The sequence below is a fragment of the Aythya ferina genome, assembly GCF_964211825.1.
Source record: "Aythya ferina genome assembly, chromosome: 2".
NCBI lineage: Eukaryota > Metazoa > Chordata > Aves > Anseriformes > Anatidae > Aythya > Aythya ferina.
This window is the reverse complement of record NC_140297.1, coordinates 73,545,635-73,617,723: the sequence shown is the minus strand read 5'-3', so window position 1 is coordinate 73,617,723 and position 72,089 is coordinate 73,545,635. Positions and strand designations below refer to the sequence as shown.

The window sequence follows — 72,089 nt, the reverse complement described above, 5'->3', positions numbered from 1 at the left end:
ACTCAAAAGAGACGGTATCAAACAACTTCTATTTTACCTTATTGTCTCATATAAGTATTTTGGGCTGGAAATGTACGTAGGTCCACTAAAATAATACAATTAAATTAATTAAAATAATAAATACACTGTTCAGAACTTTCTGAATCAGATACTTTCTCAGTAATTGGTAGGTACTTCCTGGACAGTATGATGACTTCCACAACTCTCAAACTTAGTCTGGACAGTGAATGAAGAGCAAAGTCTACCTTTATCTAAACACAAGAGGAATGCAACAGTGCAGGAACAAAAATCTCAGATTATAGAGAAACCCATACAGCATCAAATAGTGTTTTTATAGAAAGGATTATTTTTTTTTTTCTTTTCGTTTTTTCTTTTCTTGTACTTCATCTACCTACTAACTGTCACAATATTGGCACCAATTTTCATTATTTTCCACCACTTACATCTGGGCACCACACACGTCAATGGTGATAGAATGAAGCCCAACAAATATTACAAATACATTAAGCTAATCATTTTCTGATCTTTTTTTTTTTTCTGCTTTTTGTTAAAGAATAAATGTCAAACTTTAATTAAACAACACTCAAATACTTGGAAGCTATGCAAATGAGAAGTATGCATTCCCAGAAAGATATAGTGTCAGCAACAGAGTTGGAACAGAAATCAATTTTGTGAAGTTAAATTTTGTTAAAATTTTGTGAAAGTGGTCATCACAACCTCTCACTATTTATTTCTGTTATCACCAGTAGCGTTACATTAGTTTTCATTGCCTGCCAATATATTCTTGGAAATTTCACAGGGTGCTACTTACAAACTGACCTTCTTCTTTACCAAGTCAAATAGAAATAAGCACTCAGTATAAAATATGATGAGACCCTGCAAAGCACTACCACTTATTTATTGCCCTAGCATATATTCTTTTGTTAGCTACTACCAGCTGATTTTTTCTCATGGAAGAATAATTTTAGTTCTCTTTTTTTTTTTCTTTTTTTTTTTTTTTTTTTAATGTATTTTTCTTCACTATGACTGAGAAGATTTTACTTGCAATTTTGCAATTACATTAAAGTCTAAGACCTAACTTAAAGTTCTCAAATAAACAGATCATCATTTAAAGGTTTTAATGGTTGTGCATGTAATTATTCCACTTTACTTGCTATGTTTTTTGTTTGGTTGGTTGGTTTTGCTTTGTTTGCTTGTTTGTTTCAGTTATGCTTCCAAATGACTCTATATGAATACACACAGTAATAGCTATTAGCCCAATTTCTTTCTTAGCAGTAGTCATCAGGGTCGGTTGTACCTGTATCTAACAAGTTTCAGAAGACCAGAGAACAACATAACTTCATCCAGTTATATGCTGTGACTTTCCTTTCTCAAAGCATGGAAATATAAAATTTGTGATTTTAATGAAGATTGATTTAGGAAGTGATGACATTATAAAGACAAATGGCTCTGCCCAGTCCCTGGAGGTGTTCAAGACCAGTTTAGATGAGGCCTGGAGCAACCTGATCTAGTGGGTGGCGTCCCTGCCTATGGCGTCTTTGACATGCCTTCCAACCCAAGCTATTCTATGATTCTCTGACTGAGAAGCAGTACAGAATTCCAATTTCACTTATTTATAATGAGAAAAAAAAAATAATCTGGAGTAACTGCAAAACTTGTATATGCATAGCATCAGAGTTAGGGAGCTTGTTGTTTTTTTTTTTTTTGTTGTTGTTGTTGTTGTTTTTTTTTCAGAGTTTGTTTGGTTTTTACTGCTTTGGATTTTGTTTTCTTTTACCCATCTCCAAAGCCACAGATTTGCTAAGTTCCTCACTTGAGCAATAATTTGCATTCCAAAATAATGAGATGCCAAAACCAGACTAGAATCCAAAAACAGTAGTTCCTGTACAAAGGTACAAATAACACAGTTCCTTAACCAAAAAGCATACCTCTTCAAGACAGAGGAATAGGCAAACAAGCAAATGGGAAAGAATTATGTTGTTACTGAACATACAAATAGAATTTGTATAGTACAAATACAATTACAAATAAAATTTCTAAACATCTACAAATAGTTTAAAAGTGAGCAAAGAGATTTAAATACCTATCAACATGTACAGATAGTGTGCAACAGTGTGTGCAGATAGAGCCCACACCATTCTGCCTGTGTATTAAATGGATGAAAACCAACTGTAATTCCAAAGCTACTACAAACAAGTCAGCATGATCTGCTAAGATGGAGGGCTTTTTTTTTTTTTTTTTTTTTTTTTTTTTATGGACAACATAATTCCAATTTCAATGAAAGGCTTTTGGATCTAAATTCCATCCTCTCCAGCCAGTATAAAGAACAGACAGGGGAGTTCTACCTTATTTGAGCCTTGTTTTTTTCATTTGCTCTGAAATATAACTTTTTGTTTACACATTAGCAAACTACTTATTGTATTCCTCTCTTAGCTTTCTCCAGAAATTGTATTTCTGAAAACCATTCAAACACTAAAATATTTTTCATAGATGTTTAGTTTTACCCATAGAGATGGAAAAGGAAATCTGTGATATTTAACTAACTTTCTCACATGGAGCCTCAAAAGTATTTTCTGCAACTAGAATTTTAGGAGTTGGCCATAAGAAGTCTGACTTTGAAGAAAAGATGAGATTCCGTTGGGGATAAAATGTCAAAGGTTAAGGACATATTCATACAGCCAAATTTATTTTGTTTAACAGGCACCTCCAGTAATACTGAACCTAGAGGTCATATTTGTCAAGAGAAATACAGTCAGCCATAAGCAGACTTAATCAAGCACTTCAGCTCTAAGGCCAGGCTTCCTCAGAATACTAACAATGAGAAATGCAGACAACCTTAAGCTTGCCAGATGTCACAAGCAATATGGATTGGTGGAAGGGGGAAAATGGATATACACGTTGGACCAAATACTGTGGCTATAAATCATTTCAACAGATAACAGACAGAAAGATTGCAGAAGTGATGTACTGCAGTGGCACTTAATCCACTACAACAACATTACACATACAGCTTTCTGGTGACAGGTACTGTGTAGCAACAGCCCTGCTATCTCCCTCCCTCCCAAAAGAAGAAGAGAAGCATGTTAAGAACATAATTTCTCGGTCAGAGAAGAAGACTCCTTGTAGTTATAGCACAAGTGTATTCTCAGCAGACTACATAAGGCTGAATTTACTTGAGTCTGTGTTTGAGTGAAAGAGAGAAAGTGTGTGTGTGCGTATACACGTTAACCCTCACTCACATACCTACATCCTACATAGCAGAGATATCATAGTCCACATTTTAAAATCTGTCATTTTCTTTATTTAAGAGTGAAGGCTGGATTTCCTGACAGGAAACTCATTTAATTGTGTATCAGGAACGTTCACTATATGTGAACTGAAATGAACCTAGTGTAAGAATTTACTGTCTTGTAGTTCCCTTGGACTTCCTCTTTGCCTCTCTTGAAGACAACGTTTGCCTTTTTCCGTCAATCATAAACCTTCCCAAACCTTCCCTCATTTCCACAGCCATTTAAAGGAGAGGAACCTCATGCCAAGCTTGGTGAGAATTGTCAGCTCTGCATTTGCTGTCATATGTGTATGCTCATTCTACATGAGTATTTCCTTCCTCTATGACCCTTGCGGGAATGTATTTCATTCCCACAGCCTCTGTCACTAGGTTGAGGGACCCAGTGGTCTGAGAATACATCGTTTCAGTAAAAAAGGAGGTCAAAGAAGCATTCAGCATCTCAGATTTCTCCATTTCTTCATCAGTAGGTCCCCTGCCTCATAAGCAGAGGGTGAATATCTTTCTACCTTTCTTTTTATTGCCAACGTACAGTGCAATTAAATAAGGAAGGTACCTAAGTCTGTCACTTCTTGACTGAGGACTGTTATTAACCTATATTAGCTTGTTAAGCACTAAATGGTCCCAGGCCTATTCGTTCAGTTTTAGCATAGTAAAGTGTGATTTGGAATAACACATGACAAAGAATAAATGTGTTATTTCAATTTTCCACCCATCTATTTTAGAATAGAAAAAGAAACCCAGACTTTCTGGTAGGTAAAAGGAAAGGGTACTTGCATGTCACACTTCAGGACTTAGTTGCTTCTACAAGGAGCAGTACAATGTCCTATCAACATTCTTCAACATTTAAAATTGGCAAGCTGAATTATTCAAATGTGTATAGGAGGAGGGAAGAATGGAATTCATATGTCCTCATGAAGCACAAGGTGTTTGGCACAACCTCATGAAGGACCACCAAATGACATGCAGTTGACCTAGTGTCTGAAAAAATTCAGAGGTGTAAAACTTCAGTAATATCTCTCCCATTTTCCTGTTCAGCGTGAAGCCGATCAATAATTTTGAAGACAGGATTTTTTTTTTTTCTCCAACCTAAATATAAATCAACCTAAAGTCATATGGATTTTTCACCTTTTACTGAAGGATCATGCTGATGCTGCCCAGTATGATTATTTTGGTCTGTCTCATTTAACCTATTTTTTCCTCTTGCAGCGATCATTGTTCCAATTGCGGTCAAAAGCATTTACACTGCTGAAATGTTCCAAAGCCACTTAATGTGACTTCTTGCTAACCCGTTTGCTAGCATTGCTACAGGTTGATAAAACACATCTCTAGCATTATTGGGGGAGGGGAGGAGGAGGGTTATTTATTTATTTGTTTGTTTGTTTATTGTCAACAGCAGAAGCACACATTCACAGCTGTTATACATGGCTGAACTCCTCCTGGGAGCAAAAGTTTCTTCACAAGAGGGGATAAACTGTAAATAATGTCAAAAAGTAACTGGAAAAGATATATGCTAAGCAAGTGGTAAATGGAAGAATCCAAGCTAGCTGAGAGGGTGCGTACATGTAGCACTATCATTTTGAAGTAAAATAGAAACGTGAAATTGGACTTATGACTCAGTCATGTGCATTCAAAAAATAACAGTAGGGCAGCAGAAGTAAACATTACTTTATTTTGCTGACAGGAAAGTAAATTCTGGAAAGTACTCAATTCCCTGTCAAAATGCAATTCAACATGGTTCAATAAAGCTGCTGCTTACTAAATAATTTCAAAATAATATGACTCTTATTAAAAGGAGTTTACCAGGAAAAGACACTTTTTCAAGACAGTGTTTACTTCTGAGTGTTTTCTGAATACATATCAGTCCACCTTTTAACCTAAACAGGAACCTAATCACACTCTGAATGAGAATTTGGCTCTCACCCCTCTCTTAGTGTTGGTGTAGCTAGTTTTGGCTGAGAACAGCACTATTGCACTATGTTAGAGTAACATATCTCTAAGTGGAAATGAGATACCCGTCCTGAAAGAAATCCATACCAGGGCATCCATGGTATCTAAATAGAAAATCCACCAGAAATGAAATTTTCTGAGATATATTGACTTGTTACTTAGACCTCTGGAGCATAAAGACTAAAAGGAAATGATAAATAACTTAAAGAAACATGAAATTACAGCTGAAACCTGAACTCAGGACTTCTCTATTTGGATGCCAGTGTGAAAGCAGAAGTCTACCTCTTTTCCCTTCTAGTGAAATGAAATAAATTTAAGTTACATCACATGCTAAGGAGAGAACTCTACACATACCTCATGTACTGCAACCTGAATTCATTCTTTAGAAAGAGAGTGGATGCTTACTGGGAAAGGTAGGGACAGAAGAAGTCAAGGCTGGGAATATGAATTTTATATTGGAGTCAGGGAAATATTCCTTTTTACTTATATATTCTCATCTGCAAAACAGTACAGCTGAATTGTTAGTATGAATTATTCTCTTCCAACAGATTTTTATCATAAAATACATATTCTCAAAGAACACCAAAGTCCTATGCCAATGTACATTCATTGTTTATTCATGAAATAAAACTTTGACAGGCTTCTTATGCAGGGGGCACATCATAATTAAATAACTTATTTAACCTTATTCTGTGCAGTACTACAAGGATAAGATCTGGAAAAAAATCACTGGCTCTAACCACAGTAAAGAAGTTTCTCTGCTCACATAGTACCTAAAACATGACCATAAATAACGTGTATTTTCTGACACCATCCTGCTACATTCATCTTTTCTATGAAATCTCAATATAAGGGTCATTATTACAGGTAGAATGCCGAGAACTTCTATAGCACTGACATCATATGGCTTTCTAGTCCTTGACCACTTGATAAGTAATTGTGCATTCAGGAGTAAGAATTATATGAAAGAAAGGTTTAATGGCATGAAGCTGTAACAGGGGATGTTCAGGTTAGATATGAGGGACAGGTTCTTTGCCAAGAGGGTGATCAGGCACTAGAACAGTCTTCCCAGGGCAGTGGTCACAGCACAGAGCCTGCTGGAATTGAAGAAGCATTCAGACAATGGTCTCAGAAATATGGTTTGATATTTGTGTGGTGCTCTGTGGAGCCAGAAGTTGGACTCAATGCTCCCTGTGGGTCCCTTCCAGCTCAGGATATTCTATCATTATGTGATTCTATGAAAGAATGAAAGGATTTCCTTCGGGCCAAAGTTGAATAACAGTAGCAAGCCAGAACGACTGGCATTTACTTGTATGTATGGCCTTTTCTGCAAAAAAGAAAAATGTATGTATGCACCAGCTTTATTAGAATCCAAAGAAGTGAATAATTCAGTTACTGATTTATAAATCACCTTGCATTGAGAAAGATACCACAAAGATTTGGTTGTATTATAATGTATTTGCCATTTTTATATTAAGTGTTATATTAGAACATGAAGTTACTGTGTTGTAGAAAACAGATTTCCAGGCTTCTTTTATGAACATAGAAAGCTATTACACCATCTCTCAAATTCTAAGGCATAATGACATTAACCTTTCCTCTCTTCATCAAAAAACTTGACTGTTATACAACATCTTATTCTAGAGCAGCTTCTTCTAAAAGTCAAGTACAAGACAATCCTGTGATCTGAACCATCAACACACAAATACAGTAATATTTTTAATGTGTTTACACCATCAATTCTCTGTCATAATGGTGAGTATATCTAGCCAAACCAAGCAGGCAGTATGTTAATTATAAAGACAAAAATATGATGGCTTTATTTGTACCTTGCTCACTTGCTTTGACCTTATTTATCTATTTTACAATGCTCCAAAAATATCTAAAACAAAACCAATTGAACATTAAAGAGGTTTTTGGCTCCAACAGAAGGTATTTCAAAAAATATTTTTCTGTTCCATAGATGTTATGTTGTTTTATTAGTTATCCAAAGATAAAGCAAAACTAAAATTAATATTTCTATATATTCATTGTTATATATATAATATATATATATTTCTCTTTAATATTACATAAAATAAGCTGAAATATCTTAGTTACATAAAACAAGATTAAAAAGTAATAAATGAGAGGGTGGCAAAATAAAAGATTATTAGCCATTTGGGAATGATACCATCTACATTCTATGATATAATTCTCATTTTAAATGTATAACGTTTTATATAAAAATAAATGTATTATTTTTGGTTGAAGAATGATGTGAAAAAATGTGAAGATGACTTGTTCTTTTAATAGCAAAATATGGTTAATTTAGTCTATGTTTTATAAAATATTTTAATTCACATAAAAAAAAATGTTCTGCATGGTGAGAGCATTTAAAGGCCGTCTTGTTGAAAATTTCTAAGGAAAAGAAATACAGAAATTAACATTTATTATATTGACAGCTGAGATTCAGAAAGGGAAAGCAATTAAGTCACTTAAGAATAGCAAATACAGTGTCAGTGAAAACAATATGAAGAACAAACTATATTTATAACACTGTATGAGCAATACTGCTTTTTTTTTTTTTTTTTTTTTTTTTTTAAATATCTGAAGCTATTAGTCAAGAATTATCATAGTTCATGACTGATAATGCAATAAAAAATAAGGTCTAGTGTCAATGAGAAGTTTCTTTGTGCTATTTTCTTTACATATATTGTTTAGTAATATTTTGTTCCAGAATATGACATGTATGAAGGATTTTATCCCATGGAAAGCACTCATGCTGGAGCAAAGAAACAGCATGAGTGAGGAGGAAGATGCAGCAGAGATGATGTGATTGAGGGCATCCCCCATTGTGGTGGAATAGATCTTTCCCCAATTCATCTATGGTTCAAGGTTAATTAGTGTTACCTCACTCCTCACTGTCAATGAGCAACAGGCATAATGGGTGAATATAAACAGGCTGATCATGTGTTGGACCCCACAGCCTGGATTGTAGCCCATTCTGGGAAGTACCATAACTGTACATTCTGGAAGGTACTGGAATGGCACATTTGGTGAAAAATGCCAAAAATGTTTAACCTGAGCCATAACTGGGATAGAAAAGCACTGACTAGCAGCCAATTGTCTCTATAAACAGAGGTCCAAAGCAAAGAGTCCTTTGAGCTCTCCAGAGATCAGAGCAGGATGTGGCCCTGAGCTCTCAGGCACCCCTGGTGTGGTTCTTGTGTGGAATCAGGGCTGATTCCCTAACGATAAAGGCTTGTCCACAAACAAAAGTCAATGATGGAGAAGGGTGAGTAGTTCACCAAAAGGGGGAACATCTAGTAAGCATGCAACCAAGTTTAGAAATCCTCCAGTACGCTACAGTAAGTCTCATATGAACCTTGCCATTCTTGAATCTTTAACTAAGTCACTCCCTCAATTGCAGCAAATTCTGCTGAATCATTGTGTTAAATTAGGAGATGATTAAGTGCTGTCAAAAATCACAGTATCCAATTTTGTGATTTACCATAAAAGTATTAATAAATTCTAAATTGCTGCTAAATCAAAATTATGTAAAAAAATCTATTTGTGTCACCCATCCCCACCCACACTGCTCAGGGGCAGGAGGTCTTCAGATGATTCTGGAATGGAGTGGGAGCTGAGCCTGGAAAGAAGAGGGGTTGGATGGGAGAAATCTGCTTTGGCTTTGTTTTTGTTACTCTTTATCCTACTCTATTGTTTAATTGGCAATTAATTAAATTAATCTTTCCTGAGTTGAAACTGTTTTGCCTGTGACAATAACTGGCAAGTAATCTCCCTATCATTATCTCATGGAGGGTGAGCACCCTGCAGCCAGCCAAGGTCAACACACCACAGGTGGGTATAATCTCTTTGAATTATATACATATATTATAATACATATATTATATATATACACACACACATATATGTATATTAAAATAATATATATATATATAAATTATATATATTAATTATATAATACATTAATTATATATGATTTTATATATATGTATATATATATGTGTGTGTATATATATATATTTAATATAAGGGAGTAAAGGGGAATGAGAGAAATGAACCCCGGAGAAATGATTCCCTGAATACTATCAACACTAAATATGGGCAGCTTCAGCTTTCATGCTCAGAAATCCCCAGGTCTGGTTTTCTGATAGATTTATTGATTCTAACTTTAGCTCTTAGACTTTAAGGTAAAATTAAATAGTAAATGTAAAATTAATACTTTAAGGTAAAATTAAATAGTATCTATTCACCTAATAACAGCTTTTAATAAAATAATGTAAACAAAAATAAATATGTAAAATGTAAAAATATATAAATGTAAAAATGTAAAATAATGTGAACTTCTATTAGAGAAAAGGATTTCTTTGTTGTAACTCAAGGCAAACTTCCAGATTATGGAATGAAATACACAAGAAAAATCCACCTGTCCTTTCACTCTACGTCTGCCAGGGTGAGTGCATTGCAAGTGGCTAGAAGGTAATAATGTAGTTAGCCAGCAAAGCAATTATTTATTTGTTCAGGACCATAAGCTAGCATGGATATAGCTTTTATTGGTGTTGATATTTGAAGCGACAGAGGTAAGTCTGATTCTCCGTCTTTCTTTGAACTTGCAAATATATGCTTAATAATACTTCCTGTCTTTAACAAATACTAATGTATTTCTATATCCAAGTAAGTATTCATTCTGTGGCACTTAGCTTTGTCACAATATTTTTTGCACTTGGTATGGGCAGATTGGCAGAAGAGGGGCCAGTAGGGCAAGGTGTTACCACATGAGGACTCTGAAGTAGTTTGCATTGGCTATACTCTAATGATCAGAAATGCCCCACAGCTATTCTGTAGCCTTGCAGATAAGAGCCTTCCCTTCCCTCCCTATCTGCCCCTTCTTCTACTCAATACCCCAACACCCATTAGTTAATCTAAATGATATTATAGTAACTTGTTTCCTTAGTCAGTACAGTTTGCAGGGTATCTCCAAGACATAGCTAGGAAGAATAGAAATTCACATTTTGTGACATGGCCAGTCTTACTCAAGGCTAGAATTGTTTTATATCCAACTCTTTTTCACAAGCACTTTACAAGCATTTTTTTTTTCTTTTTAATCAGGCTTTTTCTTAGGCAAAAAGAGGCATTGAGCTTTTACATATGAAACAGTTTGAGATGACATCCTTTTTTTTTCTTTTTTTTTTTTTTTTTCCCCCTTTTTGTTGTTCTATTACATCCAATGTGATTATTTCACTGAAAAGGTGTGCATTTAATCTTTTCACAATTAAGTGAAGCACAGACATCTCTCTTCTTTCATCACCATTGATATATTGGTGATATATTACTTGGACCAACAGGAAAAAAAAAAAAAAAAAAAAAAAAAAAAAGTGCCTAACTACAAAGTAGGCACTTGTAAGGGAGGAGTGAACAAGTTATCTATAAACACTGTTGAGATTTGGTACTGCTAAGGTACTACTAATGCCGTTTACTAATACCTGTGGTCAAAACCACACAAATACACAGTGGGAGTTACAAATTCACTTCTTAAATATAGAATGTATGTCTTACAGCTCGTTCAGTGATACCTAATGTGACTATGTTTCTGTAGATCATCCTTATGGCCAAAATACCAAATCTAAACTCTCTGTGTGTGCCATAATCTAAAAGAGAAAATGTATGAGAAAAAATAAAACATCATTTGCTGCAGTCTATATCTATTCTGAAAAGTTTGGGATTCAGATTTCTATTCTTCCATTGTGAAACTGATGGAAAATGTAACCATAGACTTCTGTAGTATTTCTCCCAGTCAGAACCTCAAATCCTTAAAATAATAATAATAGTAATAATAATAAAATTAAAAAATGCAGAGAAATTCACGGAGTTTATAGACAGTTTTATTTGCCAGTGAAAGGCTCTCACCACACCAGTGGAAGCTTAAGTAATTTTGTCACAAAGAACACAGTACACAGGCGACTACTTTCAAAGCTATATTTATAAAGCCTTAAATACACATTGGGCTATATTATCAAAGTTTGAAAACACATGAGCAGACAGCAAGCACACACATGTACATATGTGTTTAGAGTACTCTTACATACACTTTGTATTTATATACATGAAGATGACATGCAAACAAAACCACATACATTTAAAAAAAATATTTCCAAACTGATGCAAAAAAAATAATTAATTAATTATTAAATTCCTCTTACTTTCTGTATCTGGCATCTGCATTTTCCTTCCTGAATGAGTATACCAATATTCAAAAACCCAAGTGTCACATCACAGATTTTATTTTATTGAATAAAAATGAATAGTGATTATTATTACAAAGGTTTTATAACTGAAATACTGCCTTTGTTCCTCTAGATATTAGTACAGATGTAAATAAAAACATAATGATGTTTTATTTATTTATTTCAAATGCAGCAGTTGTACAATACTTTCCACCAGATTTTCAGATATTTCATCCATTTTTTTTCCTACAAAAATGCAATTATCAGCAATACTGCTTGGTATTCTAGCAATGAAGATTTTTATTTATATGAAAAGAAAAATGAAAGAGAGAAAGGAAGGAAAGGAAGGAAGGAAGGAAGGAAGGACAGAAGAAAAGAAGGAAGCCTTTGGAAGGAAGCCTATTTAAAAAAAAAAAACTATTCTTTAAAAAAAAATCAACAAGACATTTAAAAGTTTTGTTATTATTATTATTAATATAATAATATTATATAATAATAATAATATAATATAATTAATAATAATCATAGTACACCACTTCTGGGCTTTGTCACAGAATTTAATTCCCTTTTGACAACTTTTACGCTAGCATTCATTGAAAGCAATAGCTAGAACATTTCATTTAAGCTTAATGTATGATGTCTGACCTGCAAAAGTTACGCAGAAAAACAAGTTCAATGAACTAGACGCACACAGGCCCACTGCTCATACATGTAATACTATCCAGATCCCTCTTGTCTTCACTCCCAATAAAGCATAAGCCTTAACCTTCTCCTTGTCAGTTTTTAAATTTGAATCTCTAGCTTTGTATTGAGGCTATCAGTCAGTCTTAAAATTCTATTGCTCATCATAAAACATATGAATAGTTATGTACTCATTTCTTATGTCAACAGAAACCTTCCCTTAAATCTCAAGCCTTGAACCAAAGTAGTGTAGTAGCCAACATCACTCCTTCAAAATATGTTTCCTATTCTGATTATCAACATTAATCAGGATTCTTGAAGGGAAGTTGTGGGAAGCTGGGGGTTGGCCTCTTCTCGCAAATAACTAGTGATAGGACAAGTTGCACCAGGGGATGTTCAGGTTGGGAATTAAGAGACATTTCTTTTCAGAAAGAGTAATCAGGCATTGGGATGGATTTCTCAGGAAAGTGGTGGTGTCACCATCCCTGGGGGTGTTTAAGGAAAGGTTGGACCCAATGCTTAAGGACATGATTTACTGGGTGACATTGACAATAGGGTGATGGTTGAACCAGATGATCTTGGAGGTCTTTTCCAACCTTAATGATTCTATGATTCTATGCTATTCAGGTTAAAATCTTGACTTACAGAGCCTTACATTCAATATATATATATAAATATATATATATATATTTAAAATGTTCTAATACAAATGCATATTTGACATGCAGTTATTTATTTCAGCCTGAACTGAAATGTGATCCTGATTTGCTTCTGTACTTATGGAATATGATATTCCTGGGAAGTTTTGTATAACTTCAGAAACCTTTTATTTACTAACTGGATTCTATAATAAGTTAATTTTTCTATCAGTTTCCTATTGTAGTAGAGACGTTTCTGTTAATACTTCCCATTTGTAAAATTTCATAGAGGTCAAAAGTAATTTGTCATTAATTTAAGTGGACTAGACCTATATTAAATAAACAAATAAAAGCAAAGTGAAGCTTAATGAGAACAGATAGGAAGGAAGATGCCCATTCTAACTGGTTTCACCATACCAAATTCTAATCTAAATCCAATATATATTTAAATAAATATAAGGCAAGTGAGAAAACACTGCTTTTTGGACCAATTCTGTAGTTGTAGAGTTTGATCTAGCAACTTCATCTAGCAAAAGGAGGATAAGAATTACTACCGGAAGGCTCAGCTAAGATGGGCAAATGAATTGCTTTTCACACTCTTTAGTTGCCCTGTGGTGTTTAGCTGCCCAGCACGGTAAAACCACCACAGTCTTTCATGGCTTTCTTGATGGCACAGGTCTCACACTCATGGGTAACCTGTGTGATGGCCTCAATGGTCAAGTCCACTCCTCAATCACGAGCCCCTCTGTAAGTGGCATGCCTCCCCAGATGTTCTGATGCTTCATGGGCCCATTGAGCTACAAACAGCTCACCCTTACGTTCCCAGTCTAGGTCCACCTGAGCCACTTCAATTTTCGAAGCTCGATCCACTTCTTCGTTGTTCTGATGTTCTTCAGTAGCGCGACTCTTGGGCATGTGGGCATCTACATGACGTACTTTTATATCTAGGTTTTCTACCTGGGCAGCAATATCTTGCCACAGGGTAGCAGCCCAGATAGGTTTACCTCTGCGCTGCCAGTTGTTCTGTTTCCATTGCTGCAGCCACCCCCACAGAGCATTTACCACCACCCATGAGTCAGTGTAGAGATACAAAGCTGGCCATTTTTCTCTTTCGGTGATCTCTAGGGCTAGTTGTATGGCTTTTACTTCTGTATACTGACTCGACTCGCCTTCCCCTTCCATGGCCTCCACAACTCATCGTGTGGGACTCCACACAGCAGCTTTCCATTTCTGATGGCTCCCTACCACACAGCAGGATCTGTCAGTAAACAACACATACTGCTTTCTGTCTTCTGGCAACTCATTGTATGGTGGTGCCTCTTCAGCACAGGTTACCTTTTCTGTTGGCTCTCCAAAATCTCTGCCTTCCGGCCAGTCCATAATCTCTTCCAGGATTCCAGGACGATTAGGTTTTCCCATTCGAGCCCGCTGTGTAATTAACGCTATCCACTTACTCCACGTAGCACCAGTTGCATGGTGTGTAGTGGGAATTTTCTCTTTGAACATCCAATGTAACACAGTTAGCCGTGGTGCCAAGAGGAGCTGTGCTTCTCTACCCACAACTTCTGAAGCAGCTCGAACACCCTCATGTGCTGTGAGTATCTCTTTTTCAGTTGGGGTGTAATTGGCTTCTGATCCTCGGTAGCCCTGACTCCAGAAACCCAGAGGTCGACCTCGAGTTTCTTCTGGGATTTTCTGCCAAAGGCTCCAGGTGAGGCCATGCTCCCCAGCTGCAGTGTAAAGTATGTTTTGCACAGCTGGTCCGGTACGGACAGGCCCAAGGGCTACTGCACGAGCTATTTCTTGTTTGATTTGGTCAAAGTCCTGTTGTTGCTCCGGGCCCGACTCGAAATAGTTTCTCTGTCAAGACACTCGATATAAAGGACTCACAAGCTGACTATAGCCTGGCACATGCATTCTCCAGAATCCCACAAGGCCTAGGAAAGCTTGCGTTTCCTTTTTGCTAGTTGGTGGAGACATTGCTGTTATTTTATTGATCACATTCAGTGGAATATGGCGACGTCCATCATGCCATTTTACCCCCACCAACTGCATTTCCTGTGCAGACCCCTTGACCTTACTCTGTTTAATGGCAAAACCAGCTTTCAGGAGAATTTGGATTACTTTCTTCCCTTTCTCAAAAACTTCTTCTGCTGTGTTGCCCCATACGAGGATGTCATCAATGTATTGCAGGTGCTCAGGAGCTCCCCCTTGTTCCAGTGCAGACTGGATCAGTCAGTGGCAAATGGTAGGGCTGTGTTTCCACCCCTGGGCCAGCCGATTCCAGGTGTATTGGATGCCCCTCCAAGTGAAAGCAAACTGCAGCCTGCATGCTGCTGCCAAAGGGATGGAGGAAAATGCATTAGCAATATCAATTGTGGCATACCACTTGGCTGCCTTTGACTCTAGTTCGTACTAAAGTTCTAGCATGTCTGGCACTGTAGCACTCAATGGTGGCATGACTTCATTCAGGCCCCGGTAGTCCACTGTTAGCCTCCATTAGCCATTGGACATTAGCCTCCATTGGACTTTCACACTGGCCATATAGGACTGTTAAAAGGTAAGTCTTGCTGATCACTCCTTGACTCTCCAGACGGTGAACCAACTCATGGATGGGAATCAGGGAGTCTCGGTTGGTGCGATATTGCCGTTGGTGCACTGTTGTAGTAGCAATTGGTACCTGTTGTTCTTCAACCCTCAGCAATCCTACATCAGAAGGATCTTCTGAAAGGCCAGGCAGGGTAGACAGCTGCCTAATCTTCTCTGTGCTCAAAGCAGCTATGCCAAAAGCCCACCGGTACCCTTTTGGATCCTTGAAGTACCTTCTCTTGAGGTAGTCTATGCCAAGGATACACGGAGCCTCTGGGCCAGTCATAATGGGATGCTTTTGCCATTCATTCCCAGTTAGACTCACTTCAGCTTCCAGTACAGTTAGTTGTTGGGATCCCCCTGTCACTCCGGAGATACAGATGAGTTCTGTCCCTTGGTAGCCTGATGGCATTAAGGTACATTGTGCACCAGTGTCCACTAGAGCTTTGTATTTTTGTGGTTCCGATGTGCCAGGCCATTGGATCCACACAGTCCAATAAATCTGGTTATCCCTCTCCTCTACCTGGCCAGAGGCAGGGCCCCTCTAGTCCTGGCTGGAGTGTCTGCCACTTAATTCTTGCAAATGAGAAGCAGAGGTCCCTTCATCAAGGTCAAGAATAACATCAGGTCTTCTACTGCCTCTGGGGTACTGCCCAATAGAAACTGGAGCAGCATTTTTCTTAGGAGACCCTCTTCTTGCTACTCTATTTCCTTTCAGTTCACGCATCCAAGCAGCTAGGGTTGAAGTAGGTACACCATCCCATTTCCTCATATCTTCCCCATGGTCACGCAGATAAAATCACAAGGTGCCACCCGGTGTGAGTCTTGGGTACTCTCTCTCTTGAGCAGGCAAATGCTTATTCTTAGTGGCTGAAGTATCACTCCATCTAGATGAGGGAGAATATGGGGAATATGCTCATTCCATGAGCTGGTCAAGTCTTTCAGACAGTTTCTCCACAGCTGAGACACAGGACTGTAGTGGAGCAGAGAGATTGTCTTCATATTTTTGAAGCTGGCAGGACAGAGTATACACTGTTGATCCCATCCCCTCATCCCCATTAGATACTGCCAGTGTACTGGTATGTGCTGATGGTGCACTCTGCACAAATTTACACCACATGGATGTTGTGCACTGGACTTCATCGGGATCTTGAGGTGTCTGGGCATTGTCCAAATCACTATAAATCATCTCCCGCACAGCTAATTTCCGCAGATGCTGGAGACCTTTATCCATAGTGGTCCACTTGCCTACGTGATATACAATATCTTCCTTATGGGGATATCTTTTTTTCACAGCTGCCAGGAGTTGTCTCCAGAGGCTGAGGGCCTGTGCTCCTCTCCCAATTACTTTGTCAATTACCATTTCTGTAGAGAGGGATCCCAGCTGCTTGGCTTCATTGCCTTCTAATTGTTGGATATTGGCCCCAGCATCACAGCATCAAAGCAGCCAGGTGAGGATGTGTTCACCTGGGCATCAACCATAATTCTTTCGTATTTCTCGCAACTCACTCAGGGATAAGGATCGAGTAGTTTCTGATTCCTTTATGATTTCCATCTCTTCTTCATGCTGTTTCTGTGGTGGCTCTGCTTTAGAGGTGCCTGCCATTTCCCCTTCTCCCTCCTTCCTAGGAGAGGTTTCTTCCCTTATTAAATGAGCTGACTTCCATTTCCATTGTTTTGACTTGACTATGGGGGTGACTGATACCATAGTCGGTTGGTCCTCTGGGTCAGCCACAGCATGTGTTACCTGGTCATCAGACTCAGAGTCTTCCTCCCTCTCTTCAAGTTGCTGGATGATGTTAAACAGTGTTTGATAGGAGTAAGCCAGGACCCAGCACAATGCTGTAAGCTGTCGTTCTCCGGCATTATCAGAGTCAGGACATACAACTCTCAAACATTCTACCAAGTTTTTAGGATTTAGCACTTGCTCAGGGGTGAATTTCAAAACTATTGGAGGAGACACTCGTGACAGGTATCTGCCAACATCATCCCATAGACCTTGCCACTCACCACAAGACTGTTTCGAGACAGATTGCCAAGTAAGTTTTCTAAACAATCGACTAATCTTAGAGAGAAGATGAAATCTGTTATTCAGAATTAGAAATAGCAATACATGGGTTACACATGGATCTTCAAAATACTCCCAAACTGTTGTAATTAGCCCACTGTGAAAGAAGGGAAAGGTACCATTCCTGATATTATTAATAAACTGGTATCCAGATGAGGAAAGGAAGGCAGTGTAGTTCTGAATATTCTCTAAAAGATAGTTTCCATGAGACCCAAATGATAACAGCACAGAGCCTGAATTCCAGATTAAACTCAAGGCCAGTGCTTGGCAGCATAGCGAATTCAAAAATAACGAACACAGATTGTAGCACTTTGTCGGATCGGATATATAGGAGAAAGGAGAATATGACATGGATTGCATGACATATGATCAAAGCCATTATTAACAGGACACTGAACATGGTTACTAGCAAGTAAGTGTGTTAGTTGTACGCATTTTAGTCAATTCTATTGTTATCTCAACCCTTCGAGCCCCACGTTGGGCGCCAAAAAGGACTGTGGTTGTTTTACCGTACTGGGCAGCTAAACCCCACAACTGCTCTCTCACTCCCCCTCCTTAGATGAGGAGGGGGAGAAGTAAAGCAAAGAACAACTCACGGGTTGAGATAAGGATAATTAAAGGGAAATAATAATAATAATTAAAGAAAGATTATTATGAACTAAACAATTTAACTAAGGGGAAATAAAAAGGGAAAGGGGAAAAAGGAGGGGGAAAGGGAAAATAAAAAACGAAAAAAAAAGAAGGGGAGGAAAACAAACAAATAAAACAAATGAAGGCTATGTGGAAGTGCAGAGGAAAGAAATTACTCTCTACTTCCCACAAATGAGCGATGATTAACCACGTCCTTGAAGCAGGGCTTCAACGCATGTAGCCAGTGTTTGGGAGGAGGACCGACGTTTTCACAATGAGAGACGTTTCCACCTTTTATTGCTGAGTGTGACATCACATGGTATGGAATATCCCTTTGGTTGGTTTAGGTCAGCTGCCCTAGTGATGTTTCTCTTCTCACTTTTTGCCCACCCCCTAGGAGGGTTAGAGAGAGTCCTGATGCTGTGCCAGCACAGCTCAGCAGGAGACACAACACTGGTGTGATAACACTGCTGTTCCAGCTACAAGTGCAGAGTACAGCACTGTATGGGCTGCTGCCAGGAAAGTTAACATTCCAGCCAGACCCAGTACATGCCCACATTTGCTACCACTTGTAGTATGGCAGATGTTACTGCCATTTGTTCTCCATTTGATATCTGACAATTTACATTCAGAATAATACATTTCAGAAAGTTTTGTTTTTATTTATCACAGTGTAAGTAGCTCTTAAAGTTCTTGATACATCCATGTTGACTCAGGCATTCCAAAAACAAGGAGGCTCAGCTTTTCAGCAGCAGAACCAGAGAATATTAAAAAGCTTTCAGCTTTATTCAGAAGCACGATAATTTGTTATAAATGAATTATGAATATCAATCAAAAAACAGCACCACCAACAAAAAGAATGAAGACCTGATAACATGTATCCGCTTCTTTTCTTAACCAGTCTAGAGTTTATTCAGTCTATTGCCTCAGCTGTGCAAGAGACTTGAGACTAGAGAGAGTAGGATCAAAAAAATAGGAAGAAAATAACAATTCTTAATATAAAATGTCTCATGTAAGAAATTACTCCTAGTTCTGCTTTGAAGAAGAGTGACCACTGCAAAGCTGTGTCTTTTCTCTTTTATTTTATTTATTTATTTATTTTTCAGCTTGAGTTTAGAATTCTGAATTAGTCCTATTTCTTCTTTGGTAGAGGATTCAAACCTGTTCTCAGGGGATTTTTATGTCTTATTTCTTTCTATGCAAAATGGCAAAAAATAATAAAAGGCAAGGAAAAATTACTGGAATATAAAAGACAATATGCTGCAGAGAACAAATATATTACTGTTCACTTCGTTATGTTCCAAAAGCAAATTTTACTTCTGTTATATCTCTTCTCAGCTGTTTCTTAGTGTGTGACTTCTCTGCTTTATACCTCTGGCTCCTTCTTGTACAAGAGTGCTTGCAATAGCCAACCAACTTATATGACAAGAAAATAAAATTACAATGAACCAGTACAGAACTATATATCCAAAACTCAGTCACAAAAATATTTTCACATTATTACTCAGAGTAAAATGCAATAATACTATGCTGAGAATGTAAAATAAAATCTGATATATATATATACATATGTGTATATGGAAGAAAGAGAATAACTTTTCATTATCATCTTCCATCTGGCAGGACAGTATTACAGGCCAAGATCGACAAGCAGGATTATTATGTGGACTAAAAGAAGACACATTATAATCAACTATTAAAGGATGATAGTTCAATACATATATATTCCTACAATGGGAGGGTGACAATTATTTCTGTAGGCAATTTAATAGGACTTGAGAGAACTTGAATCTGAGTTATTCCTGTATGTAGTTCTACAGGGCGTGAAATGTATTTATTTCAGCCTACTATGATAACTGATCAACTTTTCTTTCTTTATAAGAAACATTAGTGCTTTATAGATTTTCTTATATGTTCTAAAAGAAAATTTAAGTCTAATTGCCTTTGCATTTTGTAGAGACAGCTTCTTAAAAAAACTCCAGGCCTAATACCACCCTTATCACATCTCATAAGAAAGGCAGATTTTCATGTGATTTTGATAGTGGCACACAATTAAAAGGTGCCTAAACCTTTTAATTGCCTAAAAGCACAAACTAAATGCCTAAAGCACAAACTAAAAATTCCAGTTTGACTTTATTACAAAATATCAGATTATTTTTAGTTTTAAAGCTAAATAAAATCAAAACAAAGCTGTATTTTAATAATTATATTTCTTAACTGTACATGGATAAATACACTATTCATAGACAAAAGTTTTTTCCCTTATTTTCCAGTTTAAATATTTAAATGTTAGGATATATTTAGCTAAAAATGAACCCTCCACTTGCGTTGCATTTGAAGTTGAATAATAATTTCTTACACTATTTTCTCACTCAGAACTAAAATCTGGTGTTACTTATTTTGCATTAATATCATAGCTCTTCCTTAGTAGACACATTCAGTAAGAATCTAGATACCCACTATGTCTAAATGGCATTATCTATGTCTAACTAACTGAGGTAAGAATATTTTTTTTTCCTTTTAACTTACTTATGTTCATAAGATTTTACAGAGAAATTTTCAACAACCATTGTTTCTGAAGTCTATCTAAGACATCTTGAAAGAGACACAGTCATTTGCACATTGTTGAGGGATTTTTGAAACAGCAAAGATCCCATGGTTTACTGCAGCTGAGCAAACCAAGCTACCAAGATGACTATGAGAAGTTCCCATGACAATGTTCCCACATCGCTCAATTGAGGAATTTAGAAAAATATTGTTGCCAGCAGCTGGCTTCAAGGATGGGATCTGTGTGACTGCTAATCATAAGGGGGTTGTTTTCTTGCAGGTGGGGTTGTTTTCTTGCAGTTGTTTGTCTGAGTGCTTTTGACCAATAATCTTGTGTGAGACACTATCCGCCCCTGTTAAGTTTGCTATAAAAGTCAAGCTATTCGGGTAATAAAGGAGAGCATGATCTGACCATACCAGTGTCTGTCGTGTTTTCAGCTGTTCTTTCTGCAACAGCACCTCACTTCACTTAAAACAATTAAAAGCTGCACTTTCCTTACAGACACCTGAAGGAATTATTTTTTTTTTTTTCCAGGTATTTCATCTTCTGTACTTTAGATGGCTAGAGGAAGATGAAACATCCTCAGGAGCAGCTCCACTTCCCTCTACGTAAAACAAAGGGAGCCCAAGACAAAATGCTTAGAGTCAAGACAGCTGAATATATAAACCTAAATTTGGTGAACAAAGTCTCATTTCTCCATTTTGATAAATTTTCTAACTATAGAAATGGTGTGTTTAAAAAAAAAAAAAAATGTTTGCCATGATCACCACACTCTGTTTCAAATCACCTTATTTGCTCTAACTCAGACAATTTTACCCTCATATGTCATATCTGCTCTGTTCTTTCTCTTTCCCTTCAAAGACTTTGCCTCCAGTCCTATGTCTTTAAACATTTTTTCTTCCTCTCCTTCTCAATCCTGCAATAGGGAACAGGATGCACTTTGGTTTTCTTTCTCTGTTTGGGGACAACCTGTGAAAGGAAAGAAGGCAAGGAAAAAGAAGTTGACATATCAATTTAAAATAAGATAACTTAGGGGAAAAAAAAAAAAAAAAGTCCTCCCTGCTGGGAGGACTTGACTCTTTCTTGTCTCTTTCCATCCTATATAATGACCTCCTGAGAAGAACAGTAGAAATTTTTCCTAACTTCTTCCAGTAGTCTTGCTTGACTTCTTTTTCCATTTGCAGATCCCCTTAGGGAGATCTTCAGTTATTGTTTTCTTCTCTAGTAGCATATATCAGCAATCTCATTGCACTTGTTGGAAATTTTATTGCCTGAACATAATTTCTTTACCATTTCACAATATTCCTTTTTTAATTTACTATACAGACAGAAAAAAGGAAAAAAAGAGTGTTCCTTTGAGAATCAAAAATTGAAAGTTACTGCTTGATGGCAAAAGTGGGTGAAATCCTAAGATTACATGGACAATAATTTTAAACGGTCTATTCCCTTATCCTGAATCTCACTGGAAGGTGCTGTGCCAGGGAAACTCTAGACATTGGATTTGTCAAAAGTTTAATGAATAAGCATACAGCCTTATTTGTTTGTTGTGAGTTGCTGTATCTGAGAACAGACTCACACCCAGTATCTCTCTACATATGAGGTAGGGAGTACCTCATATTCCTGTCTGTTTTGCTTTTTATCATATACAAAAGGAGTAGTACAATTAAGTACAAAGTACAACTTTTCAATAAATAGTTGTGAGCAATATTCATTGAAATTTTTGGCAACTTAACCACAGACAATTACTCAAGGAAATTTTCCCAGTGTTTGATACCCTTTAAAATGAATGACTAATCTCTGCTTATTCATCTGGATGCACACAATACATGTGAATTATAACACCAATGGCTTGGAAAATTCATCTCTAACTGAAAAATCCTTTAAGTTACTTAATACAGGAAGAAAGTGATGTTTACTGGTAGTTATCATTGAAACAAAATGAAGTGACATTATTTGGAAACATGCTAATGAAATGTACGTTCAATGTCATGATGAATTTTACAAGTACTTTTCACAAAACCGCTGTTGATGATGGACTAGGTTTTGGAGAGATACAACATGAGTCATATGACAATATGTCACATCAGTGGAACAGAGGAGAATAAATAGACAAATTTACAATGAAGAGGAGATTCTGAAACTGTACATACAGAGCCCATCTGGATCATAATACTTGATGAAAAACATAATTCAATGTTACTGAAACATAGCAACATTAATCTTTAACTGTATTCTCTCTGATTTAGTCTACAAGGTTTCAGCAGTAGATACATTAAAGGTCTTGGACAAGGCAGGGTGAGGGGGTCAAATTTCTTTTCACTTTTATTTAGTTATTTTTTTGTGGTGAAAGGGATTGTCTAGGGATGATTTGTCATATCACAGTGGGTAGAAATGGACATGAAATCTCTGTTCTGACTATTGCTAGCTGACTTGCAGCATGGCTTGAGCCTGGAGGATTGGCAGTGTACAAGTTGTTTCCCTGTCAATCAGATTGCCAGGGAACAACTAACAACTTCTCACTGACAATCAGGACTCCATTGCATCAGAAATACATTACCACCAAAGCCAAGATCTTTTGGCTTCCCAGTTCATTATCTTTTATTGTTGTTTCTTGGTTGGTTGGTTGGTTGGTAGATTTTTGTTTGTTTTTCTTTTTGTCTCCAATATGCTTGGGCAATAAGAAAACTGCTTGGCTGTTTTATGTTAAGTTATAGCTGTGCTATTCCTCTTTATCCTCTCCATTTTGCCCTCAGTTTCTCCTCTTTGCTGCCATACTGGCAGTTATGCTTCTAATAATTCAGCTTAAAAGACAGTCTTAGTTAGGTACTGTGAAAATATTGTTGACTTGTTTCAGATGGCTGCATACAACAGAGAGCAAAGAAGTTCTCTTGCATTAATCTTAAGCACTGAGTACTCAATGAAGTCAGCACGGTGCTAGAACTATATATATATAAAAAAAAAAAAAAAAAAAAAAAAGAAAAAGAAAAAGAGAGAGAGAGACTGTTTAAGTTACATATAGTTCTGTTTTAGCAACTGATGGGTACCAAATGGATTTAGTAATAAGTTGCCCTCTTCTACAGGTACCAGCTGTATTTGGCAGTTTCATTATCTCAGGCAAAGAAGACACAGCATGAAGCTATACAGAAATGACAGTTATGCTACTACGGGACAACTAGTACTGAAAAATATATGTGACTAAAGGGAGTCATTTCAGGAAGAGAGTGCAGATAATGGATAAAAGTATGAAAGCATCTGGAAACAAGGTGAACAGGATGAACTAAGTTTGGGTTATGGGGAAAAAGTCAGGTACTAACTTCTTATTAGAAAACAGTTTAATAAGACATGAAGCAAAAAAAAAAAAAAAAAAAAAAAAAAAAAAAAAGAGATGGTGCTGCCCATGCCGGCCCCAGTCAGTTCCAACAGCCCTAATGCAGGGCCAGCTGGGCCCAGCAGCCAGATGGCAGCGCCTCACCTCAGGGACAGTCTGGGGAAGGAAGGGCATAGCACTGCCTGGCAGCCAGCAGAAAGAAAAGGAGGGAGGGAGGGAGAATGAAAGAAAGAAGGGAGAGAATGGGAGAGAGAGAGAGAGAGGTAAAAGGAGAGAAAGAGGAAGAAACAGCCCTGCCAGCACCCAGGGGAGGGGAGGGGAGGGGAGGGGAGGGGAGGGGAGGGGAGGGGAGGGGAGGGGAGGGGAGGGGAGGGGAGGGGAGGGGAGGGGAAGGGAGGGGAGGGGAGGGGAGGGGAGGGGAGGGGAGGGGAGGGGAGGGGAGGGGAGGGGAGGGGAGGGGAGGGGAGGGGAGGGAAGGGGAGGGGAGGGGAGGGGAGGGGAGGGGAGGGGAGGGGAGGGGAGGGGAGGGGAGGGGAGGGGAGGGGAGGGGAGGGGAGGGGAGGGGAGGGGAGGGGAGGGGAGGGGAGGGAAGGGGAGGGGAGGGGAGGGGAGGGGAGGACAGGACAGGACAGGACAGGACAGGAGGCACTGAACCAGAGATACCCCTGCAGCTCTTAAGTAAGAGACTGTTCTAGAGTGGGTTTATGCTGAAGGACTGCAGCTCATTGAAAGGACACTCACTGGAGTAGGGGTAAAGTGTGAGGAAGAAGCAGCAGTAGGGAGATAAATCACTATGTACTGATCATAATCAACCTCCCATTCCCCTTCCTCTTTAGTTTGGGGTTATCAGTATAGAGTAGTCAGGAATGAAGTTAAGCCTAGGAAGAGAAATAGGTGTTGTTTCAGTGTTTGTTTTTTGTTTCTTGATACCCAAATCTATTTTAATTGGCAATAAATTAAATTAATTTCACTCAAGAGTCTGTTATGTCCATAGAATCATAGAATCATAGAATATCCTGAGTTGGAAGGGACCCTTAAGGATCATCAAGTCCAACTCTTGACACCGCACAGGTCTACCCAAAAGTTCAGACCATGTGCCTAAGTTCACAGTCCAATCTCTTCTTAAATTCAGACAGGCTCGGTGCAGTGACCACTTCCCTGGGGAGCCACAATGGTAATTGGTAAGGAATCTCCAGCATTTATCTTGACCCACATTTTTTCATCCTGTTTTATGCCCCTGTCCCTCTGAGGGATTGGCTGGGAGGGTGTTTGGCTGTTAGCCAGAGCTAAACCACCATAGCAGGAAAATCCATGTTGGTACTCATCAGACAGGAAAAGATTGAAGGTGCTGAGTTATATCAGTTTAGAAGGTGCCAAAGAAATCAGCAATGTTCCAACTCTCCCTAATGAAGACATGAACATGAGCATTAGAATTGGTTATCTTTGGGAGAGACATCAGATGAAAGTAAATGAAGTGGCTGGGTATATCTGCTGAGGACACACATCTCAGTAACATACAGAATAGACCTGAAAACCTCCCATCACTGACAGGGTTAAATGTTTAGGCTGATTCCCTATCCTTAAGAAACTGGAATAAAAATTGAGAGGACCACTGCCCTAAAATTAAACATCTATTAGAAGAAGGATGTTAGAAATATGTCAGTCATTTAAATGGAAAAGGAAGGAGAAATGAAAAGCAAACATGCCTAGAACACAGCACTAACTGTAGGCTGAACTCACCAAACAAAGGTACAATGTACTGTTTCCCATGTAAAGAAGAAGTAACAGAGTACAGCAGAAAATGTGGAAAAATAAAAAGAGACATGGCAAAACACAGCTACAGAAAATATAGATTCCTCATTTATCCTAATAATAGCTAATTATCATCTGGCTAGAGCTCAGATTTTTCTACTCCTGTGAAACACTGAGAGAGGTTTTTTAAAGATACACAATCAAACGTATTTTTGGAATAAAACAATGTTATAATCTTTCTTATCATAAGAAACCTTCTCATAACCTCTGAAATTTTGATGCATGTAATGCGCTTGTGCAGATAACCTTCTGAAGTTGCTTTTGGCCCTATTTCCTGGGACCATACAATTGATTTTCTTCAATAAAGATATTAACAAAGAAAAAAAAAAAAAAAAAAAAGCTATTTAGAAATAAAAACCAAACCAAATAGTTCTACCAGTTAAGGAAGGGTTTGCAGTGAAAAAAAAAAATAAATAAATAAAAAATCCCTCTGTTTTACATTTAGCGAAACTAAAATACTGTGTAGGTTATGGAGGAGCAATATGATCTTTGATGCATGAAATTCAGAAAGAAGATACATTTGAACATTTTTTAAATGTAACATTTCTACTCTGGCATAATAGAAAATGTGGCTGACAAGCTATTTATTTATTGATGCAGCCCATTCTAATGGGTTGAAAATGACTGCTGTTAGATAAAATTTCTGGGGAGTGAATTATTTAATGTTTGTAAATGGCATACTTGACTACCTGTCACATTTTTGTAGTAAAACATCCAAAGGCAAATGTACTACTCAATTATACCAGAATCTGCAGATGAGAGAGAAGTCCCTCTTTGATTAAAAAACATTAAATCCATGATGACAGAAACTGTATATCAAACAACAATATCATGAAAAAGAATCGTTATCTGAGCTTTAAAATCATCAAGTTTTAATACTGATAGTGATAACAATAGCAACAAGAGTTATGAGAAGACTTCTCTTGTGGCTCAGATGTGGAGCACAAACACAGTAGGAGCTGAATACTTCTAAGGCATATGCAGCTCAGCTAGAAGATATGCCAATTCATGGTCACATGGTCATGACTAAATCCTGTGACTCTCACCATTATGAGGAGACCAGAATGATACTGCATTGGAGGGTTTAAGCAGCAAAGATTGTTAACAGTTCTGATTCCCTTTTCAAAGCACAAATATTAACAGCTTGGTTGCTACAGCCACTTCTTAGCAACAGAATAATGGCCTGAAAAGGCAGTGTAGTAGACTCAACAGCAATAGCTAGGGCAGGAAAATCTTGTCAGCAGGGTAGATGAGATGTTTAATCTGTGCATCTCCTGTCACATATGTGGAGATGTAACCTAGAAGTGAAGGGAAAATGTCATAGAGTATGCACAAATAATGACTCAGTGTTGGCTCAAAATGCAGGAAGCTTAATTTCTTCCTTTTAAACAAAGATAAGTGAGTGCAAGGAGATTCTGGAAAGCAGGAGAAAACATCAAAATATCTAAATGCCCTGTTAAAAAAATCAGGAAAATAAAGGGCAATGGGCTCAGGAGGTGGAGGGTAAGAGCATTGTCATGGATGAGCAGAATATTCTTTGTTGAGATGAGAACTGAATGGATGAAGGAAGAAGGTCTAAGATTTGAAATATGAGACCAACACTGACAGAATGATTTGTTTGGCTAGTGACATAGAGACAATGAGATGTTGCGGAAACTGTATAATTCTACCTTCCGTATTTGTTCTTTCAGGATTCCCACCTCTGCCCTCTGATTTTCAGTAGATAACAGTGGTATGTTCAAAGGAAATCTTTATTTGGCTACCTGTGCTCAACTTACTCTCTGCTGAGAAGTGGCAGACAACTAGTCATAATATATTTTATTTAACTGGCAACAACATAACTGGAAATCCAGATGTAGCACAGAATAGAAAATGCAAATATGTCTATCTGTAGGCTGACACTGAGATCTCCATATTCTCATAAGCTTTCCACTTCATTTATTTATTTAATTGTATTACCTTGGTTTTATCAAAATCTAATGTGACATCTCTCTTCATTCTTTGGAACCCCAAATCTTCAAATTGTACTGTTTCTTTTCAAGTGTTTTTGATATAATGAAATCCCAAACTTGGACAGTGAATGCTCAGCCATAATTTTAATATTATGCATATACCAGAGATGAAGACAATGTAAAACTTATTTCCAGTTTAGGTAAAAGCTGCAAAGTTCAATGAATCCATAATATGATAGTGGAAAAACAGTGGAAAGCTACAATGAGGGTACTGCTATCTTACTAGATTGTTCCACTTTTTTCCCTCCCCACTGGGCTCAGACTAGAAAACAAGAAACATTTGGCACAGTCAGGATTAATAACAGGCAGATGATTTTGCTTTTATAACCATGTGTTCCATAGTTCACAAAGCAAAGACGGGGGGGGGGGGGAGAAGGGGGTGAAGGAAGGAAGAAAAAGATGTGATAAAAGAGAGACAATAAGAAAATTACAGTCAAAGAGCCCAGAAGACTTCCTGAGGCAATCCAACTGATACAGATTATTTAGTTTGTTCTATCAAAGGATGGCTTGTTTTTGTGCTGAATTTTAAGCACAATGAGTAATGACAAACTCCTTAACAAATAGAAATTCTATGAAGAGTTATACTTGTGCATTAAGATACACTTGCATGTGAGTAAGTATGGCACATATTAACACTGAATGATCTTAGTCACTCTCACTGGACTGTTACACATCATGTAATTTTATGAGAAAGCAAAATATACACGAAGGTGCAACACAGAATCAGTAATAGCAGACAAGATGGATCTGTGTTCTTCAGTAATCTGACACCAACTATCTCTGACTATCAATGTTTAACTTGAGTGCATTTCTGATTCTCATCATCAGGAAATTGAATTCCAAGTCACACTCAATGAATTCTCTGAATTGTTTTGCCTCAGCTGTGAGAGCAGTAGTTTGCTAGGACTATCTGGACCAACCTCAGTCAACCCATTTCCTACCATTCCACAAGCCTCACAGATAAGTGAAATCATTTTTGTCCTACTTCTCTAGCTGTTACTGCCAGTGCTAGGAACTCCTCAGACTTCTTAATCTTTTAGTACATGGATCCTCACCACTTCTTAAGTAGTTTTAGTTCAATAAAATCCATTTGAAGAAATTATGAAATGAGATGTGATTATTATTATTTATTTTTTTATCTGATCCCTGTAGTGGGTTTATGTGGCAAGGTTTTGATAGCAGGGGGCCATAAGGGTGGCTTCTGTGAGAAGAATCTAGATGCTGCCCCACATTAGGTAAGGGCCGTGATGCTGACCAGAGCTGAGCCAATAAGCAATGTTTTTTGCACCTCTGTGAGAGCATATTTAAGAAAGGGAAATAAAAAAAAAAAAAAAAAAAAAAGCTGCCACACAGCAGCTGGGAGAGCATGAGTAGTGAGAAAACACCTTGCAGGTGCCAAGGTCAGTGAAGAAGGAGGGGGAGAGGTGCTCCAGGCCCCAGAGCAGAAGTTCCATATGGCCTATGGTGAGGACCATTGTGAAGCAGGATGTCCCCATGCAGCCCATGGAATACCACGGTGGAGCAAGATTCCATGATGCAGCCCATGGAGGAGACCACGGTGGAGCAGGTGGACCTGCACTGATGGAGGCTGTGGCCTGTGGAGGACCTGTGCCGAAGCAGGCCCTGGGCAGGAGCTGTAGCCTGTGGAGAGGAGCCCATGCAGGAGCAAGTGACCTGGCAGGAGCTGCTGGCTGTGGGGGACCCCTACTGGAGAATTTGGCTCCTGACAGACGGACCCCACGGTATGGACCCATATCTGGAGCAGTTCTTGAGGAGCTTCTGCCTATGGGAAGCCCACGCTGGATCAGTTCGGCAAGGACTGCATCCCGTGGGAAGGACCCACAGCACAGGGTAAGAGAGTAATTGAGAAGGAGCGGAGGAGATGAAGTGCCATAGACTGACCACAACCCCCACTCCCCCATTCCCCTGTGCTGCTCGGGGGTGGAGATGAAAGAGGGTGGATGGGGTGGAAGGCATTTTTTGTTTCTTTCGTTTGTTTCTCACTTGTCTAGCTTGTTAATAATAGGCAATAAATCTTAGTATCTCCCTATGCTGAGTCTGTTTTACCTGTTATGATAATTGTCGAGCAATCTCCCCTTCCTTATCTCAACCCTTGGGCCCTTTGCATGGTATTTTTCTTCCCGTTTTCTTTTGAGGAGGGAGAGTGAAAGAGCGGTTGTGGTGGAGCTCAGCTGCCCACCTGAGTAAAACCACCACAGTCCCATTCTGTCTACTATGGATATTTCAGGAATTGAAGTCATAAATATTAAACCCAGAACTGAAATGTTAATGTTTTTAACCACTATGCCAAAATACTTCAGTGAAAATGTTTCTCCACAACCAGGTATTTCACAATGAACAGTTTGAAAAAAATTGCACGGAGTAAGCGTGTGCTGAGAACATGGTAAATTGAATAAAGCATACAGGAATACAGAAATGCTTCACAAAATGCATAAAACAAGTTCTGAGATTGTGCAGGTTGTGTGTGAGGTATGCATCATTCAGACCCTAAAGAGCTGGAAGGCAGCACATATAAGAATGATATGGCAGTGCTGGGCAGATGTTAATATAGAAAAATCCTTTAAGATCATCCTGGATCCCTGCTTGGTATCTAATAAAAAATAAATAAATAAATAAATAAATAAATAAATAAATAAATAAATAATTGTCTGTGCCAGGATGTAGCTACACTGTACAGGATTGACAGTAGTAAGGAACATGGTAAGATTTTAATAATCTCATATTAATGGTAGCTGTAATCACCATGAATGGATATACTAAGATTATGGTGATATAAAGAGATGAGATTGCATTTTTAATCCTGTCATCAAGTTCAGTAGGAAGAAGTGAGAGATCTCATCACTGTGTTCAAAATTGTTTCACAGCCACATACAAAGTCTAAGCTGCAAAGTCCTTCCAAGGACATTTAGTCTTCTGAGTGCCAAAACTGCCACCTGGTCCAATAGCTAAGACATGGGATTTATATACCTTTCAGAAGTATACAAAGGTCATAAAGAAAAAAAAAATAGAAATGTAGAACCTTTTGGAAGGGCAATCTTGTCCTTAGTATTTACCTTTCTCAGTTTTATATTATCAAGAGGGAAAGGTGAAAAAAAGAGATTATTTTTTTTCCTATATATCATTGAAACTCTTTAGTACTAATAAGACTTGTCAGATTGACAGCCTGGGAGAATAACTAAATATATGTAGAGAATTAATATTATATTAGTAGTAATAATGCAAGCTCCCTTAGACTAACAATGTGTCTCAGTCTTGACCTAAAGGGGACTACCTTCTGAGAAGGAAGAGGTTCGGTCTCATTAAGCATGCATCTCAGAGTTTTTGTTAGAACTGCCAGTCACAGATATCAAAGTAATAGTGATGCCACCCAGGGGTCACTGAGAACAACATTATTAACAGAATTTAGATAAAGATGCAAATCTGAGATTACATACTAGCTTTGCTACATGGTCTCATTTTTTAAGTCACAAAGGTTTAAATAGAATTTGCTTTCCATGGTTGATCCCCTGTTCAAGCTCAAATTTTAAACATATCCAAACTTTCTGGCACTATTTTTCTTATTGGAAATTTGCTTCAGACTATCACAGCTCTTATAGCAAAGAAACATCAAACATTCAGGTAAAACCATTCAAGTAAAGCCAGTTTGCCTCTGTGTTTTTCATTTACCATCATCTTTCTTCAGGTTTTCCAACACTAGCTTTCATTTCCCTGATGTATTTCTAGTTACGTTAATATGACAGTATAGATTAGCACTGTTATTACAGCATTTGTGATAAGATATTCTGGTAGTCAGGTATCACACAGAAAGAACTAAAATTTATTCTACGCTAAAACAAAAATTCATTTTCCAACCAATAGCCAAGGCAAAGTAATAACTTGAGGAACAAAGAAACCAAACATTGTTACGTGTAAAAGGAGATGAATAGGACAATTAGAATAATAACATAACAAAAAGATACTTGCTTAATCTCAAAAACTACAACAAAGACAAAATTCATTCTGTACTGTGACAATATAATTTAAGTTACAGCACTTACAAGAACTTAGTATAATAAAATAACACTTTTCTGATGCTTGTCACTTGCAATCATTATGGAGTTCTCATGACTGAGAATACAGAGAATTTGGTGCGTGTCCCTCAAAATAGTTTGCTTTGTGGTGATTTTTTTTTTTTTCTTTCTTATGAACAGTACAATTTTATAAAATCACTCCCAAGGTTCACTAGCCCTCAGGTTAATGCATTGAAGGAGGAAGGCCCTGAACCAGAAAACAATGCTTACATGGAGTCTAAAACATTTTTTTTTTTTTTTTTTTTTTTTTTGAAATTACAGGATTTAGGATTTTGGAATCTCAGCATTTCCACTATTCCTTTTTGTCATTGTTGCTTCTTGAATTCTTTTTAGATACAACACATTCATAATTCATTACTATCCTACGTATCAACAGTTGGGACGAGCTTTTTCTTAGAACCCTGAAAATCTATCCATAAAGCACACTAGAGAAAATCAGTGTCATAGAAGAGATTCATGCCTCAAATAACCCAGTTTTTCTAAACGTGTTGTGAGCAACTTCTAACTTCCTATATGTGGATTAAATTCAGGTTTAATCTCCAGCTTTAACCTATGTCTCTAAACTTATCTTGAACAAATTACTAAATGACTGCACTACAGAATACAGTCAGCACTAACTTTTATTACTATGAATTATTAATATGGAAACTATTTTAACATACTTAAATATCAGTACCAATCAAGCTGAAAAAAAAAATATTAAATATAAGTCTGTAGTGGGTTTTTGGTAGCAGGGGGCCATAGGGGTGGTTTCTGTGAGAAAGATCTAGAAGCTGCCCCATGTTTGGGAAGGGCCCCATTGTTTTCCAGAGCTGAGCCAATAAGCGATGTTGTTTTGCGCCTCTGTGAGAGCATATTTAAGACAGGGAAAAAAACGCTGTGCCACACAGCAGCTGGGAGAGTGAAGGGAGTGAGGAACAGCCTTGCAGGCGCCAAGGTCAGTGTAGAAGGAAGGGGAGAGGTGCTCCAGGCGCCGGAGCAGAAGTCCCCTGTGGCCTGTGGTGAGGACCATGGTGAAGCAGGATGTCCCCCTGCAGCCCATGGACTACCACGGTGGAGCAGGGTTCCATGCTGCAGCCCGTGGAGGAGACCATGGTGGAGCAGGTGGACCTGCACCGACGGAGGCTGCCGCCTGTGGAAGACCCCTGCCGGAGCAGATTCCAGGCCGGACCTGTAGCCCGTGGAGAGGAGCCCACGCAGGAGCAAGTGACCTGGCAGGAGCTGCTGCCCATAGGGGAGCCAGGTTGGAGCAGTTTTCTCCTGAGTGATGGACCCCGTGGTACGGACCCATATCTGGAGCAGTTCTGGAAGAGCTGCTGCCTGTGGGAAGTCCATGCCAGATCAGTTCATCAAGGACTGCATCCTTTGGGTGGGACCCCACAGCACAGGGGACAAGAGTGACCGAGAAGGAGCGGCAGAGAAGAAGCGCTGTAGACTGACCATAACCCCCATTCTCCCATTCCCCTGTGCCACTCAGGGGGAGGAGGTGGAAGAGGGTGGATGGGGGAGAAGGTGCTTTTGGTTTCTTTCCTTTGTTTCTCACTTCTCTAGCTTGTTAGTAATGAGCAATAAATCTTACTATCTTCTTATGCCGAGTCTGTTTTGCCCATTACAATAATTATTGTGTGATTTTCTCGTCCTTATCTCAACCCTTGAGCCCTTTTCACATATTTTCTCCCCATTCCTTTTTGAGGAGGGGGAGTGAGAGAGCGGCTGTGGTGGAGCTCGGCTGCCCACTCGAGCAGAACCATGACAAAGTCAACCACTAGGTTATTCCATGAGGTTTTTAATTTTTTTTTTAAAGTATTTTTAGTTCAGCAAGCTCAGAAATTAAAAGTATCATTCTATGTAACAGTAGTTTGGGCTGTATTTATTTATTTGTTTTTGAATTGAACTATGATCAGAGATGAAAGAGGTTTGAAAATTTCATGATGTATAAGAATTTTGTCTTATTAACATGAAAAAGGGCAATAAAATAGTGAAAGTGATTATTCATTATGGAAAACTTGGAAGATAACATGAAATAAATAAGAATCCTGTTCCATCCTATTGTAGCTATGATCTGTCTTGTACATAGCATTGCAATTTGGGATACTCTGGGATTTGACTTGCCAGTATATCTAGTCAAGCACTAGATAAACGCCTTTCTGCAATTAGTCTGGAAAGCATAAATAACATACGCATCTAGATGCATACACCTCTGTAAGTATTTGGAGGAAGTTTGCCTTTAAGAGGTCATAGTATATGAATGACATTCTCAGAAAAAAATATTTAAAAAATTTTAAAATTTAAATTAAGCTTGAAGAGGATTTAATTAAATGTAGGACAGAGACAAACCAAAGATCTAAATACACACAAATCTTCACTTTGGCAGTCTGTGGGTAGTATCTGGGCTTCACTGCTTGTTATCATCTCTTTCTTGTGCAGAGGCTGACCCCAGCATTGCTCACTGGGATGAGGGGGTCTACTGGGTCTAGCTGGGATGTTAACTTTCCCTGCAGCAGCCCATACAGTGCTGTTCTATGCACTTGTAACTAGAACAGCAATAGTATCACACCAGTGTTGTGTCTACTGCTGCGCTGTGCTGGCACAGCATCAGGACTCTCTCTAACCCTCCTAGGGGGTGGGCAAAAAGTGAGAAGAGAAACATCACTAGGGCAGCTGACCTAAACCAACCAAAGGGATAGTCCATACCATATGATGTCACACTCAGCAATAAAAGGTGGAAACAGGAAGAAGAGGGGAGGGATGGGCTCTCGTTATGAAAATATCTGTCCTCCTCCCAAAAACCGGCTACGTGCATTCAGGCCCTGCTTTAAGGACGTGGTCAATCATCGCTCATTTGTGGGAAGTAGAGAGTAATTTCTTTAGTCTGCACTTCCACATAGCCTTTACATGTTTTGTTTTGTTTTGTTTTTCTCCTTTCCCCCTCCCTTTTCCCCTTTCACTTTTTTCCCTTTAGTTAAATTGTTTAATTACTAATATCTTTCCTTAATAATTATTTTTTCCTTTAATTAAATTATCCTTATCTCAACCCATGAGTTGTTCTTTCCTTTACTTCTTCCCCTTTTCTTCTAAGGAGGGGGAGTGAGAGAGTGGTTGTGGTGTTCAGCTACCTAGCACAGTAACACCACCACAGGGGGAAAGAGTAAAATGAGAGAAAAGAGAGGCCAAACAGAATATATTGTGATCTGTAACAGGGCAGAGAAATGCCAGGAAGGTGGTAGCCAGCAATTCTATCACAAAGGAAAAAATGATACCCAGGGAGACACTGGGCAAAGCAGCACCTTGAAGATATGCCCTAGTAGAGTTTTGGAAACACGCAGTTCAGAGAAACTGTATGGCCACTGCAACCATGCCTTCCTGTTTCTGAGCTAGCAACTCACTCAAAATTAGTCTTGGTATTTTAAATACTAATGGTAGTACACATGCAGCACTGTGTAGAATACACAGAGGCTAACTGAAGGACTTGCAAACAGTCCAGCTCCTTCAGACTTGCCTTAATTTTCATTACTGGTATTGCATTCTGGATATTATGATCTTGAAAAAAATAGGCTATAATATATTTGGCTAAAGTCAGAATCTGTAAACTAATTCGGTGGCCTTGTCATGAATAAAAGAAAAAAAAATATTCATGTCCCTTCCTTCATCTTAGCTGATCATTACCATTGCCTCATACAGTGCTATGGTGATGGACCCATATACATTTTAATTCCCAGTCCCTTCCTAAGGATTTTCAAACCATGTAGATATTTCCATAAATGCTGTGATCAAGAACAACAACAACAACAACAAGTTAATGCATCAGTTTTATCATGGTTGTATATACAACAGAGTAACAAACTAATTCACAGCATCTGTAATGTTTAGCTACACAAGGGGAGAGATACAGGAAGAAAATCAGTAACATCTCAAAGCAATTTCTGAAGAAAATTCTTCTGCCAAAATCATTATGTAAGACACAATGAACTTGATAAACATTAATAGTTTGCAATTCAGGATATGAGTATGAATAAAGCTTTAATTTAAAGGTGTATCAGAAAACAAACAGACAAACAAACAAACAAACAAAAAGCACTTGAAATCTGTGTGGAAAAAAAATAAAATATGAGAGATGGCTGACATAGCTATAGGACAGGAACAGGTGCTGGAGTCTGCACAATCAACAGTTTCTAAAAGAACCTTGGTGCAAACAAGAAAAAGTTCATCTCAAAATCACATGAAGAAGTTTAGAGACATCATGACAATTTTGTCCCACTACAACAGAACTAATAGAACAGCATATTAGCATATTACTTTAACTTATTTTGTTTTCTAAACAGCCAAATCAATGCATTTAAATTTGTGATTTGACAAAAAGTACTGTATCGTATAAAACAAATGATTGCATTATTTTTATTTGCATTATACTCTGGTAATAAAGAAATTAGATACAAAGAATCTGTGCATTAGTACGGTGCATTCATTTTCTAAATGGATAGAATTGAAGCACAAAAAATTAGGTTTTGAGATGTACAAGAGAAAATTGGAGGCTAAATTAAATTGGTGATGTACAAGAACAAAGTCGAACAGTTATTAAGTTCTAACGGGACTTAACAAAGTCCAAAGGAAAATATAATAATTATTTTAAAAAATGATAGAATCTCCACCTGACAAGTTAGGTGCCTTAAACACTATGCCTGTCTCTATTTGCATTAATTATGTAAGCAACTAAAGCTGCACTAGAAGCTATCTTCAAGATGAAGTGAACAAACTAACCACGCAGCTCAACATGCAGCTCAGAATCCACTTGGACTGAAACTCTGAGCTTAAACAGGAAAAGCATAATACTGACCCTTCTTGGCTGTCCACTTGATAAAGACAGCAGTTCTTACCAAGAGTAAAAGAATTTCATTAATAAAGAAGTAAACTCATTAATCCTGTTTAGACAGAGCAAGTATCAATAGCATAAAAAATAAGCCAGAAGATACGACAATCAGATAATAAAAATATATATTTTTAGTGAAAAGTTAGATTAGAGAGAAGAGATGAAACTCTGTATTTGGTCTTAAGTGATATGCAACATATGGCTCGACATCTTTAAGAGCTGCTATGAAAATGGCCACAACAGATGAGAGTCAACACGACTTTTGAAAAAGGAAGTGAACCTTAGAAATTTGCTAGAGATCTCTGAAGGGTTCGACAGCTGTAGTCACAAGGATCATCCATTTCACACAATCTACCTAGATTTCTAAAAAGCCTTCACAAGTTGCTCACCAAAGGTTTTGAAGGGAACTAAACAGCCCTGACATAAAAAGGATCTCACTTCACAACTAAATAATTTATTAGGAGACAGGAGCAAAGTTCAGGAACAGAGAAGGATCACTGGGGAATTTGCACATAGGTATATTTTTCTTAACACCTGGAAAACAGGATGAGGAATGAAGTGACCTAGTTTTCTGCTAAAACTAATTTACTCAGAATAGAAAGGATGAGACCAAGTGTGAAAACTCAAGGTGAGAGTCTCTTGAGGTAGATGACTAGACAATAAAACCACCAGGAAAGATCATCATATATGAAGAGATGTCCAGAGCAGGAGGTGGGCAAAGTGGTTCCTTTACTTCATGCAGCAAAGTACAACTCTGAGACCATCTTGGAAATTAGATTTTATAGTAATAGTATATAGATCTATGAAAAATGTCAAAAAGTGTTAACACTGCTCTTGGGATTCCCCTGGTTTCAGCTAGGATACAGTTAATTTTCTTCTTAGTGTCTGGTATGGTGCTGTGTTTGGGATTTAGGATAAGAATAATGTTGATATCACACTGATGTTTTTAATTGTTTCAGAGCAGTGTTTACACTAAATCACTTTTGTTCTCAGTTTGTACTCAGCACTGCTGTCAACTCCATACATTGGAAACCATATCTCAGAAACTATTAACGATTACATCTTTCACTTTTTTTTTTTTTTTTTTTTTTTTTTTTTTTTTTTTTTTTCTTCAGGGAGCCAATCTATGGAGAAAACAGGGAGAGATATTTTTTCCTACTTGTTTACTCTCCCTATCTCCTTCACCCACCTCTTCTTCTCTGGGATAGTTACGGTAGTTCTTCAAGATTTTGAATATCCTTGGGATGTTCAGACCAGAATGTTGTTATTGTTATGTTTCCTAAATGCACTTCAGATTTTGTTTAAGGTTAAACAACTACTTAGGAATGCCATCCAGAGATCTGTCCTGAGGCAGAATGAGTGGCAGGGATCCAGGGATCCACGGATCCAGATGAAGTCAAGTGTACACAACCCATGTAGTGGAAGTTTGTAAGGAGTGCACCATCATCATATGCCAACTCATTGGCAGTAGTGACCTGGAAATACCATGAGGAACCCACAGTGGATGAATTGGCTAAACAACTCTGGCAGTACGAAGAAAGTCTCTCCTCTTCCCTACAGGCCTGCATCTCCACTGTGGAAAAACTTTCTCAAGAGTTCCACCAACTAAAAGAGAATACTTTGGAGAAACTTTCTGAAGAGGTCCACCAACTTAAGGAGAATTTATCTTCCTCCCCACTTGTACAAACCAGCATCTCAGCTATCAGGGGTAAGTTTACTTCTATTCAAGGAGGAAGATATGGTGGGTACATACCCCGTGCCACCCTGTGGTTTAACACAGTCTTAAAATTGTTCAGTTCTTATTAAGTAGTTACAGAAGTGAGCAAATTTCCCAAAGAATCACCTTAAGTAACAACTTGCTTATGGATTATTGAGCTGTTCAAATCAGGTTTAGAAGCGACACATTCTGAAGGATTGTCACAAAGCCGAATCTAATTAGGTGTCCATTCTTCTTAAAAATCTGAACTTTTAAGTCATAGCACTGTGTTGCATAACCTGGTCTACAGGAAGTCAAGAAACAGTTCGATTGCTTTGGCTAGTAATCAGTATAAGAAATTATACTTAAATCCCTTACAACAGATGCTTGTTTAATTGTACTTAAACCTCAGTAATAGAAATTTCACAATGTTTCAGAAGTGTTGTATAATTGTTTGTACTATATAAAAAAAGAAATAATAATAATAATAATTAAAAAAAAAAAAAAAACACAAAACAAAACACAAGCCCATGACTTTTGCATGTTGGTACTCAGAAAAATCAACAAAACTTCGCCAATATGTATTTTTAAGCAGCAGCAACATTGTTTAATTATGAAACAAAAAAATGTTTTGCTAGCAAATTCCTTCACATCATGTTATGATTTATATGAGAAAATTCTAAGGAAAATATAGAAAGAAGTAAAAAACAGTAATGTGGTGACAGCTGCACATCTTCCTGCTGTTATTCTGGCCTTATTTATCAGCACCAACAGCTAATTTCAGTGTGTGGGGGGGTACATACATGCATGCAGAAACTTATGTAAATTTGCTATTAAAATGCTTTCATGTTTTTAGTAAGGAAATGTGTCTATATTATTGTTTGAAAGATCTGAAGAATAACTCACACAAACCCATAACCTATTTAACATTTCACTTGTATAGCAAACCTTCATTCATGTCTCCTTGCAAAGCACTCTTTAGAACATTATGTCACCTCAGTAAAGTATGGTTGAAGACCAGCTCCAACATTAAGTCCTCTTGTAATCCATAAATACAAATAGTTCTAGAGTAGGTTTTTCCCACCTTTATTTTGAATATTTTATTCCTACTTGAAATTATATTATTTTCCTATGGGACAATATCTTTTAAATCCTTTGTCAGATACTTATGCAACCTCCAACACCTTAAAGTTCTTTTATGTTGGGAAGTTAAATAATGCCATTACTGTAATTAATGGGAGGAACCTGTGATGAATGACTGACATGTTTCTCTGAATAATGATTTCTTTACAAAACACCATGGATTTTTTCAGCCTTTTTAGAAAGATGACTACCTTTCTAGAAAGATATTTTGGTTCATAAAATATGTCACATCTAGTAAAAAGTTTATTACAATACTGAAATTATCCAAGCAGCATGTATATATACATCTAAAAGAACAATCCAAGTCTTAAACTGTAACATGAGAAAGTTTTTTAAACACAGATCTGGTTCAAAATAAATGCATGTGTGTGCATGATGATTGTGCACATATGTATATTTTACCCTTAGCTAGCAAAGACTAACAAGGCAACTTTTATTCTATATTTTATCCATCATAGGGAGCAGATAGTAAAGCAAAGTTTCAGAGAAGTTACCCAACAAGACATTATTAGAATCATAGAATCATTTAGGTTGGAAGAGACCTCCAAGATCATCGAGTCCAACCTCTGACCTAACACTAGCAAGTCCTTCACTAAACCATATCATTAAGCTCTACATCTAAACATCTTTTAAAGACTTCCAGGGATGGTGACTCAACTACTTCCCTGGGCAGCCCATTCTAATGTCTAACAACCCTTTCAGTAAAGAAGTTCTTCTTAATATCCAACCTAAACTTCCCCTGGTGCAACTTTAGCCTATTCCCCCTCGTCCTGTCACTAGGCACGTGGGAGAATAGACCAAGCCCACCTCACTACAGCCTCATGTCCCTGAGCACCATTCAAAACATTCAAAATGTCTTTTGAATACCTCCCAGGATAGTGACTCAACTACTTCCCTGGGCAGCCTGTCCAAATGCCTCTCAAGCTTTTCAGTGAAAAAATGTTTTCTAATATCCAACCAAAATCTCCTCTGGCACAACTTGAGGCTGTTTCCTCTTGTCCTATTGCTTGATGACTGGGAGAAGATACTGACCCCCACCATGCTATGTCCTTTGAGGTAGTCATAGAGAGCAATAAGGTCTCCCTCAATATCTTGATAAAGATATTAAAGAGAACTGAACCATGATGAACACAGCTGGTGACCACTCACCAAATGGATTTAACTCTATTCACAACTCTTTGGGCCCATCCGTCCATCCATCCATTTTTTTACCCTGTGAAGTGTATGCCTGTCTAAGCCATGAGCAGCCAGTTTCTCAGCAGAATGCTGTGGGAAACACTGTAAAGAGCTTTATTAAAGTCTAGGTTTAGGTCTAGGTGTTACTAAAGTCTAACACCCACAGCCTTTCCCTCATCCACTAAGCAGGCCACCTTGTCGTAAAATATCATGTTAGTTTATTTTCCCTATTATCTGTTTTTTGCCAATAGACACTGTGCTTCAAAGCTGTTTTGTAAATACGACTATAATTCAAAGTGCTGAAAACCTGTGCTATACAGCAACACAAAACTTACCAAATCAGAAAAATGTAGGTGCCTTACACTTTTGCAGGCTAACCAGTTGATAGTAACTCTGAAAAAATAGGGAAGACATTAACCTGATTCAGAAATTATTACAGTTTTCCACTCTTAGTAGATAAGGAGGCATGTTTCTCAAATGATATTTACCTAGTGCAATGCTCAAGAGGCAAGATGAATAATAGGTATAAATTAATATGATATTGTTATGTGTATAGCTAATATGTACAACTATATGGTTAATACTTTTATCCTACAAATAAGAACAGAAATCAGAAAATTCATTCTAGCATGGTGATCTCATAACATTTTTCTGTAGAAATTAGCAAAAATTTCTCTTTGATTTGCCATTGTAGTCAACAGTTTACTACAGCTGACATGTTTCAGGGATAATAAAGTTTCACCTTTGTAAACATAGCAAGAATTATCACTTTAAAGGTGTTTTTCCTGTGCTGCAAACTGAAACATGAACAAATCAGAAGCTAATGAAAAAAAAAAAGCTGAATACTCTATGTTTTGATGGGCACATGGGAATGGCAAAACATTAGCTTAAGGATGTTCTGTTTGATATTGTAATATGTATTTTAAATAATATTAATTTGTTCCAAAACATCAAAGGAAAAGAAAGCATGGATATCAGTTACAGAAAAAGAGGGAATTCTAGACTTTATTTAGTTTCCCCAAAGGCACAACATTTTCTCTGAAGTCTGAACTTTACAAAATTGTGACACTGAATTTCTCAAGTTAGATAAGTTGTTCTGCTTATTGATCATATATTTATATTTATGCACCATATATTTGTTATTTACTTATTTATTTATTTTTTTAAATCTGATTTGCATCTGAGTTAAAGTTTGTTTGTTATTTGTTATAGGGAAGAAGAAAAAAACAACACAGTAAGTGTTCAGTTACACTGAAAATTAAAACAAACAAACACATAAAACAAGGCCTAATTACTAGATTCTTTTAAGCAAACCAAGAACAGATCCCATGCAAGGTTCCTTTCACATGTCCAGTGATGGATCTGTACTACTGCTACTACTACACAGACCTAAGTCCCTGACCTTAAAAGCAGTTAAAGCAAATTCAAGGACTGCTCTGGCTTTCTTTGCTAGGCGTAACCATGCTTGATTCTTGACATACTTCTACAATAAAAAGAACAGCCTGACAAATGAGGGGAGAGTAGTGGATATTGTCTACCTGGACTTCAGCTTTGACAATGTCCCTCATAAGATCCTCAAGCTCTTGTTGTATGGGCTGGATGGGCAGACAGTGAAGCGGATCAAAAACTGGTGGAATGGCTAGGCTCAGAGGGTAGAAAGTAGTGGTAGAAAGTCTATTTGTAGTCCAATAATTAGTAGTGTATCCTAGGGGTCGATCCTGCATCCAGTCCTGTTTAACATCTTCATTAATGATCTAGATGATGAAGGAATTTTGCAGATGACACAGTAACAGGAGGAGTGTCTGATACATCAGACTGTAACATGCTGTTATTCAGAGGGACCTGGACAGGCTGGAGAAATGGTCTCATGAATTTCAACAAAGAAAAGTGCAAAGTCCTGCGCATTGGCAGGAACAGCGCTATGCTCCAATAACGGGGCAATAATGGGGCAATCATCTGGAAAGCAGTTTTTCAGAAGGGGATGTGCGGATCCTGGTGAACACCAAACTGAACATGAGCTAGCAATATGCCCTTGGTGCTAAGAAGGCTAACAGTGTTCTTGGCTGCATTAGTCAAAGTATCCCCATGTCAAGGAAAGTGATCCTTCCTTTCACCACTGGCGAGGCTATATCTAGAGTTCTGGGTCTAATTCTGGGCTCTCCAGTACAAGAGAGACATGGAGCTTCTGGAGAGCATCCAACTAAGGGGCATAGAAAAATATTAAGGGACTGGAGCATCTCTTCTATGAGGAAAGGTTGAGAAAACTGGGACTGTTCAGGCTGGAGAAGAGAAGGATCAGGAGGGATCTATTAATTTATATAAATCCCCTAATGGAGAGTAAAGAAAGGATGGAGCAAGATTCTTTTCAGTGGTGCCCAGTAACTGGAAAGAGGCAATGAGAACAAACTGAAAGACAAGAGGTTCCCTCTGAACATCAGGAAATAATTGTTTACTGTGAGAGTGACTGAGCCCTGACACAGGTTATACAAAGCTGTGGAATCTCCCTCCTTGGAGATCTTCAAAACCTTTCTGGACATTGTGCTTGGCAACCAGGCCTAGGTGACCCTGCTTGAGCAGGGCGGTTGGACTAGATGACTTCCAGAGGTCCCTTCCAACCTCAAGAATTTTGTGAAGAAAGGTGACCTTCAAACAATTTATCCTTTACACTTCTGGGTATTCAGGTTGGATAGTGATAATCAAGTGAAGTACAAAACAAAAACAAAACAATAACCTTACCAACAAAGAAACAAACAAACAAAAAAAGCCCACAAACAATTAATGTAGCAACATTTTTTTCTTTGTTTTAATTTGATGGCTCATTTTTGAAGTAAAAGGTGGTAGAGTTTATTTCTTTTTTCTTCTCCTCCCAACATGATCAGCACACCTGCTGTAAATTGTCAGCTGTGCTGCCCTAAAAACAACACAGGAGAATTGTGTCTGAAATTTCTCATCTCATTCCCTTTTGCTCTGTGTGAGTAGTAAATTTGCTATTGACCTATACCAGCACAAAATATTATGTTAGTTTAGCTGTGTTTGGCTTGTGAATTGGGTCAAGACAGCATTACGTCTCAACTCCATTTTCTCTCCTTTCCCTGTTGACTGCAGTGAGTTGAAGGCATCAGCTGTTTCAGTGCACCTTGTCCATGACGTATAAAGAATTCAGTTTCCCTAGCTGGGTTGCTCAAAGGCATATAATATAAAGGACAGCAAAAATATTAAGAACTGCATTGGAGCTGAAGAGACAGCATACACATTCACAACATTGATACACCAACATCTCGTTTTACTGCCACTGTCATATCAATATACCTTTCAATAAGGGAGAGTACAGAAAATATTAGCTACAATGAAGAAACAAAAGCAATAAAAGTGCAGGAGGGTTCTTCACTGCTGCCTGAAGATTAGAAAACATTTATTTTAGGAGCAACTGCAAATATATCATAATTCTGCCAGAGTTGGCTATGACAAGCAATTGGAATACATAGGAAATATTGGAACACAGGTTTTTGACATGTAAATAAAATGGATACCTTCAGGACTATCTGCCAACTTACCCATTCAAACTAATAATAATTCTTTACTACAGGAAAATATACTGTTAAATTAATTTTAATTTGGTAAATACATGTAATGTTTTATAAGAGTTTTCTTCATTTTGGGGAAAGAAGTTTTAAAATATCAAATCACTGAAGGACTGAAAAACAAAGAGTTAATGGATGAATTTTTGGAAACTATTCATATATCACGCAGAATTTTAAACGATCACTCAGTTACCAACTCACATTAGCTACATTTTCATCTTTTTCTTGAAGATGTCTGTGGTATACTCTGTAGAATTAATTTTAAATTTCACTCACTAAACTGAATATTAGCAGAAATTATACAATATTTTTAGGTATCTTTATAATATAACAGCTGACTCTACAGCTTACATAATGGGATATACTGTTGTGGCTGCCATTTTTCACTTTAAAAAAAAAAAAAAAAAGAATTCCATATCATTCATATCCATGCATCTAGTTGAACCAGCTAGATTTTGTAGGCTTGCCACATAGTTAAAATATGAGTGTTATCTATAGAATTATACAGAACAAAATCTTGGGACTGCTGTTCTGTGTAACTTCTCTTAGCCGGCTACTACAAGCATGCAGAGAAATATGCCAGATTCAGCCTATACATATATATAGGCTGGTATATATAAAAAAATATATATTTTTTTTTCCACAAGTATTTTACAATGAAACAGACCTTTCTGGGACAAGATCCTACAGTAACAATGACTATCTTTTTGTGTAGGAGCAAGCTCACATTTACGTAAAACAGAAGCAACTCAATTTAATAAGAGACATTAATAATTGCCAGAATTCCTGGGGATTTGTTTAAAAGCATCAGTTTGAGAAAGTTTTATCCAAGTATGTGCCATTCTTCCAGAAGGAATATTTATGATAACAGTTTTCATAGATTCAGAATTAGTACCAGGGATGATAATGATAATGATAATGATAATTTTACTATGGCCTAGAAACTTAATGCTAAATATATTTTGAAAAGACATACAGATAAAAGCTTGTGTATCATAGAACAATATACATTATAGAATAAGGCCATAAACGATGAAAAAAAAAAAAAAAAGTAACAGCTATACTTACAGTTACAATACATAGTTATAACAGAATGAATAAAAATTAAACCATTTTTCCTGTTGACAGTTACAGAAAAGCAGTGTATTCCAACAGTGCACAATATTCAGTTATCAACAAACTATCTGTATTTGACTGTAAAAGTATGTGTAATCAATTCCAATAGTTTTGTCTAGGTTAATTCCCAGAAGTCAAGTCATAAGAGAGATTTTGGTCCTGAAGCACATGTAGGCTCCTTGAAAATGTCCCATTCTGACACCTCATTTACAGTAAGGAGCAACCTATTAGCTAGTTGTTATTTTATTTTTATTTTTTTAATAAGTGGACACTACTTTTTAGGATAAGATTTTGGTTAGCAGGTACATGTCAGTTTAGTAAGGTCTGTATTCTGAGTCAGCTACGTGTCACTGTTTTGATTGCAAAAATTTTCTGAAGGAGAGGGAAAAAAAACATCACAAACTGCCAATGGAATGGCAAGACTGCCTTACTCATTCTTCAGCGCTAGCCTGCAAGACTAGTCTTAACCCCATTTCTCCCTGCACTTTTCGTTTTCAGTGACAGTGATAGATGCAGTGTTGTTTCTCACACATTTACCAGCTGATCTATATGCTCTGCTAGCAGTTCATCTGGGTCACCAAAGAAGTGAAGATGCTAAGGTAAAGGTCCAGCAACATAGCACGCACATTTTTCTTACTGTTACACCATACATTGTTACATTGTTACACTGCAAAGTGTAGAAATATTTGAACTTTTCCAGCACTCTCATCATCTTCAACTGTATATTTCTTTTACTCTTACCAAACATCAAAAACTGGTTTAAACAGAAATGTCAACACTTCTTTGTATTTTTTTTCCACCTTTATACAATTTGCATGATAGGCTAATAACTACTTTATTTCTCTTGTTCCCCTGAGCCTAGTACAAACTGCAAGTTGCAAGTAACTGAAAAATGTACACATTTCTTCCACTTTTATGTTTGTTTTTTTGTTTTTAGTCTTATTTTGTTAGCTGCTGTTCTGCTTTCTACATCACTGCCAGCATATTTGTTTTTATTCTGTTCAGCTTCTTTATTCTATTTTTTGTTTTTGTTCTTAGTAAAACAAACAAACAAAAAAAATCCTGTTATTACAGAACACGATAAAACAAGTATAAAAGGTTCCTAGTGAAACAAAATCATAAGGCAGATCAAGAGAATTCTCCTTTACCTCACTGAAATTCATAATCTGCCCAGTGGCAAGACAGCTCATATTCTTATAGGCTAGGGATTCCTCCTTCTTGGTATACCAGCCATTGGATAAGATATCTAATATTTTCTAATCTACTATATTAATCTAAGAAAAACTTATACTTGCAGACACCTGCTTCTTTGGCACATGCATGAAAATTTGACTAACAAAATTTGTTGGAGACTGTCCATTGAATTGCAACTTCCTTGTTTATCCTTTAACTTTTTATGAAGTTACGTAAGCTTCACTGAGTATTACTGAGTATGAGAAAAACTAGAGATCAAAAGGCAGCATACTACCTAAAAGATATTGTTTTTTTTTTTTTTAAATACCTATAAAAGAATTACTAAAATATTCCAAGCAACTATAGATTTAGGAAAATCAGAAAGGTTCTTGACATCGGCAGAAAAGTTTAGGCTGAGCAGTGCAGATAGAAAGTATGTCATTCTACAGGGAAATGATTTGCTATCAAAGTTTCCAACATTTATAACCTAAAACATATCCACTTGAATCATTGTAATGTCTTCAAGTGAAGCTTTAATACATTTCAAATATAATCAACACTTAATGTGTAAGAACAATTCTCAACACTTGAGAAGTGTTGAACTGATGGTCTGAAATGTTCCCCAAAATAGTTATAAAATATTTTGCCAGACTACTTATTCTGTGTTTTCTCCTCCTCCTCTTCTATGTCATTTTTAAAAACAGGAGCACAAGTGTCAAGTTGCCATTTGGACACTGATCAACAAAGAGTACACTGTGTAAATGGGTAGATAACTGAAATTGCAGCTCTAAAAACTGTCAGGTTCTGTAGTCTGGGGATATGAATTATGAACAAAAACATAGCAGCACTGAGATAACTGAAAGATACCTATTTTCAACACTTTTAAAGCAAAAAGTGTCTTTCAAAATGTCCAAGCCTTCCTGTCTTTTTTCCTTTGATCTTGGTTGTTGTAGGCTGTTTCAACTGTCATTCAATGGCTCTGTGGTTCAGCAACTGAACTGAGCGAAGAGGTGGGTGCTAATAGCTACCACTACAGGAAGAGGGCTCAATACCTGAAACCAAAGCTCTGGGAAGGAACCTTTTCTATAATCGTTCAGTACCTCTTGGTCCAAGAAGATGAACCAACTTTGCTTTTAGGATTGCTTTTCTGGGAACTTCCTTCTACGTTAAAGTAGCATGACAGCATCCACTGGCAAATGGATAAGAGGGAGAATTACTAAACAACTTACAGTGACAAAATGTGAAGAGGAAACTATTACGATGTTGTGTAAGTTGTGCAGAAGAGCACATGATGACTTCAAGAAGATATCAGTTTACTAGGTTTTGATCATTTAAAACAAGTAAACTTTTTATGCTAAGCCAAAGCTGGGCAGTGGGCTTTATGATCATGTGTATGATTATACAGTAGACCATATGAAATATTATTCTGTACTAGTAATCAGAAGTTAGAGATTTCTTTTGAAAAATGGAAACACTATACATTAAAGGAATTCATCTGAGAACCTTAATCTTATGGTAAATTAAAATAATGGATTTTCTGTGCTCACAGGATTTCTCATTTATATGAGAAATGGTTTATCTGTGCAGTAATTAAATATAATGTCAACTTTCATGAATAGATTGCCAAAATGAAATTCAGCATTTCCTGAATATGATAACCTCAGCTGTCTGAGATTATACAGACATTTATGTTCTTTTTTGTTGTTGTTGTTGGTTTTTTTTTTTTTTTTTTTTTTTTCTCCCAAGGGAAGGAAAAAAATAAAAGAATAGGTAAGACAGATTTTACTTTCTCTCTCTCACTTTTAAATGCAGCAACTTGTATTCCCTCTAGACTTAAATTGTATAACAGATTAGCAATTCTCAGAATATTCATTAGTAAACAGCTACATCCAAGAGAAGCATCAAAGTCATTACCTCATCCAATGTATCAAGAAACAAAACCATTATGTTTTGTTTTCTCATAAGTCTTGTTAACATTACAATAGATAAGAATAACTTCATTTAATATTCCAGGTTCAGTATGAGTACCTTAGTTCTTGTTTAGCAGATGGGCATCACAGAATCACAGAATTTCTAGGTTGGAAGAGACCTCAAGATCATTGAGTCCAACCTCTGACTTAACGCTAGCAGTCCCCACTAAACCATATCCCTAAGCTCTACATCTAAAAGTCTTTTAAAGACCTCCAGGGATGGTGACTCCACCACTTCCCTGGGCAGCCCGTTCCAGTGCCTGACAACCCTTTCAGTGAAGAAGTTCTTCCTAACATCTAACCTAAAACTCCCCTGGCTCAACTTAAGCCCATTCCCCCTTGTCCTGTCACCAGGCACGTGGGAGAACAGGCCAACCCCCACCTCGCTACAGCCTCCCTTGAGGTACCTATAGAGAGCGATAAGGTCACCCCTGAGCCTCCTCTTCTCCAGGCTGAACAAGCCCAGCTCCCTCAGCCGCTCCTCATAGGACTTGTTCTCCAGGCCCCTCACCAGCTTTGTCGCCCTTCTCTGCACCCGCTCAAGCACCTCCATGTCTTTCTTGTAGCAAGGGGCCCAAAACTGAACACAGTACTCGAGGTGCGGCCTCACCAGAGCTGAGTACAGGGGGACGATCACCTCCCTAGCCCTGCTGGTCACACCGTTCCTGATACAAGCCAGGATGCCGTTGGCCTTCTTGGCCACCTGAGCACACTGCTGGCTCATATTCAGCCGACTATCCACCATCACTCCCAGGTCCTTCTCTGTCTGGCAGCTCTCCAACCATTCCTCTCCCAGCCTGTAGCTCTGCTTGGGGTTATTGTGCCCCAGGTGCAGGACCCGGCACTTGGCCTTGTTAAACTTCATGCAGTTGACCTCAGCCCATCGGTGCAGCCTATCCAGATCCTCCTGCAGAGCTTTCCTACCCTCAAGCAGATCGACACACGCACCTAACTTGGTGTCATCTGCGAACTTACTGAGGGTGCACTCGATGCCCTCGTCCAGATCATCGATGAAGATATTAAAGAGGACCGGCCCCAGCACCGAGCCCTGGGGAACGCCACTAGTGACTGGCCTCCAACTGGACTTGACTCCATTCACCACGACTCTTTGGGCCCGGCTATCCAGCCAGTTTCTAACCCAACGAAGCGTGCGGCAGTCCAAACCAAGAGCAGCCAGTTTCTTGAGGAGAATGCTGTGGGAGACGGTGTCAAAAGCCTTGCTGAAGTCAAGGTAGACCACATCCACAGCCTTGCCCTCATCCACCCAGCGCGTCACTCTGTCATAGAAGGAGATCAGGTTCGTCAGGCATGACCTGCCTTTCATAAACCCATGCTGACTGGGCCTGATCGCCTGCTTCCCCTGCAAGTGCTGCATGATGACTCTCAGGAGGATCTGCTTCATGAGCTTTCCTGGCACTGAGGTCAAACTGACAGGCCTGTAGTTTCCCGGGTCTGCCCTCCGGCCCTTCTTGTAGATGGGCGTCACGTTTGCTAGCCGCCAGTCGATTGGGACCTCCCCCGATCGCCAGGACTGCTGATAAATGATGGATAGTGGCTTGGCCAGCTCCTCTGCCAGTTCTCTCAGTACCCTTGGGTGGATCCCATCCGGCCCCGTCGACTTGTGCACATCTAAGTGCCGTAGCAGGTCACCAAACAGTTCTTCATGGATAATGAGGGCCACATCCTGCTCCCCATCCCCTTCCACCAGCTCAGGGTACCGAGTATCCAGAGAACATCCGGTATTGCCGCTAAAGACTGAGGCAAAGAAGGCATTGAGCACCTCCGCCTTTTCCTCATCTCTTGTAACTAAGTTTCCCCCCGCATCCAGTAAAGGATGGAGATTCTCCTTAGTCCTCCTTTTTGTGTTGATGTATTTATAGAAACGTTTTTTGTTATCTTTAACGGCAGTAGCCAGATTGAGCTCCAGATGAGCTTTGGCCTTCCTAATTTTGTCCCTGCACAGCCTCGCTACTTCTTTAAAGTCCTCCTTAGTGGCCTGCCCACTTTTCCAAAGCTTATAAACCCTCTTTTTCCTCCTAAGATCAAGCCACAATTCTCTGTTGAGCCAGGCCGGTCTTCTTCCCCGCCAGCTCGTCTTTGGGCACGTGGGGACAGACCGTTCCTGCGCCATTAAGACTTCCCTCTTGAAGAGCGCCCAGCCTTCCTGGACCCCTCTGCCCTTCAGAACCGCCTCCCAAGGGACTCCACCAACCAGTGTCCTGAGCAGCTCAAAGTCAGCCCTCCGAAAGTCCAATACAGCGGTTTTACTGGTCCCCTTCCTGGCCCCGCCAAGAATAGTGAACTCCACCATTGCGTGGTCACTCTGCCCGAGACAGCTCCCGACGATCACGTCCTCCACCAGTCCTTCTCTGTTTGTGAAGAGAAGGTCTAGCGGGGCACCTCCCCTGGTAGGTTCACTAACCAGCTGCGTCAGGAAGCTATCTTCCACGCTCTCCAGAAACCTCCTAGACTGCTTTCTCAGGGCTGTGTTGTGCTTCCAGGATATGTCAGGGAAGTTGAAGTCCCCCACGAGTACAAGAGCTGATGATTTTGCAACCTCTGTCAGCTGCCTGTAGAATTCCTCATCCGTCTCCTCATCCTGGTTCGGCAAAGCCTACAGCACCCGGTATTCCCAGGAGGTCTCCCATCCAAGTACTAACCGGGCCCGACCCTGCTTAGCTTCCGAGATCAGACGAGATCGGGCGTTGCCAGGGTGGTATGGCCGTAGGCATGTTAGCATCCTAACAACTTTTCTTCTCTGAAAAACATCCTGAAAGCTCCTTTGATTTAGTCAAGATGCTAAAGCTACTATGACACACTCAATGAAAGAAAGTATATTCACACGTCCAGATACATTCATTCATGCATCAGTAGACATCTATGAAAATAAGAGATACTACTGATTCAATAGTAGCATAAAATCCATGGATAGAGCTGAGAAAGAGGGCCTCAACTTTAACACATTTTTGTTTAAACTAGGGAATGCTATTTTCTCTGATTAGGACTTACATTGAGGCCAGATTCTCACTGATCCTTTTAATGAGGAGGTTAAAACCAAAGAAAAATCCTATAAGGGACCTTTCAGACTCTCTGAAACTGCATTCTTTCCATAAGTTCCCAGAAAATGCAAGTTCCCATGTTTGAAGAGATCTCTGATTATCCTCATTGTGAAATCTCACAGCTGTATATGGAGCAAGCAATTGAGAATTGTCAGATCCTTACTGAAGCACAAGGTAAAATTAGTTAATTAGAATAGTACTGTTTAACTACATCTTCTGTCTCGGAAAAATAGCTACAGTAGAAGTACAGTGGTGCCCATCTGGGGACATAAGACTCTATCTTGTTTCCGTATTTTCTCTATAAGCATTAAAGATCTGGTGATTTTAGCAAACAATATTTGTTTATTAGTACCTTTTCAGTAGCCTAAATTTTGCTTCTCAGTGTGATAGAGAAGTGCTTCAAAATAAAAGTCAAGGAATCCCTAAACATGAGCAAAAATGCACTTTCTCGCAACTCAATTTTACATTTTTAGGGTTTGAATTTTAAACTTCCCCTGTTAAAAACAAACAAACAAAAAATAGATTTTTACTTAATGAAACAATATATACAAAACCTGCAATTTTTGGAATCTTAATATTATAAATATTATATTGGCAAGGTAATGTAAAGTATAAAAATAGTCCTTCAGAATTTCTCCTTGACTATTCAAATCTTGAGGAAAAAGCATTTCTAGCAGACATGATTTTTCTCTAGAATTCAGAATTGTTAACTTTCCCTGCCAGTACTTATTTGAACTTATAGATCATATAAGATTAAGGATTACTTTAATGTTGATTTAGCATGTCTTATTCAGAAGACTGCTATAATAACACTGTGTTGTTAAGTAGTAGATAAGATGCATGTCTGTAAATATTTCACAGATAATCAATATACACAGGAGACATATTCTTATATGAAATGTCAGGAGCCTTTTGCCTTTAAAGGAAGTCAAATACAGAGACATTTTGGGAATCACAGATGTAGAGGTTACCCAAGAGTTTCCAAAGCATGAAGCATAATATAAATGAATATCTAACCAATTTTTGTACAAAGCAGTATAAGCATGCAATGTGAGTCTGAGTCCCATTTCATCGATTCATCATTTTCTTCCAAATTTCCAGACATTAGGATTCTCTGGAGTTCTTTAAAGTCAAGAAACTTATGACCAGTCATATTAGGCAGTAAACGGTGTAAAGGCCACAATCAATAATGACTGAGTTACTAGGACAGTTAGCATTAATAGGAGTATGATTTTGGGAGCCTTTTTATTATTATTATTATTTTTAATTTTTACATTTTTTTGAGTTTTACAAGGAACCATTTCTGGCTAGATGCAAAACCTTCACTGAAATCTTAAGGAAAGATAAAGCAGCTTTTGCAATGTGTGTTTTATTTCTATTGCCTCTCTGATTTGACTTTCTCTCTGTATTTTCAATCACTAAATGTTAAAGAAATTTGAAAAAATCTAAAAATTCAAAATTCAAAAAAGAAATTAGGAAAAAAATGCACACAAAGAAACCTGATAACCTTGTGAGGCTTTCTTGTTTCACCAAAACACTTAAAAATGCAACACTAATATTCTATAAATGATATTTCTCAAGACAAACAAAATAAAAGGAGCAGTGATGGTTTACAATAAAAAGCACTTTTATTCTTTTATGAACAGTTGCAATATTATTCTTTTTTCTGCTTATTTTAATCTTAGTTTTAAAGGGATATAATATCTTTACAATTGTTTTTTTCCTGTAGTGGAGAATGGCAACATTTATTATAGCTATACATTTTGCACCGGATACTATTGTTTCAGAAAGGCTGCTTGATGTTTGTAACAAAACTAGAAATACTTTGCATGCATTTAACAGCCATCTGGTTCAATATTCGGGTAATCACAATGACATCAGAACACAAGCAGGGTAACACAACCCAGAATGTGGAGAGAGAGGTATCTGGGATGCTGGTTTTGAACAGAAGCACTGTGAAAGGATGAACAGTGCCACTAACTATCAAGATTTCCTAGGGACACAAGTCATAAACCTGCCTCACCAGGACAGCATTCAGCTGCTTCCACATCAGTGACTGTTTTAAACCTCAGGATTGAGTAGGAAGAGGTCAGTGGGCTGATCATTGGCTTCACCCTTGCTTTCTTCCTTTGGAGTGAGGCAGATCCAGTGTTGCCATGTTAATATCTTTCAAAAATCTGTATCTTAGTTTCCATATCTTTCTTCTTTATCTGTCATTATTGTTTGCCTTGGAAATACGGAGCATGGATGTTTCTACAGATAATAAGACTCTTGGTCACTGCCTGGTCACTGCTTTAAAATAAATACATAAATAAATAAAATTTTTGTGGTGACAGGATCCATGCAAATTCACCCGTCCTTCTATTTGACCAGCATAAACTCAGATAAGTAGAAAGTTCCTTGAAAAAGTCTAATAAATATCTGCTTGTTTCAAGTCAGAAATCTATATTAACAAACATACATTAAGAGCACCCATTATTTCTGTGTGAATTCAGATGAATGATTTTAAGGAAAGTGGAAGCACCTTAGAATCACAATGTTTTTGCTGAGACAGTTCCACAATGATGGGAAGCTAAGATGTACCATGGTGCTCTCTCACTCTGCCTCCTCATCAGAGCAGGAGGAGATAATACGATGAAAAGAAAGCTCTAGGGTTGAGATAAGGATAGAGAGATCACTCTCTAATTACTATCATGGAAAGTACACTCAGCCTTGGGAGATTAATATAGTTTGTCACCTATTGCTAACAGACTAGTGAAGTGAGAACTAAAAGCAAACTAAAAATTACTTCCACCCCTGCCATCTGCCCTCTTCTACTTCCTCTCCTCAAGCAGTTCAATCAGTCATAACACTTTGTAATCTACTGCTTCTCCATCGTCACTCTCTTTGTCTCTTCCAGAGTGGGGTCTCTCCATCGGGATGCAGTCCTTCCCAAATTGATCCTACATGGGCTTCCCACAGACTGCATTTCTTCAAGAACTGCTCCAGTATGGGTGTGTACCACTGGATCCATCCTTCAGGAACTGATCCTGCATGGGTCCCTCACCAGCAACAGCTCCTGCCAGACTCTTGCTCCACTGTGGGCTCCATTTCACAGGTTGCAGCTCCAGCCTGGAGTCTGCTCCTGCTGGGGCTCACTATGTGTTGCAACCTCCTTCAGACCAGATCCACCTGCTCTGCTGTGGTACCCCATAGGCTGCAGGAGACAGCCTGCTCCATCATGGGCTCCTCTACAGGCTGCAGCATGGAGATCTGTTCCACCATGGTACCCACAGGCCACAGGTGAACTTCTGCTCTTGTGCTTGGAGCACCTCCTGCCCTCCTGAACTGATCTTGGAGTCTGCAAGTCTCTTTCGTTCACATATTCTCACTCCTCTCTCCTGGCTGCTGTTGCACTGCATTTTTTATCCTGTCTACAAATGTTACAGAGGGGCAACCAGCATCACTTGTTGGCTTAGACTTAGCCAGCAGCAGACCTGTTTTGGAGCCTGGTTCTGGAACTGGCTCTTAACAGATATGGAGCAGCTTCTGGACTCTTCTTAGAGGCCACCCTTGCAGCCCACTACCAAAACCTTGCTACGCAAACCCATTGCAACTTAATGATTGATAGTGGTTAACTAAACTTTGCTTGTGTGTAGTTTTAATGAATGTCAGTCCTGTAGAATGTTGTTTTAATGTTGGAATCTGGTTTCATTTGTCTGTCTTTTAAACATTCCCATCACAACATTTCCTGATTCCTTAATGTGTGTATACATATAAATAAATATATATATACACACATATTCAGTTGCAACACATACCACCTAATTAAGTCCAGAAAACACTCCATGCTTCTGTTACAGTGCTATGTTATTCTCTCAAAAACCTTCCAGTACAGTCATATCAGTCATATTAATGTACTTTTTTTTTTTTTTTTTTTCCCGCTGAGATATTTTTTTCTGACTTGTGCATGAATATTTATGCAGAATTAGATGAAATATGGATTTCTTCCTTCTACCCATACATGGTCAAATATGGCTGTCCAAGGAGACCTGGTTACACTAATGAAAATTCAGTGAAAATGACTTGACATTTAGGCATTTTATGTTGACATCAAATTTTAAATTGGATAAAATAGCCATGTTTTAAGGTTTTACAGATTAAAAATGAATCTTAAAAAAAAAAAAAAGGTATATTTTTTGTTTCTTCTCTCTCCTCAGCAGATCACTCATTTCTAAGTATTTAAGTGATAAGACATCTTATTCAATCATTTAGCACCCTTATTTCTAAATCCACTCATTTGATACAGACCAGTGGCGACACACGTGGATGCTTTAGTAGGATGTATAAAGGATGTATAATTAAGTTTTAGAATGTAATAAATCAGACAGACCACTGAATATATTTGCTGAAGGATTTGTCATCAATAACTAATAAAACATTAGTCTTATTAATGTGAATATTAACATTTGCATCTATTGCATAGAACTGATACTTAGAATAAAATATTAAAAATAAATAAACAAATCAGGAGAGGATGTACCTTGTCACCAGCAGATGAATAGATAATAATAAATGAAAGGAGTGGAAAAAATAAGGAGACATTAAATTCTTTCAAACCTATTTGGGGGAGGGGGGAAGTGCAAATATGTAGTAAACAGCATAACAGTGATTGAAGGCTTTAGATATAACATGTTAGCCTAGTCTGTTAGATCTCTGGCATGTACTGCCTAAGGACTGCCTCTCCCACCATCCACTCCAGCCCACAGGTAGGTCACTGTCAATAACACAATTGCTACTGACTCACTAGGCATAACGAAGCCAGGCTGCTCATCTGCAGGGTTCTGTTTACTACTTCCTGACCTGAGCAATGGATTTGTCACTCAGGTTTCTTTAAGATGCCATGGTAGATCTAGAGCTTATGCTGTCCATGACCAAAGGGGTAGAGCTGGGTCTATCCAACAGAGTGAAGAATTAAAAAAGAAAAAAGAATTAAAGCTAGTTTCATAAAGTGGGTTTTTATTCAGTTCCTTGTACACAGTAATAAATAATGTGCTATTGAATATTCATACACCAAGCAAACAGTCATGTTCCTGTCTTCAGCATTATTATGTCATTTTATTCTATATATCTTTATGTTAGAGTGAGATTTACTTATTTTTCAGTCTTTATATCTTACTCCTTATTCATATACAGTTAATGTGTAAATCTTCTCTAGTCCTTAAGGACTACAGAAACCAGTGTTTTTTGGTCTATTATGTAACATTATGATCTGTAACACTCCACATAAAACTCTACTCTTTAATAGTAACAACCAACAATATTCAGAATGCTATACATTCTTAGCTTTACTTGGATTTCTGTTGGGAAACAGGCCAAGTCACAAAACTTTTAGTGTTCCCTTCTGTTGGCAACTGAATTTTAAAAAACAAACAAACAAACAAACAAACAAACAAAAAAAACAAACCTACAATAAGAATAAGTTTTAACTTACTTTTTGATTAACAACACAACTTTAATTACAAACTCCTGAGTTAAAACAACAGAGAAACACTGAAAGTAGTAAAAATCAAGAATGATTGTAATTTGGGAACATGATACAGTTGTGAAAGGGACCAATAAAATCACAGTGTTATAATAATTATTTCTAGTAGAGACAGGGAAGCATTAGTATAACCATTGGAGGTCTCAGAAAGATTTATCTGGAATATTGAGTGCAATTCAGGATACGCATGTTCATCAAGGACATGTTATAGCAGTAACTGGAAGTATGAAAATGGTATGTAAGTGAAGACTAGAAAAAGACTCATTTCGCTTGGAGAAAACAAGAGTAAAGGGAATAATTGCTGTACAGAAATACCCCAAGAAAATATATGAACATGGAAGAGGTGAGAGAATTTTATGTATGAAAAGTGCAAAATAGACACTAGGACTGAATGAATCCACAACTGTTCATAAGGAATGACAGGCCTGACAACAATTCTACCCATTAGAGCAACAAAATTAAGGAATATTTACAGGAAGACAGGAGTAGGAAATGCACAGAAAGCTGAAGTGCTTTTAGGAACTTGCTTCATTTGAGAAATGGAATATAAGACTCATTGCCTGGAAACTAGAATCTAAAGATGCTTTCCACTTCATATGTTCTTTTAATCCCTACTCTGAACTGTCAGGAAGATAAAGTGGAATAATAATAGTCTTAAACTCTCTTCTGTAGATGATATACAAAGGTCCACAGAGACCGAATAAGTTAACATAATAGAGGAAGTAAAATTGTTTTGACCAGAAGACTGTATTTTAAACATTTGGTTAATATTTAATGACTGGGAACCTCCCTGCATAAAGATCTTTAAATCTAAATATCTGATACCTGAGTAGTTGCAGTGGAAGCTACAAAATACTTTACAAAAATTATAGAACAGTTTCACAGCCAAGCCTTGCAAATCAGGAGTGGGAAAATTCAATCATTTTTTTTCACTTAGCAGCACAATACAATGTTGTTTTCAACAGTTTTCCTTAAAGGAAAAAAGAAACAGAAATCAGAATCTGAATTATTTTGAAAATTGTTCTTATTGTTGTTTGTCATACAGTGATGCCAAAGTACCATAAATTAGCATTAATCTACATTTACTATTTTAAGAGAATTATAAAAATCTTAAAATATTCCAGTTCTTTATGGGAGATTCCAAAAGACTCGCTCTAGTCTTAAACTGGATACACCTATTGAATTAATTATATTTATTCCCAGGATCCAAAATACATTTTCTTTTTAAGACTACTAAGAGTCTTAAGACTACCAAGAGCTTTTTCCACTTGTTTCTATGACATTCTTCCTATTGTTGCAAATCAACCTTTAGTGAAATTCTTTTAAATTCCATCTAAACAAAACTGCACTTAAGTGGTTTGTCAGCAATTCTCTATAAATTTTTAATTAGTAGAGAACAAAGCATTCATTTGACACATAATTTATTTCCATCATTAATGGACAGATGAGTTGCTACGCCTATATATTATCATAGAAAATGAAAATTCTATACAGCACTTACTATAAAGACTGTAATTTTGCTGACTTCTTTTGCAAGTAGAGGTAACGATCAAAATTATCCGTTTTCAGTTCAAGGCCTTATACAAAAGAGGAGGTAAAAGAAAATCTACTTGCCAAGATATAAAGCTAGCAAGAGCTTAAGGGGCAAGCCAAATTGTGTGGTGGAGGCATGTTTCCAATAAAGGGATCTATCACAAGAATGAAGGAGTACTAAAGGCAGATTTAAATAATTATTTTGATCTTTTCCAACACAGTCTTGAATTTGGCAGTGACTGTCATAAGTTTCCTATTGCTGCTGAATTTTTAAATAAACCTGGGATACCTTTTAAGTACGTTCCACTTCAAGCAAATTAATATAGAATAATAGAATCATAGAATATACTGAGTTGAAAAAGACCCACAAGTATCCTTGAGTCTAAATCCTGGCTTCACACAGGATCAATCAAAAATCAAACCATATATATGAGTGTTGTATCAATGCCTCTTGAACTCTGTAAGGTTCAATGCCATGACCGGGGGACTTGCCTGGGGAGCCTGTTCCAGTATTCAATCACCCTCTCAGGGAAGAACCTTTTCCTGTTATCCAACCTGAAGCTCCCCAACACAGCATCATGACATTTCCTAGGGTCCTGTCACTGTCACCAGAGAAAGGAAATAAACACCTGTCCCTCTTCTCTGCTTGTAAGGAAGTTACAATGGCCTCCATGAGGCCTCTCCTCAGTCTCCTCTTTAAGATGAACAATCTTAATAATCTCTTGAGTTCAGCTGCTTCTCACATCTTGCCCTCTAGACCCTTCACCATCTTCATAGTCCTTCTTTAGACACTCTTTAATAGTTTTATGTCCTTCTTATCTTCTGGCACTCAAAACTTCACACAGTACTTGAGGTGAGGTCACAGCAGCACAGAGCAGAGCAGGAAAATCACTACCCTCAGCTCGGTAACCATGCTGTTCCTGATGAACCCCAGGGTACGGCTGGCCATTATGACTGCCAGGGTACACTGTTAATTCATATTCAACTTGCCCTTGACCAGAACACCCAGATCCCTTTCTATGGGGCTGCTCTCCACCATTTCATCCCTAAGTCTGTATATATATCCAGGATTGCCCATTCCCTGACACTTTTGTTAAACTTCATATTGTTGGCAATTGCTCAGCCTTCTAATTTGTCAAGATCTCTCTGCAAGGCTTCTTTACGCTTGACAGAGTCAAGAGATCTTTACAATATAGTGTAATCTGCAAACTTACTTAGTATACATTTGAGTCCTTCAACCAAGTTATTTATGAAAATATTAAAGAAAACTGGCCCTAAAATGGAGTCCTGGGGAACCCCGCTAGTGACTGGCTGTCAGCCTGATGTAACCCATTTTACTAATCCCTTTGAACCCAATCCATCAGCCAATTATTCAGCTAGCGTATCTAGATGTAAGCTGGATACTTTGTCTAGAAGTATAATGTAAGAAGTGGTATCAAAAAGCTTTACTGAAATCCAAAAAGATTACATCAACTGGATTCCCATGGTCAACTAGATGGGTGACCTTGTCATAAAAGGAAATTAATTTCATTAAACAGAACCTTCTTTTTACAAACTTATGTTGGCTGTGACCAATGACCATATTGTCCTTCAAGTGTTTTTCAGCAACTCCCAGAATAATTTTCTCCATAGTTTTATCATAATATATGAGGATTTTACTACATACACTATTTGAGAGATAAAGTCAGATGACCAACATTGTTCTTCCTGGCTTTAAAGGGATGTACCCAATCCCTTGCCTGAAAATCATCCAGAGAATGACATCTTTCTCTTGAGAGAAAGATCTACCATCTACCACCTACCTTTTAGAGACACGTTATGCCATCTCTTGTTTTTATTTTTCTAAATTAGTTAGTTCTTAATTCCTGACAGTTTCTCCTTTGGATTGAAAATACTTCTATTGCCAATATTTTGACCTTTTGCTAATTGCTCCAGTGATTAAGAGACCATAGCACAGTATTGTCAGTAAAGTAGTACTTTCAGGATATGGAATTATGTAGTTTTCTTGGTGTTCTTCATTGCCTCTGCACGCACCCTAACAATCTGTACGGATCACATAGTAATGACACTGCAAAGACCACTTGCAATGGTGACTTTGCAGGACCTTTTGTAGTGCTGTATCTGATTAGCTTCAACCTTTCAATCTGTAAACACATCACATATCTGAGAGGTGACCTGCTATGAACTAGAAATCCTGAGGAAAACTTTGGTGTTGAGAACATCAATGTGTACTGGGGAATGTAGGTTTTAAATGGCAGCTGAGGTAGGTCATGCTTATTTTAACTGCTTGAAGCCCAAATTTTCTTACCAAAGTCTGGGTATTGATCAACAGAAAATATCACTGGCATGGTTAAATTCCATGCATGTATTTGTTACATGAAATCAACTAAGTATGTCAATTTTGTAGGACTACAGACAAAAAAAAAAAAAAAAAAAAAAAAAAAAAAGATTCATAGAATAAGTCTGCTTTTTGGAAATGTACATAGGAAATGAGTTTGAGGAGCTGTTGCTAGTTTATTGGTACCTTTTATAGACATCGCTAGATTCATTGCTACAGTTTCCACAGTGAGTGTTCTTAAGATCTTGATCCAGTGATAAAATGAAGTCCATGTGGAAGTGTTTACTATCTTTAACAGAATTCAACTGAATCAGTAAAATTTAAACTTAAAAAAGATTATCTTTGAAAATGACCTAAGATCCCACAATGACTAATTTATTATGACAATACTGCTGTAATCATAACTAATATATATATATATGTCCTTCAGCACAAATATCTGAAATCATTACCTTTTTTTTTTTTTTTTGGGGGGGGGGGGATGGGGGAAGAGGTATTCACAAACAAGTATTGTCTAAAAATATTAGACCTGAATTATTATTAAAGTCTGACTGTTTTAGTGTTGTTCTCAGCTTTATTTCAGCCATTTCTCTACATCATTTTAACTCTGAGCAATTTTGCATTGTTTCAAATCAAGTTTCTAGCTAGCATATATATAGAGAGTCATAGAATGGTTTGGGCTGAAAGGGACCTTAAAGATCATCTAATAATGTTAACATGATGTTAACAAACTTTAAATAAAAAGACTGCTTTAGAAGAGAACCTAATGATGAACAGGTTAGTAACATGACATAGGTATAATTTTTGAAGTCAATTTATGAACAAAAAATTACTAGAAAATCTTCAGCCAGTTGTTGACCTATCATATACAATTGAAGAGAAGCTACCAGGAATGAGAGGTGAATCCATCCAGAGCAATCTGTATAGTAGAGAAGAGAGACAAATGGAGGTAATATTAGACCTAAATACTCTAAATGACTAAATACTTCGACAGCTCATAACTCTTTAATAATGTTAAGCTGAGCAATAAAAACTGGGGAAAAGAAGAAGAGGCGACATTGGGAGTGATGGCATTTGTCTTCCCAAGAAACTGTTAATACATGTTGAGCCCTGCTTTCCAAGAAAGTGGCTGAACACCTGTCTGCTAATGGGAAGTAGTGAATGAGTGCCTTGTTTTATTTACCTTATGTGTGCAGCTTTTACTTTACCTTACAAACTGTCTTTATTTCAACCCGTGAGTTCTCACAAGTCTACCTTTCCAGTTCTGTCCCCCATCACAAGAGGGTGAAAATGGTTGTGTGGGTCTTTGCTGTCTACCAGGGTTAACCTACAACAAGTCCGTACTTAATATTTATGGTTGAGGTGTACTACATTATAAATGAATGAAGATTTCACAGTCTTATCTTATCTTGAATATGAACTTTGGACATTTCTTGTGAGATGCAGTCTTTCTATATCATTGTAAAAAATGGTAAGATTGCAAGAGGAAATAACATTTCCTACCATGCCACTCAAACTTGTCAGTACCAAATATTTCAATGCAACTACTTCATGTAAATGGGCAGAGAACACACTTAAAACATCAAATGCACAGCAAAGAGCACTGCAGTTAAGGAGAAAACAACAACAACAAGCAAACAAACAGCATCACTTATGACTAAAGCTGATTTTTTTTTTTTTTTTAAAAAAAAGGCTTACATACCTAAAATATATTTTTTTTCCACAGGTTTTATTTTTTTGTATGCTTTTATTTTATTTCAACTTTATGTTAGTCTTCTTGCCTGATTCCTTTTAATTTCACTTTCAAATACAGAACATCACTTAAGGAAATTAGTGGAGACATTTGTCACCAATATTCCTTCTTAAAGGTATTTTTATCCTTTCTTCTTCAAAAATTTTCCACATTTGGGGAAAAGAAATAAAAAAAAATAATAATTAAAAAGAAAAAAAAAAAACAGTAAAAGGAAGCACAGATCACTTCTCTGTTTGAAAACTTTTTATTTCTCCAATATATGATGTTACACAACCTTCAAGATATCCTTCCTGATAACTAACAGCATGACTAAGTTTAATAATTTCATTAGTAGATTTACATGCAGTATACATTCCTAGTAGTTGACATGATTACAAAATGTTTAGCATATGAATTCTGATATGTGAAATAAATCTCTTATTTTCCCTCTCTATATAGAATCTTAATGTTCTCCCTTAAATAAAAAGGACTAATGACACTATGTGATTGTGGAGAGATTAAAGGTACATATTGTTGACAAAGCCTTACTGGGTGCTTACATAAACCCAGTACAAAATGTCAAAGGCCTTCAAAAGTCTCCTCTATTTCTAGGCAGGCTCACGTATTTTCTAGTTGCCATAGTAGGCTAATGGTGCTACACAGTTCATAGGAAGAGTAAATGACCTCAGTATAAAATTTGCTGTCTAAGAGAAGAATGAGTTGCAGAAAAACAAAACAAATTTGGTGTATTAGTTGTTGTTGAGCTTGGAGTAGTTCTTTTCTTTATGTGCAGGGAGCAGAACAGAAGATGAAATGGTAGAAGGAGAGGTTATGGAACAAATTAATAAATCAAAGGAAACAAACTGCCAAGGCCAGATGGCAATCACTGAAAAATTAAATGAATGGAATTAAAAATGAAATGAAAATGAAAAACTGAAACATGAAATAGCTAAACTACTAACCTCTTCCCTGAAACTGCTTTAGTAGGGGAGGACTGCAAAATAGCAGGAGATACAAGAAGCTAGAGGTTTGTAAGCCTGACATTCACATTCTACTATCACTATAAGAAGTATAATGAAGTACAGAGGTCTGGACACCTGTCTAAATATGATGATATAAACAACATATTTTTGTTTTGAAAGAAAATAATGTATTATAGGTACACTGGATTTTGCTGAAATTTGCAAACCTATGGATAATGCAGATCAAAATAATTGAAGCATCCTGGATTTGTAAGGCTTTTTTGAAAGCTTTCACCAAGAGCTCTTCAGGAAATAAGGTGTCTAGGGCACAGGAGGAAAAGATCCTTACATGGATAAATAATTGATGAAAATGATCTTGAATGGAAAAATGCTTGGTGAAAAGACAGAAAGTAAAAGTAAATTATCTGTTTTCACAAAGGACAAGATCACCAGTGAGGTTGCTTAGGGATATGTGCTGGGACCGGTGCTGTGTTTGTTTACTGGACTGGTAAACAAACTGAGAAAGGAGAAGAGTGAGATCACAACACTTTTTGATAATGCAAAACAATTCAGAAGATTAAAAATAACAGCCATCTGTGAAGAATTGCAGAGGACTTCAAGATTCTGTAGGAAACTGAATATAACGTAGATAAATGTATAGAGATTCCCACACGCACACACACAAAATAATAATAATAATAATAATAATAATAATAATAATAATAATAATAATAATAATAAAAAAATGCTACCTTAACAAAATTATGCTATCTGAGCTAGCCCTTGACATTCAGGGAAAAGATTTTAGGATCGTGACAGATAAAGAAACATCAGTTGAGAGTCTTGTAGAAGTCTAAAAAGCAAATCAGACTTTAGGGATGATTAGAAAGGAACTTTGTAAGGGATAGAATGTCATTATGGACTATCTTAATTCTTGGTGTCTCCCGCTCTTAAAATGTATGTAGTTTTGATATTATATCTTTCAGTTTTGGAAGGTTATGGCAGAGTGGATAAAATTAAGAGAAGAGCAAAAAGAGATGACCAAAGATGTGGAAGAAATTTTGTGCAACCAACAAAGGAATTATAGAGATCTCTTCTGCCCATAAAAACAGAGCTGACTGAGTGGAGATACAACAGGCATTTACACTCAGACACCATATTTTACTCACCTCTCACACTGGATGCAGTTTACTCAACTGTATCCATATATCACTGCCAAACACAGCTCTTGCCAGAACATAAGTGAATCTTGAACAAGGACTTTCATATAATATCTTCATGGAAAATCAGTCTTTCGTGCTCGAAATGTTCACCACCAAAAATAAAAATAAATAAAAATAAATGATAAAAAAAGCTGTGAACAACTTAAAATACACATCTGCCTCCATATCAGGTTACCTGGCTCAATAATTCTCACATGAAAGAAAGAAAGAAAGGAAGAAAGGAAGAAAGGAAGAAAGGAAGAAAGGAAGAAAGGAAGAAACTGATAAATTTAACTATTCTGTGTAACTGTGAAAGAAATACCTTTGTATTACAAGTAACATAATAAACAACAAGAAAAAATAATAATAATAATAAAAAAAAGTAACACTTTAATTCAAGAACAAGCTGCATTCCAGTAACGGCTATCAAAAAATTTCATCACCTTTCAAAACCTTGCTTAAAAGCAGGTGTTTGCCACTTAAGAGAGAATCAAGAAACCTGGGGAAAATAAAAACAGTCCCTCCCTTCAAGTACACTCTATCAGGAATCAATAACAGAAAAGCAACAATAGAAACACTGGAAGAGAGATATGTTAGAAAGATAAGTTAGAAAGAAATCCTTAATCTTTCCAGATACTTTGGACATGAGCACAAAAAAATAACAATTTTTTACTCTTGTATCAATAACAGGATCCACCTGGTTATATAGACCTCAAGCAGGACATTAGTTAATCACATATTAAAAGGTAATATACCAATTTTTTTGCACACCCAGGTAATGAAAAATATCCTCTAAAATAAAATAAATAAAATAAAATGCAAATTCATTTGTATGTAAACATGGAAGTTTTTTAAAGGGCATTAGATTCAAATACGATGTGATGAAATAGCCCTAAAACAGCCCTAAATAAAACATTACTAACATGAAAAAAAAAAAAAAACAACACACAAAAAAAACCCCTACCAATACTGAAAAGCTATATATAGTATATATATAGTATCAGTGCTATAAAATTAGGATTTATAACTATCTTTAAGCTGTTTTATTTTTCTAAGGTTAATATAATTAAAAAGTAGAACCTCAACACTAGAATATATGGCCAAGGAATTAAAAACAAAACAAAAACAAACAAACAAAAAAAAACAGTCCCTGCAGATAACGCAGAAAATGTTGCAGTTAAAATATATATATATAAAATAATAATCATATAGTAAACAGACAAACAATAAGGTCAGTGTCATAAGAAATAAATCTCTATTTGTCTTCAATCTACCTGAAAAAGTCAACCCCCATCCCACTTGCTAAACATCTATAAAGTACTTTTTACACCCTTAAAACAGAATCAGTTTTTCATCAGTATAGTTATGGACTATTCAGAAAATATGTCTTTTGCAGTAACAGATAAACTGTCAAATAATGGAAACTGTAAATCACTCAGTGAAATGCTACTTATATCCATGCATTGAATGTATGCTGGCAAAGTCTCTAGGTAGAGAGAGTAGGGTAATTTGCAAATGACATTACATATGTATTTGAAATTTTCTAAATCATTTTTTGTTTGTTTGTTTTGTTTTTCCCTTAAAAATTTCACATAGCTTAGGCTTTGCTTTCAACTGTACTAACTGGGAAAAAAATACAGTTCTAAGTAGAATCGCACACACACACACAAAAAAAAAAAATCATGAAAATTCATCAGTCTTTAATGTAAATGCCTGCTTTAATGAGCAGCTTGTCATAGCTTAATGGCCTCACTTGGCAATTTTATTTGTAGCACAGATATCAGAACTTACTATAAACTAGCTGGCTCAAATGTTATAAGTAGTTTGGCTATGGCTGTATGAACATACATCCTGGGCAATTTAGCCTCAGACTTTCTGCACCACAGCTACCATGATTCTCATTCCTGAACTTTCTTCAAAGTCAGGAGAGGTGTGTCAAACACTGCACAGTCAACAGCAGCATGGAGAATTTCTTAATGACAGAAAGAACCTTGGCATGTATTTGCTCTTTGTAGGTTCAGATTGCCAGAAATAATTTAACGTTGACAGGTGTGTTTCCAGAGTTCTCTGTGAAACTGAGACTGAAAAAAAAGGTGGTACATTTCACTGGACTTCTTACTTCCCTTGCTGTAGCCTGTGCAAGCAACTGACAGCATCAATAAACTGACAATTTAACATTACTGTGTTGAAGGTGAATTTTGAAGTAGTTTGATGATGGTAGCCTACTAGGTTCTATTTATTCTGAGACCCAACTGTGCTGCATTCAACATGTGTGTACTGCTGTATTGGGTTTATAAGGCAAGTTTTGGCAGGCAGGGGACTGCAGGACTGGCCTCTCTGTGAAATGTCTAGAAGCTGCCCTATGTTTAGATAAGAGCCATTTCCAGCCACCTCCAAAATGGACACATTGCTGGCCAAAGTTGAGGCATTGAGTGATGTTGGTTGCACCTCTATGAGAGCAGATTTAAGAAAGGGTGAAAATGCCATGCATCAACTGGGAGAGAGGACTGAGAAAATGTGAGAGAAAGAGCCCTGTATGCACTAAGGTCAGTGAAGAAGGATGGGAAGGAGGTACACCAGGTGCTGGAGAATAAGTTCCCCTGTGGACTCTGGAGATGCCCATGGTGGAGCAGGCTGTCCCCCTGCAGTTTTTGGGGTACCACAGTGGATCAGATTTCCATGCTACATCTCATGGAGGAGCCCATGATGGAGCAAGAAGATATGGTCTGAAGGAGGCTACAACCCATAGAGAACCATAATCTAGTCCAGAACTCCAGCCCAGCCCACAGAGTGGAACTCACACAGGATTGGTGGTCTCATGGAAATTGCAGCTTGTGAGGGACCCATGCTGGAGTAGTCCATTCTTGTAGGACTGCACCCCTGGTACTAACCCATGATGGAACAGTTCTTGAAGAACTGCAGCCTATGGAAAGCCCACATAGGGTCAGTTTGTAAAGAACTGCATTCCATGAGAGGGACCTCACACTGGAGCAAGGAAAGAGCATAACGAGGAAGGAACAGCAGATATGAAGTTTTATAGACTGATCATAACCCCCAGTCCCCATCCCCCTGCACTGCCTGAGGGGAGGAGGTAGAAGAAGGTGGATGGGAAAAAGATGTTTTGAGTTTGCTTTTAGTTCTCACTGTTCTCTTCTGTTATTAATTGGTAACAGATTAAATTCATCTTCTCGAAGCTGAGTGTGTTTTACCTGTGATGATAATTGGTGAGTGATTTCCCTGTCTTTATCTCAGCTTATGAGCCGTTTCATCATATTTTCTGCCTGTTTTGTTGAGGAGGGAGAGTGAGAGAGTGGCTGGCTGGTTCTTGGCTGCCTATTGGGGTTAAACCACAACTGCGTAAAAATTCATCAATACAGACTTTCTTTTGCATTGCATGATGCTATTCCAAAAAGTCTGATTTTGTCAGCTTAAAAATGCAATGTTTTATAAAAAATATGTTTCTCTGTGGTAGATAGGGTGTCCTGTTGGCCAGTAATGAATTGTATTCCATTACAGAATGCAATAACCTTTTCTTTTTCTGCATGGAAAGCAGAACAATTAGGTGGAAAAGTATAACATGTAATTAAATGACTTTGTACTTCTTGCAGTGAAGAAATTTAGCCTGCTGCTCAATCTCCCTTCATAGATCATAGCTTTTAATAATACTGCAGGTTGTAAGCAAATCATAAATAACAAGAAGTGTATGAATGAGCAAGGAAGACTGTGGGAGGGGAAGGGAAACAATTAGCCAATACAACAATTAAGATTCAAAATACATACCAGAAACAGTAGTTAAATGGATTTCACCATTTCATTCACAAAGCCTCCTTGCCATTATTGTAAACTAGCTACTTGCTTGGTTTGTCCTAGCATGCCAAATAAACCCCCTTCAAGACAACTAACGTGAAAAGAATACTCCACACAGTAAAGTATCTAGTCCTCTAACTTCAACAATTTAGGCAAAAAGACTTTAAAATACTCTCCCATCTGGCATTTTTTTCCTGAAAAACTTGAAAATAGGACATCAGAGACATCATGAAAAACAGTACAGCTATTTAATAGTAAAGAAGAGCATCTATTCTGTTGACAAGTAAGATTAAACAAGCTTAGCACTTTAATTCTTTTCAATGGAACTTGGTTCTGTATTGCCCTCATTAACTTCTTACTATTGCATTTGTGTCATTCCTTGGCTGTTCAGAATCTGAAACAGTAATTTTTCTCCAGCAAGAGTTTTCTCTTTAATAATGTTATAACAAAACAGTCATTTTCACTAAACAAGGAAACTTTGATGTAATTTCAATGTATTTATTAGAAGAGATGTGCAACAAGAAAGAGCCAGTTATAAAGTGATCACTTTCAGGCTGTTTTTGGCTGTCCATAACAAAGTTTAAAAGTCATGCAACAGACAAGTTGGGAAGTAGGATTTTTTTTTTTATTTTCATGGGAAAAAATGGCAGCTTCTAAGGATGAGTAGGAAGCTTCTAAGTCAAAGGAAGTTTAAACATCTCTACCCCTCACCCAATACATAACTCCTCCTGTCAAGTAACACATTTTTCAAAACATCTGTATTCACGAAGGATGGATGATGTTGCAAGCTTCTTAATGAGTTTTCACTAGTCATTTAAACCATGAGATTTTACATAAACATTTTATTTAGTGTGGCTGAAGACCATAGAGTCAATAAATACAGTTTGATTATTGTGAGTAAGCCAAAGCAGCATAAATGAATAGTTTCATGCATAGTTTCTTAATAATAGTTTCTTAAAAATTTATGAAATACTTTAAGACTTATGTGACTGTTGTGGGCAGTTCTAAAAGTATAATGTGGTTGAGATTGTACTTTAACTTTCACATACACCTGAGACGGCAAAACTTTAAATATGATTTCTGTTTATTTCAGCTTTCAGGGTTAAGCTTACCAAACAGCACACAAATTGCAGTACAGGCCACTCAAATAGAAGTAATGTCACACTTCTGTTTTGCATAGCAGAATAAAACTACAGACAGATTTTCCTGTGTATGTATGACATTCCATGGTTTGTTCTTATTGTTCTTTCTGGCTTAGACCCATCCTTTCTCTAAACAGAAGTTGCTGCAACCTTAATGAAGTTGTATATTCCCACTTCTTTCTTCTATATATTATACATTTAAGAAGATCTACAGCTATACCTGGAAGGCCTATGACCATCCTTATAATTGTTAGGAAAAAGCACAATTGTGTTGAATGATACCTGAAACTTAATGTGCTAAGAATATGACATTTCATCATAATATAGTTAATACTAGGAATATAACCTCACTGGATTATAGTCAACTTTCTTCAGTGATACTGACAGTCCCTTATAAATTAATTGCTCAAAGTACATTCTGAACTAATCCATCTTTGCTGGCAGTTAAGACAACTCCTTGAATGTCAGTTCCCTTAAAGTATTATAGCAAAAGATGAATAGGGCAAAGTGAATTTATGAGATTGTTTAGCATGAAGTATTTCTTTCCAATAAGACCAAGGAGGAAAAAAAAAAAAAACTTCCATCTTAAAATAAATTAATTACTCTCTTTGTCAATTTGATGTCAGTTTTGTCAACTGAATTTGAAAGACCTGCAGTTAAATGCAATGAAGGTTACAACCATCACTCTGAAGCAGATAAAGTTTGAAGAGGGAAAGTTTCTTTCCTTGACATGAACTTTAACCATAGTTGCTTTGACGCCAAGTCTCTATTTTGATCTTTATATGATAAATATTAGTTTGCAACTAATATTTAGTTGCAAACTCATATAATTACAAACTGCCTTCTCTCTGTTATGGAACAGAGAGAAGGCAGTTTGTAATTATATGAGTTTGCAACTCATATAAGAGTATATTAATTCTTTAGCCTCTTAAAGTAATATTTCACCTTCAATGATATCCAGTTGAATCAATCTGTCACTTTTTTTCTTAGTAAGTAGCATAGTAAGACGGTTCAGTGTCTGTTAACAGAAAAGTGCTTATGATCTGAGGCAGAAGCATGGCATTGTGCATCAACTTGTTGACATGAATTTCCTTTTTATATAATTTGAACTGATAGAATTGGAAAAAGAATATGTGTTTTTATTCTTGGAAAGAAATAAAAAAATATCCTAAGAGAAGGTTGGAAAATATGATGTGGCTATAAAACAGCAGTTATTGTATAGATTTTCAAAAAGGAGTCCAAATATATTTCCAAGAGCAGTAGAATAATAATTTCACAGCTGAGTCACTGAACTATTAGCATTGTCTAAGGCTTTTAGTTACAGAATTTTGTTTTCATTTGCTAGTGACTTTGCTAGACTTCTGTCATCCTTTTCATATCATCAAATTGATTATTATTTTTTTTTTTTTTTTTAGATCTTGGAAGAAAGGAAAAGCATTCATCTTTTTTAGCAGTCTGTCAGAATTCATGTCTGTTTTCAGAACAATTTGGAGAGGAGGGGGGCAGAGTTTGACAAATACTGGTGACAAACACTGGTGAATTCTGTTGGAAAAAAATATCTGATCTTTGGCATTGGAACTGAAGGGTAGCCTTTGAATGTGAATTCACCTAATCTGAAATCAAAAATATTTATGTAAAAAAGTACATTTCAAAACTCTAGAGACTTTCTGGAGCTCATAAACCAAGATTCACTGAAAACTCCCTTTTGCTGAGCTTGTTCTGTTTTTCCAGATAATAGAATAGTCCAAGAGGTCTATTGAATCAATCATGTGACCCCATACATTCCAGGACAGGACAGGAAGGAGGCATGTAGCACTACTTTTGCAGTGCCTTTTGAGGACCACACTGATGCATTTAATGCATCTTAAATTAAGATGCATTAAATAAGTGCCCCTTAATCAGAACTCAGGTTGGTTTAGAGGAAACTCATTCAAGTAACTAGAGAAAGAAGAGATGAAATTGGTGAACTGTAAGAGCTGGATGGAGCAGCATCTGCAACCAGCAAGTGTGGAAGCCTAGAAATGAATGGGTCAGGAAGAGAGAAAATTGGTGGCAGAAGACAGAGTGTGAGGTGGAAAGAAGGAGACAGGTTGTTGTAAGAGGGGTGACCTCTGTCAAGGAAATGTGATGTATGTGACACAAGATAGATGGAACTTTCTGGAAGGATAGGTTATCTATCTTTGTGACTCTCTAATTAAAACCTGA

The 72,089-nt window shown here is 37.4% G+C and overlaps 1 long non-coding RNA gene across 1 annotated transcript; it reads right to left on the bottom strand.

Moving 5' to 3' along the window:
• Nucleotides 1-21,454: 21,454 nt before the first annotated feature.
• LOC311431351 lies at nucleotides 21,455-65,029 on the bottom strand. Its single transcript, XR_014689372.1, has 3 exons — nucleotides 64,903-65,029; nucleotides 61,873-61,958; nucleotides 21,455-21,589 (listed from the first exon to the last, which is right to left on the bottom strand). It is a non-coding gene; the product is annotated as an uncharacterized lncRNA (long non-coding RNA).
• Nucleotides 65,030-72,089: the final 7,060 nt, after the last annotated feature.